We start from the raw sequence: 69,637 nt of genomic DNA on the forward strand, positions 1-69,637 counted from the left end.
GGACCCTGGGATGGCAAGACATGGTCTCTGTCCTCAGAGGGCTCCCAGACTCAAGGGCAGCCTTCATGGTAGGATGTGACACAATGGTGAGTGCTATGGAGAAAAATAAAGCAGGACAGTTGGGGGGCGGGGTATGGTTTTAAATCATGTGGTCTCAAAATCAATCATCAATCAATCAATCAATCAATCCGGTCATCTCATTTAATCCTTATAATACACCTCATTTGACAGTTGAAGAAACTGAGACTCTGAAAGGCTAAGTAACTTGCCCAAGGTCAGACAGCAAGGAAAGGAGGAGCTAGGATCTGAACCAGAATGTTCTGATGGGGGAGTTCTGATCCAAACTACCAGGCAACCATGACTGCAAATGATCCCACAGCAGACGCAGACAGAAAGCCATCTGGACAGAGGTTCCAGCAGGGAAACTAAGCGATCGAAGGGTTCTGTTTATCCTGCGCAATCAGGAAGGCTTCATGTAGGAGGTGACAGCAGCTTCTGTGTCTGGCTGACAGGGGAGAGGTCCCTGCTGCCCCCAATAGCAGTTGCACTGGGTCCGGTGGAGGCTGCCTCTGTTCCCTGCTGGCCAACCTTCCCTCTGCCTGGAGGACTGCCCTATGGTGTCAGCCAACCCCTGCCTTCTGGAGCCGACTTGGCCTGAGAGGCGAGGGCCCTTCCTGTGCCAGTCTATGCCAGGCCCACCGCCAGCTTAGGCTGTGGCTCCTCCTGGTTGCCTGCACACCGCAGAGGAACCTCCAGCCCTGAGCTCTGGGCATCGTCTATCGGCCCAGCCAAAAGGCTGCCAGGGGGAAGTTTGGCGGAAAAAAATGTAGAGGGAGAGAATTGTTTTTGTTTTTTTTCCAGCTACAGAGTCAGAAACATAAACTAGAAGATACGACTCTTCCTCCATGGGAGACAATCAAAAACACAGTACAAGTTTAGGGGGGGAATGTGTCTTTCTGACACGGGATAGTTTCCCGCAACCCCTCGGCAGATGAAACCACTTCATTCCAAAGATAAGTGGAAGAGGGGGGTGGAGGAGGGAGGGAGAAGCCCGAGTCAGGAAGGGGAGGCTCTCCCTTCATTTCTTGCTCCCCTGAAGACCCAGTGCCATCTGGGATGAGCCCGGGGACCCACAGTCCACCCTTGGCGTCCAAGAGCGCCAGCACTCACGAGTGTTGCCGGGCAGGTTCCCTAGGCAGTAGCTCGGTGCGGGCCCGTGTGGATGCCCAGGACGGGCGGGCTGGGAGCGCTGCTGGGCCCTGAGCAGCCAGTCGGCAGGACCAGGACACGAGGACCTTCAGGCGCCTCACGCTGACCATAGCGAAGTGAATTGGGAGCACGCAGGTGTCCTTTCTTCCCTCCTGCTCTCTCCACGCACACAGGGCACCGGGCTAGGCACCTGCCCAGAGCTGCTCAATAAGGCTGGCCCCCTGGGTTGCCGAGCCAGGGCCTGGTGTGGCAGCAGCGATGCCCAGAATCTGGTTGCTCAGAACCCAGTGCCCACATTCCCCTGTAGCCCAAGCCAGGTCTGGCTCAGACCCGCTGAGGGGCGGATAGTTCTCTGCAAACTCAGCATCCGCCTCAAGCACCTGCTGCCAGGCTCCACCCCCCCCCCTTTTTTCTGATGCTCCTGGTGCCCATGGGGCTTGTGATCCGGGAGGGCAGAGGGGTGAACACCCTGCCAGGACAGCCCCCGACCAATGGGGGATGGGAGCCAGTGGATAACCGGTCCAGCCTTGCACCTCACAGACAAGTGGTTCCAGAGGACCTGGGAAAATAAGAGCCCACCTGCCCACCGCCCCCCATCTTGACTTCTATGCTAATGCTCCTTTACACTCCTCTCGCACCCACCCTACTCCCTCCCTCCTGCTTCTAGACTCATCCTAAATCCACTACCATCACTCAAGCCCTGGTCTCACGTTTTGCTTTCAAGGGAACCCAGACTAAGAAAGCCTCCCACCTCCCGCTTCCATACTCCCCAACATACTCAGTCTCTGGCCCCCCGAGCACCTGGAGCATTGCTCATGACTACACACCCTCAAGGCCAAGGAGCAGAGCCCAGGGCCAGCGGTGGGCAGAGGACACGGCCCTGCCTCCTCGAAAACTTGGCCACATATAGCGAGGTTTGGGGTCCAGTGGCCTTGGGGTGGGCTCAGCTCCCCCCCACCATGTGACCTTGGACAAACCACATGACCTCTGAGATCCTCATGTTTCTGGATGCAGAGTGAGAACACCGCCTCGCTGAAGCAGTGCGAGAGCTAAATGAGGGTGTGTGTGGAAGCAGAAGCACGATCCAGGCTGAAAACGTGAACCACTGTTTATACGAATCTCGTCTCCCTAAACAGACTGCCGATTCCTTGAAGGCGAGGGCCTTCTTTATTTTTTCCTGTCTCCCCACAGCACCAGCGTGGAGCTCGCATGGAACATTTCCTGGGTGGGGGGACCTGGGCCCTGGGCCCCGGGCTCCTCTCAGGCCAGCGACGCTGAGGGGCTGGATGATGGGCGCGGACTCAGCCTGCCCTGGGCGGCCCCTGCCCGGTGCCAGCAGGACAAGTGGCCTTCGCACGCTAGGAAGGGAGGGTGGGCCAGACCCCTGGAGAAGTGAGGGTGCAGCCAACCCCGCCCTCCTGAGAAATCCAGGATGACTCTGTTGGGGGCTTTCATCAGCCCCGAGCTCTCTTTGAGTAAAGGGAAAAAAATTGGCTTCCACTCTGAGCCCAACTGCATCTGACATCTGGCAGTGCAGTGAAGTGACTCATGCAATCCTTAGATACAAGGAAGTGTGGGAGAGGGAGAAGGAGGAGAAGAAACTCCACACAGAGGGAGGGAGGGCGGGCGGGCGAAGCGGCCCCAGACGGAAGGGCCAGCAGCCGTGGCAGAGAGCAAGTGCTGTCCCAGGCCCAGGCGGCTTACCACGAGTTGCGCAGCCTCTGTGTGGCTCACCCAGCTTCAGGCCTGGGGTCAGGACCTTGGCAACTAGGCGCTGCTGGCCAAAAAAAAATGAGACACAAATTCGGACCAGGCCAGGCAGGCTATAAAGTGATGCTGCAGAGAGTAAGCAGCCTGTGAGTGCGTCAGACGCCCTGGCCTAGTCACTGCAGATGCTCATCTGGTCCTGAGATGGCCCAGTAAGGGCTTGGGAGGGGGCTGCCCTTGGGGGTGGGGGTGGGGAATGACGTCATGGAGGTGAAGAGGCACCTAATCTCATACCTAAAGCCTGGTCATCTGACTCCAAGGGCAGAAGTCATCTCTCTGTCCATACAGGTGACAAGGACAGGCAGGATGGGGGTGGGGGCCCTGCTGTGGCTTCCCCTGTAGACTAGGGCTTGGTGGCCTCCTCTTCTCCAGCCCGATTGCTCTGGGATGGGGCTCAGCCCCCTGGGGGACTCGGAGCGTGGCAGGAGAGGAGCAGTGGGCCTGTGGAAGCTTGGAGGCTGAAACCCCGCTTTCCTACGATCCCATTAAGTTCATCAGGACTCATAGGCCAAGAGCCATTTCAAGAAATGAGAGGTCAGCAGGTGCAGCTGACTTCGAGAGATTCTTGGAAGAAGTGGAGCCTGGAGCTGCTTCCTCCTAGATGCTGGAAACATTCGACAAGTTTTCTTGCCTGCCACTCCCCTGGGAGGGAGGTGGGGAGACCAGGAGCTGCCCTCCCCTCCCTGGACCTCCCATTTCCTACCTGTCCAGGGCAGATTGGACCACCTGATCCGTGAAGGCCCTTCTAGCCCAATTCTCAGACTCACAGGCGAAAGTCAGGCCAACGCAGAGGTCGCCTTGCGGCCAATTTAGCAGCTTAAAGAGCCAGCCTCTCCCCTCTGCCTCAGTCAGACCAGTTTGATGAGACACCGGGTGGCGGAGGTGGGGGGGTCCTCTCAGGGAAGGCCCTGCCCGTAGCCCTCACCTCGGGCCTACACTCATGCCGTCCGCCCCTGAGCGTACCCTTGCTCTTCATTTCCGAGCAAACCACAAGGTCCTTCCCACACTATGCTTTCACTCCGTCTCCCGCAGGAGCAGAGGCCCTGCTCATTGCCCTGCTCTGCCCTATGTGCCTCTCAGAAGGGCACAGTGTGGGCCTTGGGAGCGCAGGCTCAGGGGTGAGACCCGGGTTTATGTGCCAGCTTACCGCCCACAGCTGGATGATCAGGGGCAGGTTAAGGAACCTCCCCACACTCCGTGTCCCCATCTGTAAAATGGGAACATGATGGTATCTGCTCCCTAGCGTTCTCATGAGCAGTAAATGAGTAAGTGCTATGTGCCCCAGACATCATAGGGGTTCAATGGTACTCAGATTTAATGTTCAAATGGCCCTCTGGTGAGGACGCAGGCCCTTTTCTCTCCTTGCCCCCAGGCTCGTCAAGGGCAGGGCTTTGGAGGTGCCAAAGGTACAGAATGTGTATGGAGGATCACGTCATGAATATACATTTGCTTGTTCCATGCATGAATCTCCGGAGCCCATGGACTCCCAAGGGCAGCCTGGAGGGAAGGGAGCCGGACAGGTAAGTTTTGATGAAATGGCATGTGGAGCTTGAGGTATCCCAGAGAGGTTCCTGGGTACTTAGGTACCTGGTAAGCCCGGGGGTAGGGGCTCCTGCAGACGGAGGAGCTGCTCTGGCCATATCAGGACTCATTCAGGACCAAGAAGATTGAGGGAATGACTTCAAGGCGCAAGCAGGCCCTGTCTTTCTCCTCAGGCTCCAAAGCCCCTAGGTCCCCGGGCTGGGTCAGGCCCCCAGGCTGCTGAACCTGCCCTGCTGCGGATCTGGGCTGGAGAAGAAGTTGGGGGTGCTTCTGGGGAGGGGGCCTGGCCAAGGGGGTCTGGGAACCATGCTACAGGGGGGACTTTTGTTTGGAGCGCCTTGGGTCTGAGATCCCATTCCTGACCCCCACACCCCCCACCCCCTGTGACCAGAATGGGGACTGTAGGTGATGGCTGTTCAGGAGGCCTCTGTTGAATGAATGAGTGAGCGAGCGAGCGAATGGGAGCCAGATGTGGGTCACCAAGCAGAACTTGCCCGAGGGACCCTCCCCCAACTTCCCAGAAAAACCTATATTCTGAGAATCCTCCAGCCCTTCATGTCCCTGCCCCACTGCCGCCAGTCTCGGCCCCCACCCAGCTCCCATGCCTGTGGGCAGCCCCGAGCATCCCTCAGCAGGCTTGCATGCAAGCCCAGAGAGGGAAGCCGACTGGCCAACTTGTGGCTCTCTGTTGTCATTAGCTGTCAGGTGTCAGGTGATGGCTCCCGTGGAGAGCCAGCTGCCTTCCCTGAAGAGCTTGCAAATGCAGCCTGGGAGGCGCAGTGGGCCTCTGCTTGCGAGGCTACCCCCATAACAGGTGGGTGAGCCTCTCCCACCTTCTGAGGCCTCCTGCAGGACAGGCTGCCAGAGGCCCTGTCCATTCTGGTCCCTCCATCCATACCCCGACCTGGCCCAGGCTGCTCCCTGCTAGGCAGGGAGGAAGGCAGATGGGGAAACTGAGGCTTGGGCCAGGCATATGCCTTATGCTTGAACAGATATCCAGCGGCCTTATGTCTGTCGCACCTACCATGTGGGTAAAGTTTAGTTGGCCGGGGGAATGCACCAGTGTGTCTAGCAAAGGACAGAGTGGCACCAACAGACCCCGTAGGTCACAGTGATGGCCCCTAAAAGTCAAGGGACTGGAGGTGGGAGGAGAAGAGACAGCCCCTCACTCCTGTAGTTAGGAGGCCCCACCACCCAGGGGGAGCCTGAGGGTGGCCATTCATTCTCCCAAGTTAGTTGTGTCAAAGTGGCTAATTGCTTCCAACCAGGGTGACCCCCCCCTCCATTTGCCAGAGACTGTCCTGGTTTTAGCACCCACAATCCCACACACCAGGAAATTCATCGGTCTCAGACAGACTGGGACAGCTGGTCCTCCCACTTCCAACTTGCCCTGCCTCCAACCCCTCAAGTGACTACAGCCTGGGCTCCAACTTCCAGGGCTTCTGTGCAGGGTGGGGGGCCTCCCTGGGAAGGGCCCTGGTGTCCTTTGAGAACCCCCGGAGGCCTGCCGCCACAGGAAGCTCCCTCCACTGCCAGGCCCTGCTCCAGGGGAGGCTTCTAACGGCCGCGCTATCCTGCCGGACCTTCTGTGACCATAATGAGACACTGACAAATCTCAGGCCACCCTCCCCAAGTCCAGGCCACAGTGCCAGCCCACTGCCGCCACCCAGGGGGCAGGCTCAAGACCTGTGGTGCGATCGATCGCCTTGCCCTGGCTTGGGGTGATTGGTCAGAGTGCCCCCTCCTGTGCTGGCTCGGTGCCCATCCGGCAGGGGCCAGCGTCTCTAACTGGGTCACCCCCACCTCCACCCATCATCACCCTTCTACCCGCAATAGCGTTCCAGCTGCAATTAAGAATTTCAGGTTGCAATTAAAAATTAATTGGAAACCATGGGTTGTTTATGTCTCTCTGACCTCTGTCATCCAGGGGCTGGAGGGGTGGGGTGTGGAGGAGGGAAGGCAGGTGAGGGGAGGAGGACTTTCCAGAGCAGTTAACCATGGGAGGAGGGGCCCTGTGAGCGGGCCTAGGCTGCCCTGGGGCAGACTTCTCCTGGAGGCCCAAAGGAAGGAGTCAACAAGCTGGCCTTGAATGCCACTCCCGGGATGCTTGGGGAGCTCCGGGGCAGCGGGGTCTGTGGGTGGAAGACACGTGTGTAAGGGTACCGGTGGCAGAGCCAGGCCCGGAGGTAAAGGTCAGGGTGGCCGGGGTCATGGTTGCTTCTTCGGGGCTCCAGCTGCCCCTCCCCAGAGGACTTGGTGATGGTGGGTCCTGTGTTCTCTTCTATTTGATGATGCTGAAATTTGACCTCACACCACTAGAAGCAAAAAGGCTGTCAATAATGCAGATTCTAGATGCCAAACGTACCCCAGGGCCCCAGAAACACTGAACTGCAGTAAAATCTGAGGTGGTAAACCAAGGAGATGTTTGAACTCATTACTTAGAGAATATCGGTGATCGCTTCTTTCCCACAGAAACTGTGTGCAAAATCATACAGAATGTCCATGCCTGCTTGCAGGCGTATGGGCCTATGGAACCGGGTACCATCTTTTGTCACATTCTCAAAGGGGTCAGTGCATGAGTTAGAATTTACACTCAGCTGCTGGGAAACAATGGCTTAAACAAATTAGACACTTATTCTCTCTCAATGGAGAAGATTGGATTTAAGCAGATCAAGTTGGTGTAGCAGCTTCATGGTTATCAGGAATCTGGGCTCCCATATTTTGGCCCACCACCCTCAGCATACAGCATTAATCCTCAAGGGCCCCAAATGGCTGCTGGCACTCCAACCATCATGCCCATATTCTAGGCAAGAGGCAGAAACCAGGGAAATCGGGTAAAAGGGCTATGTGTCACCTGTCTACCTTCCTCTTAAGGAGTATTCTTGAAAGTCCACCCTACAATTTCTGTTTTTATATCACTGGTGACCTCTAGCTGCAAGGGAGGCCAGGAAGTCTTTTAGCTGGGCATCTTGCTACCCCAATAAAACTGAAGTTCTATTATTAAGAAAAAAGGGGAGAAAGGCTACGGGAATGCAATAAGTGAGCCATGTCACAGCCAGCAACTGCAGCAAGCCAAATAAGCCCCCAAGCCCCGACTTCGGCTGGTCTGGGTCAAGATGCTATCTCTTCCAGGAAGGACAGGGGCTCCACACAGTCCGAGGCCCACCCTTGAGCCAAGGCCTCTCTGCCCACAGATGCTGGAGGCCAAAGGTCGCATGAGCAGCACCTGCAGAGCTGCCTCTTAGCAGGAGTTTACAGCTATGCTGGGAGTTGGTGGGAGGAGGAGCGGTCAGGTGAGGCCGGCGCCCAAGATGGGGAGACAGATGAGGGACTTCATTATTTCATCCTTCCATTGCTGTCTCATCCTGTGTCTAAATTACCAGCCTCCAAATAACTCATTTAGGAGGTGGTGGTCACTGTGACCAGCCCCCTTCCCCAGCTCTTTTCTAATGAAACACCTTTGCCTGCCTCTAGCTCCCGCCAGGAGAGGAACAGGATGCTACCCAGAGCCTACAATCCACCCTGCTGTTTTAATTAGGAAAGAGGCATCTTCAGAGGATGTCCACAGCGAGGCTGGTAATTAGGAGCAAACTAACTGCCTGCTCCTTCAAAACTGATTTGGATACCTTGGAAGGGGCTGCCTCGGCCAGTGCTGTTTGGAGCCTCATTAACAAACTTGTTTTGAGCACTTGGGATGTAGCAGGCAGGGGCTGGGTGATGGGGAAGACAGACGCCCCCCACCGGGCACACACAAGTCATTTGCAATGTGATCAGAGTTGCAAGGAGGAGGCCGGACGGACTGGAGGGGGCCGGCTGTTAACTTGATGACTTGACCAGTGGGAGAGATGGAGGAGGAGCCCTTAGCCCCTCTCCTGGGGTTCTAGGCCACAAAGAGACAGGGCTCAGCCTCACAGGACAGTGAGGGAGACACATTCATTCAGCCAGTGTTTTCTGGGCACCTGCCATGTGTTGGGCTCAGCTCTAGGCCTGCAGATCCTTGGTGAACAAAGCAAAGTCCCACTCTCGTGGAGCTTATGATGTAGCTGGCAGAGATGGATGGTTAACGAGAGAGCAATTAGGTACTGGTGGTATGGAAAAAAAATGTAAAAAATAAAGCAGGCTAAACAAATAGGGAGTGAAGGGGCTTAGGAAGGGGCTATTTTCTTTCTTTCTTTTTTTTTTTAATAAATTAATTTTTATTGGTGTTCAATTTACCAACATACAGAATAACACCCAGTGCTCATCCCGTCAAGTGTCAGGGGGCTATTTTCTCCTGGCTGGAGAAGAAAGGTATCATTCGAGATGAGAGAGAAAAGCAGTCATAGAGCATTGTCCCGGCCCAAGGGCTGTAACAAGCAGAAGGAGCAGCAAGGCCAAAGGTGCAGAGGTGAGGGTGTGCCCAGCATTCGCCCAGAAGTGGCAAGGAGGCCGGTGTGACTGGAACAGAATGAGGGAAGAGGAGAGGGACGAGAGGGGAGGCCAGGTTGGTGAGGGAAGAGAGGTCTTCGAGGGCTCAGTCAGCTAAGCATCTGCCCTAGGCTCAGGTCATGATGCCGGGGTCCTGGGATCGAGCCCCACTTTGGGCTCCCTGCTCAGCCGGGAGTCTGCTTCTCCCTCTCCCTCTCCCTCTGGACCTTCCTCCCCGCCCCTGCTCATGTGCTCTCTCTCTCTCTAATAAATATATAAAATCTTTAAAAATAAATAAAAACCCCCAAACTTAGAAAGGTCTAAGCATGGAAAAGGAATTTACTGGCTCATATAAAGGGATGTTTCAGGTAGAGCTGAAGCCAGGGTTCACCTGAGGTCACCAGGAATCTGTATGCTTTCCTCTGTACCTGCCTCCCTTGAGGTGGCAAGCCGACCTCCGCAGCTCCCAGTTTACATTCCATCAGCTGAGCTATTGAAGGGGAGGGCTCCTCTTTAGGAACGGTTCTGGAGAACGTCCCAGAGCAGGATCCCATTGGCCTGGGACAGGCCACGTGACCACCCCTGTGACTCTGATTGGCTAGGCCTGGCTGATGTGCCCCTTCTAAGAACCGGGGTGGGAGTGGGGCTGGGGGGCGAGGCCCACCCGCCCAGATCGCATATCCTGAAAGAAGGGAAGTTTCAGAAAAGGAAAAAAGATGATGTGGTTTCCAGAAGAAAGGGGAGCTGATGCAGGGAGAACAAAACCGAGTATGATTCGCCTGGCAAACCCAGAACGGAACCAGGCTGGGCGCACAGCCGTTATCTGAGGATAGAAACAGAGGGAGGAAGAGAGGGAAGGAGGGAGGAAGAGTCGAACGCGAGCACTTGGGGACAGGTGCCCTTGGGCCGGGAAGGGGCACCGGAGCCATCGCCCTGGGCGGGCACCGAGCCTGTGCATTAGCTGCAGCAAGAAGACACTGAGGAGCGAGGGCGAGTCTGCACGCGCCTCCCCATGCCCTTGCAGTGTGTCCCGCCGACGGCCTCCCTGGCCACCTTTCTATTTGTGAAACAGTCATCGAGTCCCGTGTTAGACACGGCTGCTGTTCCAAATGGATTATTGCAAATGATTTAATCACCCCCATTAGCACTCCCTGGCTCCCACGCGGGGCCCGGAGCTTCTCCTCTCATGTGGGCTTGGCACAAGCTTTGCTGAAGGGGCTGCTGCCCGAACGGCTACAATTTCTGCACGAAGTGGTCTCCCAGCTACCGTGCCTGGCCCCGGGTGGGAGCATGAACGAAGCCATCGGCCTGTTGGGAAGAAAGTATCAGAGCTCCCATTTACATTCGGTTTTCTGACGCATCCTCTTAAAATGTTTTATAACGTAGAGTCTATCAGCACAGAGACAGACGCATATAATCTACAAATGAATTAATATCGCTGTGTATAGACGGGTCCCTAAATTTTTTCCTGATAGGAGTGAGCTGTCAAAAGTGTTCGGAGTCTACTATGTGCATAGGAATAGCTGACGATGATGCAGAACTTGTCATGGTCTAGGTCCCGGTGCTCATTTATTCCTCACAACAGCCCACTTTAGAGAAAAGGAATCTAGAGCACAGGGAGGTTGAGTCACTTGCCGAAGGCCACTCAGCCTGCAAGGTACAGGGCCAGGGAGGGCTGCTCCCTTGTGGGCTGGATTGGAATCCCTGATGCTTCCCTGATAAGACTGGGGTCTTGGGGGCCTGGGCGGCTCATCGGTTATGCCTCTGCCTTCGGCTCAGGTCTGATCCCAGGGCCCTGAGATCAAGTCACACATCAGGCTCCCTGCTAAGTGGGGAGCCTGCTTATCCCTCCACTCTTCCCCCATCTCTCTCTCTCTCTCTCTCTCTCTCTCTCCCTCTCTCTCTCTCAAAAATAAATAGATAAAATCTTTAAGAAAATAAAGACTGGGGTCCCAGGACAGGAAGTGGAGGGATCCGAGGTTACTGAGTTTGTCCTTCGTTTCTGGCAGGATGGCTCCTCTCCAGCCAGAGATGAGTGGCCAGGGTCCCAAAGGACCACCCTGCCTGTCCCTGGCCAACCCATCTTTCTCCTCCTTATCTCCTCATTGCCATTCAGCCCACTTTTCTCCTTTTTCTACTCTTGGAAAAATGGAGAACAGATGATTGGTTTTGTTGGATGGGGCAGAGAAGGCTAAGGCTGCCTGGTGATTGGAATTTTGTCCTCTTAGAAGACATCCAAATGGAGGAGAGAGGAGGAAAGAGGAAGCCAAGGGGAATGAAAAGATCCTGGGGCATTATGATGGAGAGTCTGAGAAGTGCTGCAGAGCTGAGCTGACCCCAGAGGACACAGGCAGCAGCCATGCAGAGTGCCAGAGACCTCTGAGAAAAGTCACAGGTTACCAAAAGGATGAGACTCCTGTCCCCAAACCTTTTCAACCCAAAGCCCTCCTGCCTCCAACTAAGTTCCAGGACCCAATGGCTCTCCTGGCCATGAAGGAGCAGAGAGGCTGGTCCCTTCGACTCTCTGAGCCTCCTCTGAATCAGGGGGGAGTGTTGGGGCCAGCTGCAAAGCCGTGAGCCCCAGAGCCTGCAGAGCCCCGATGACAGGCCTGGGCAGAGGCTCATGTTTCCTGACACTCAGTGTGTATCAGCCCCAGAGCTCCGTCTCATTCAGCCTTCCCAACCCATGAGGCACAGGGCCCCAACTCACTGACAGAGCCACAGAAGGTTTCAAGGCTAAGGACGTTCCCCAAGGTGAGAACTGGCCAGAGGTGAGCCAGGACCTGCACCCAGCCTGGGACTGAGCTGCACCCCGGATCTGGACGCTGCAGCCCCTTCTCTTAAGGATGACCTTCCACTGCTCCCAGCAGGCTGTCCCTGTGCCCCTGAACCTTGCTTCGAGGAAAAGTCAGTTCCTGGGAACATTCATGCCTGACAGCAGCCCCAGGCTGAACTCTGAACATGGTCACACAACGAGCCCTGACCCTGGTTACAGACCCCCCCTCCCCGGACCTGGTCGCACACTAGGGCCCTGATGGAAGTCTCCATTCAAAACACTGACCAGCACGGCCATTTGTTGAGGAGATCGCCGATGCTGGACTCCTGGGAGCTACTTAGACCACAGTCTCCTCAGTAAGGATTTGGCACATAGGTCATGTGAGATGCTGACAAGGGGATGGAGGCTTGGCTGGAGGCTTGGGATCCAGAAGGGGCTCTTCCAGGGGTCAAGCTCCAGATCTTGGGAGATTGGCCTTGGCAGGCAAACCATGCAGGCATCCAGTCGGTAGGACGGCCAGGTTGGGGCCAAGCTGCCCAGGGCAGGCTTCTGTGATGGCAGTGGCTGGCCTTCCATGGGCATGGTGGGGAGGGCCACATCTGTCCGACTAATTCACCAGCCCTGCCAACTGGGGACCTGGCCCACTTGACTTCTGGTCCCAAGAGCTCCTCTCCAGGAGCCCGGGCAGGTCTAGCAGAGAGAGGCACCCTCCTGCACCCCACCAGATGGTGACTTCTCCCTCTCTGGCTTCCTGCTAGCCTGATCCCTTCCCAGAGAGGATCTTAATCACCTTTCCTCACACCATCAGACATTCCCACCCTACGGCTCTGGCTCCCGGGTCCTGACTGCTAGAAGGAGGGGGCAGAGGGTTACCACTAACTCTTTTCCAGAGGGTCCAGAGAGGGAAAGTAGCTCATCACAATCCCTCCTTACTTCCTCCAGGAAGCCTGCCTCATGCCTCTGATCCTCTTAGAGGTCTCTAGCCTCCGTCCACAGGCCTCAGGCCAAGGGCTTCTCCAACATGACTTCTCATCCCTCACCACAGGTCTGGCCTCCATTCCCTCGCCCCTCACTGTAGAAATCAGGCGTCCCCCCCAGCTGGAGTGGATGGGGTTGTGTGACCTTGGGCAAGTTACTTGCCTCTCCGTGCAGTTGTCTTGTGGGAAATTATAATAGCAATAGCGTTCACCTCCCGGGCTTGCTGCCGGAGTCACATCTGGTGGTGCATGTAAAGCAGCTTATGAGTGAGTGAGCTCCAGCGAGGCACCTGGTACGATGCCTGGCCTCAGTGGAAGGTCAAGTCAGCACAGGTCCAGTCCCTACCCGCCCTCTACTACCTCCTTTACACTCCAGTTGGTAAGAGGTGGGGTGGGGTGTCCTTGCCTGGCCAAGGAGTCCCTAAACCCCAACCACCTCTGCCCCCTGAATCCTCAGACCCGCCCCCTCCCCCGCCAGCTCATTCCAGCCATTTTCCCACTCTACCTCCTCCCACCCCCTGCCTTTGCTCCTGTAGTTCTTGGTTTAATGTGCACAATACAATTAAGGCAAAATGGCTTTCCCATCAAACCCCAGCAACTTCCCACCCCACCCCAGCATCGCTGGGCCCCATCCGCTCTTTCCCTCAGGGACCGTGGAGTTTAATTTCGGGAAATAATCCCTGAATAACTCTCCTCTACGGAGCCTCGCACACACCCCAGAGATCCCTTAGAAGCTAAGATGGGGTTTTGTTGGACAGGCACCCCCAGGAATCAGGGTCAGAGCCAGCAAGAGAAGGAGTCTTCAGTCAAGAAATTTCTTCTGTGTAGCTCACCATCTTGATAAAGGTTTTCTCCAAAATTGGAACCGAAGACCAGGACTTGAGAGCAGAAAGCTTGATGGTACAGGACAGCAGGCAGGGAAAGGGGATCAGCCCACATATGGGGCGTCCTCGAGGTTCCTGTGCCTTGACCTCTGAGAGGTGCACGGATCATCTCCAGAACTGTCCACCTGAAGGCTAGAGGCTGGAGCAGCTGTCTGCAGGCTCCCGTCCCCCCACCGGCTGGGGGTTGTTATGGGGTGTTGGCTCCCCTGTGCTTTAAGCCTGCATTTGCTGATGGGCCATGCAGGCTTCTCTGGCCCTGGGCAAGGCCTTGAGCCAGAGAGTAAACTGTCTCAGGGGTGCGCTCGAGGAGGGACCTTTCCAAGACAAGGAGAAGCCAAGCTCACCCGGAACTGTGCACCGAAGCTCTGGTGGAAACCAGCAACCAGCAGGCACGAGGTCGTGCTGGCGCATGGAGATCTCCTGCACTCGCTGCCGCCTGCCTGCCTAGGTTTCAAGCATGCAGGTGACAGGCTTTCTCAATCGGACCACCCTGCACAATCACTCATTCATTCTGTAAACACTTCTGAAGGCGCACGAGTGCCAGGCCCCGTGCTGCGCGCCAGAGTCACGGAGGTGAATCAGGCACGGATCCTTCTGCAGGAGCTTCGCAGGCTGGGGGAGGAGGGAGGCCTACATCTAAGCGATGTTATGGAGGCTTGGGAAGGGGGAGCACGGGGGAGGGAGTCAGCTTGGAGGAGTTGGGGAGGGCCTCACAGTGGGGGGGGTATTTTAATTGGGCCTTGAAGGATGAGTAGGAGTTCAGCAAGCTGAAAAGTAGGCAGAGGTTTCTAGGTCTGGGGCCTGCCCACCGCGACCCCGTAAGCAGTCAGCAGACCACCTTACTAAAATCCCTGTCAGCTCCTTTAAGAATTCCTGCCCAACTCTGGTTGCTCCCCCACCCCACCGTGGCCTGGGCTGGACACTCAGATTCAGCACTGAAGGACGCTGCCGCTTGGACCTGAGCCACCATCCCTGGGTCCCTTTCAGGCACCTGGGTCCTGGCTATGCCTACATCAAACGCCACCCTCCCTCAGCTACCAGGCTTCCCGGCTGCTACCTTGTGTCCCATGAATCTCTAATGCCACCAGCTCCATGAACCCAGGACAGAGCCAAAAGGCCTAGGAGCTGGAGTCCTGGGGTGCACACACCTGGATTTGGATCCTGTCATCACAGCGCCAAGGTCTGGGGCAAAGTGCCACCCCGGTGAGCCTCATTTCCATGGTGAGGGTTCCGGGAGGAGCAAACCCAGGTATGTGAAGCACCTTCGTTGCGGGAGGGGTGAGGTAAGGCAGGTGTTGTTGTCAAGTGGATTGTTGTTTGCATGGGGAGATGAGGAAGGCAGTTGTCCAGCTCTATGGGCAATTGGAACTGTGTGACCTACCCAGCCTGCCCGGGGACTTACCAGGACTGCTGGGTGTGGGGCTGGAACCAGTGCTGGGTCCTGGGAGGCCAGTCTGGAACAGACCCCGGGGACCCATCCCTGTCCCCAGGGCCCGTTCTTGGGGCCCTACCGAGGCATATTCTTCTCCCATACTCTCTCCATTGGCATGAGAATGGGACTTCTGCTGGCATCAGGAGGGCCCCAAGGTGTCTGTATTCTAGGGAGCTCTCGCTCTGCCCTCAAAGGCATTACTGTGGAGCTGGGAGGCTGGGCTGGAACCCAGAGGCCCCTGAGGGGAAGGGGAAAGAGGTGCTTACCAGAAGGGAGCTGCCCCAGGCTCGGGGCCCTCTGCTGCCTTGGCTCCCAGGCCCCTGCCAGGCCGGCCTCTCTCTGGTTGGCCTGAGAGCCGCACAAAACCCAGCCCAAACTATTCTTACCCCCAGCTCCCCACAGTGAGCCTCAGTTGTGTGTGTGTGTGTGTGGGGGGGGTGCGCTCCTGTTTGAAAAAGCATATTCCATCTAATAAGCACTTTGATTTGGTTTTGGCCTCAAACTTTTATTTCTTTGACATTTTAATCCTGTACCATTAAAGGGAGGAGTTTGAGGCCTGTATGTCTATCACAAGGGAGCCTGGAGTTCTTTAAAGTCGAGAAACACCACCCAAGGGGATTAATAATAATAACTGTAATAAGAACTGACAGTTGGGAGCGTTTGCCCCACGCCAGGCATTATGCTAAGCGCCTTACGTATGTTTTTTTTTTTTTAAAACCTCGTAACAAGTCTACCCTGTTACAGTCCCCGTCTCACAGAGGAGACCGCTAAAGGTTTAGACGAGGGAAGGGACTTGCTGAGGATCATAGAACTAATCCGCGGCAGGAGGGACCCCAGCACCTGGGCCGTGCCCCCATCCCTCAGGCTGCCTCTCTGGAAAGAAGTCGTGCTAAGTGGGAGCCGGGGGCTCTGGCACCAGAGTGGGGGTACGCACGATGCCGAGAGGCATCCAGCGGTCTGGCATCGGCCTAATGGGTGCGCTCCAAGCCTTGTGTGCAGAACTAGGGTTCCAGCCCTTAGGGTGGGTCTCCACGCTGGGCTGAGCTTGATGACACTTCGGGGGGAAGGGCAGAGGAGTGCTCCCCACTAAAGGTGCAGTGTCCAGTGTCACCCACAAGGAAGAGTCCTGGGTGTGGCTCCGCACTGTGAGGATATTCTCTGTCTGCCCAGTTTCCAATCTCTCTCTCCCCCCACTCTTGACACCTCCTCCCGCTCCTCCTCCCCCTCCTCCCGATGCCCTCCTCCCTGCCCACTGAGGGCCCCGGGCACACGAGCGCTGGCTCCTGCCCACGGGCAGCAGAAGGCGCAGGCCCCTGCCAGACTCTCCGGGAGGCAGGGCCATGACCCCGCAGCTGACTGTCCTCTGGGAAGCTGTGCTCTGCCTCCTTCCATTGGGGATCCGTCACACACACCAGAAGCCCTATGTCTGGCCTCATCGCTTCCTCATCGGAGGGGTCCCAGGATCCCCATGTGGTCTAGGGGATCCTGGCCCCTCCTTCCATATTGGATAGAAGCACTTGGGGTGACCCCAACGGGAAGTGCTAATAGGGGGTTTCAGGCATGGGGTCGTCCCTGTGGTCTGTGCATCCCACGAGGGCCATGGTTGCCTGGGTCCCACGGTGGACCGGGGTGCAAAGCCTGAGGTGGGGGTGGGGGCAGTCCGGGTACTGGCAGGGAGGGGGCCCTGGGCAGGAGCGGCCTTGTCAGGCTTTTCCTCGGCTCTTCATGATCCTCTCCCTCTGCCAGAGAAGGTAATTAAGTCTTCCTCCCCTCAAAGGCTAAGGGCTGGCTCCACCCCAAGGCCTAGCTCACAGGGAAGGGTGATAATGAGGGCCCTCCAAAGCCTGCGGAGGGCAGGGGGCGGTGCTCCCAGTCCAGGCTGTGCCCCCACCCCCATCACACACAGTCAGGAGGCCAGTGGGAAGGTCCCCTGTTAGTGCTCAGCTGGAGGGGGTATCCTGATGGCCAAAAGTGGGAGCTGACTTGTCCTGGGCCCCGAAGAGGGTAGACATAGGGGAGGTGACAGCAGGTCCTGAAGGTGATGGGGAGCCACTGAATACTGAGGGGCAGACAGTGGTGGGAACAGTGTCAAGGGGTGGCAGGGGGCAATGCACAGCAATGCCGGGAGCCTGGCCTGGGCCTGGACCCCGGAAGTCCACATTCCTGGCTCTGATCCAACAGGGGAGGTGGTTCCTGGAGCCCAGCCTGAGGGTACCTGGACAGGGATGAGGTCCGTGTGCCCCACCTCCGCCTATGCCACCGTCTAGGACACCTGCCTCCGGCAGCAAGCTGCCCCAGGACACGGTACAGCGGGAATCGGCCCCATCTCTCTGAGCCTTGGCCTCCTCGTCTGTGAAGTGGAATAGAGATGATGCCCACCTCGTGGGCTGGGGAGGAGTAAGGGACACTGTGTGTGTCAGGACAGACCTGCTCATGGGTGAGCCCCTTCCACCGGCCCCAGGGAAAGCCTGGAGGGGCTGCCTGCCTTTTGAGGGACTCTCAAATCCCGGGGAGAGCAGACTGAATGCGAGGGTGTCAGGCCAACCTCTAACTTCCAAGTAGTAAGCGCCTTGCCCAGAGCAGTCACTCGGTTACCCTTAATTTTCTTGATGCTATGGAGCTGGGCCAGACATTGCAGAGCCCCAAATCAAGTCCCCAAAGCCCTGTCTCCTGGCTACGCAACCCCGGGCCCCGGGCCTGTACTCCCCAGGTGGCCAGGCGGGGCCATGGCTAGCTCAGGCCAACTTCTCCCTCCGGCCCAGACCTGCCTCCTTGCGCCCGTGGGTCGGCCTGGCAGGCTGGAAGAGAAAATGTTTTGGGCCACGGAGACCTGGTTTGAAATTCCAGCATTAGCGCTTGGCTCTGGGCCTGGAAGGCCCTTCTCAACCTGTCAGTCCCCTCTGGGCACCCTGATTAGTCAGGAGCAGCTGCCTCTTGGAGCCATTTTATTAGATCCCTTCTAACCAGCACATCTCTGGGTAGGAACAGGTCAGGATGCTGGGGATCAGAGCAGAGGGGCTCGGCTTCATGGGGCAGGAAGGGAAGCCGAGAACATGGACCACTGACAACCATCCTGCCATTGCAGGGGCTCCAGGAGGAAGTTCCCGGGGTGCATGGCAACGCACGCACACTCACACACACGCGCACACCAAGCAGGGAACCCTTCCTGGTTACTTCTGGGTGAAACCCTGCACCTAACGGAGAAGGGACAGAGAATGGGAGGCTGAGGCTGGCAACCCAGGTGGTAACCTCGCTCGGCTGTGGACTCACTTGCTCTTTCTGGAAAATGGGGAGATTTGTCTGCCTTCCTGTGATCGGCACATGGCCCTCCCATCCTGCTCCCAAGTGCCACGCAGGACAGAGCGCTGACACCTGCCACTCCAGACTAGAGGACTGAGGTGGGACTGCTGCCCTGTGGAGGCCAGCTCCTTAGTGTGGCTAAGTCACGTGACGACAGATGGGGGACTGGGAAGGGCCAGATCAGAGGTTCTGGAAGCCTGCCCTTCTGCTCTGAGGGGAGACAGGCCTGGGGGTGGCAAAAGGGACACAGGGGCAGGAGGTTTTTCTCTTTTTCACCCAAGCACTGTGGTTTCAAGCAGATGCTGCCACAAGGTGTCACTAAAGGCCCAGAGAGGTTGACTGACTCGCCCAAGGTCACACAGGCTTTCTGATGCCCAGCCCTGGGCATTGCTCACCAGACCTAGAATGGATCTGCTCTCCATCTGAAGGTTGGGATGGGGCCACCAAGAGGATCTGAAGGACCTTTCTCTGCTACAATATCACAAGTTGCTTCCTGGGCTTGGGGCTATGAAGGGTCAGGAGTTGTCAGATAACATCAAGGGGAGAGGAGATCCTGATGGGGGCGATGGGTCCTCTGACGCGGTGGGAGGCTGACACGGCTGGACGAGCAGTGACCCCTTCGTGTCACTCCCAACTCGTGGTATAACTCTGCTACCCCCACTTGTCTGCGTGCTTTCTCCAACCTCCAAGGGAAACCACTTCGTAAGTGGCCGAAGAGGCCAGATTCTCTCTACTGGGATTTTGACACTAACCTCCTATAAACTTTTATTCAAAGGCAAGAAAGGTTTTTTTATGGGCATCCTGGGTGGCTCAGCATTTTAGCGCCTCCTTTGGCCCAGGGCGTGATCCTGGAGACCCTGGATCAAGTCCCGTGTCGGGCGCCCTGCATGGAGCCTGCTTCTCCCTCTGCCTGTGTCTCTGCCTCTCTCTCTCTCTCTCTCTCTGTCTCTCATGAATAAATAAAATCTTTAAAAACCAAACCTTCCAATGCACCGTGAGTCCAGGATCCTCTCAAAGCAGGATATGCCCTGGAAATAAGGCTGAATATTGAACATCAGTAACTTCACTTATAGCCCTGAGATCAGAACTCTCACTTCCCTGTGCGAAGCATGTTTCTTCTTCCCTGCTGTCTCTCTCAGCTCTACCAGCCTCCCAGCAGACTCTTATTTATCCTTTGAGACTCAGCCCCTGCCACCTCTGTCAAGAAATCATTGCTGCCGTCTTCCCTGCAATCCTCCAGTATGGATTAGACATTCCTCCTCTGTGCCCCTACAGCACCCTGGACCACTTTTAACACTGTGTTTAGCACCCAAAGGTATATTGTTGCATGTGTGTGTCAGCCTCTCACCAGACAACGCATTTTACCTTAATGTGCTGGTACGTGCAATACACGTTCAGTCATTCAGCGAGCCATCGTTCATTTGCTCCTTCCTTTGTTCCAAGGATATTGAGCTCTCTGAAAGATCCCAATGCTATCTGGAGCAGCTCTGCTGTGTCAAGCTGCCGCATGGCCTAGAACATCCTTGCATAAGGGATCCCTGGGAGCAGTCCCCAAAGGCTGAACTCAGGGACAAGTATTTCCAGCACAAGCCTAGCTCCTTCTAGCTTCACAGAACAGGGAAGAGATACAAGCATGGAACCAAAGCAGCAAAGTACATTCTCATTCTTGTCATTGTGCCCCCACCCCCATTCAGCCCTGCTATTCAATGGGGAAGGAGAGTTAAAGCTAAAGTGTAGAGGCGAGTATGATACAGACCCCACATTGCCCAGGCTCTGGAGCTGGAGGACTGGTTGTGGGGGTACCTTGCAGTGCCTGTGATTATAATCACCCCTCCAGGACTCAGATCTGGAAGCTGGGGATCCTAGAGGAGATAGGGGTAGGGAACATCACCTCTGGTTGCACCCATCTAGCCCCTGCCCCCATACCCTTGTTCCCATTCTCTCCCTCCATAAGCATTACCCAAGTACCAGTTGGGCACTCAACATTTCAAAACCAGGGCTTCTGGGTAGTTTTGTGTGGAGGTCCTGAGTGCCTTGCTTCCCCTGACCCTCCAGGTTGTCTCGGCCTTGGATGGCCCCTCTGGTCTCGTGTGCCAACCTTTTAGGGCCTTCCTGCCCTGACCCAAGTCTTTCTAGCATGAGAAAAACTCAGACCCCAAATCCAATGGGGGAGGCATGGCTCCTATCCTGGCCCTTCTGCTTTGATGGAGAGCAGGGGGCACATTAGGATGCCCAAATCCTATGCAATGTCAGGAGGCCCGGTGTGCTCCAGGCTTAGAGTGGGTTTGCTGCTCTGTTATAACACATAAGTAAGTAAGCTCTGTCACTCTGCCGAATAACCCTGCCTGGCAGGAATTCCATTATCCTCTTATGTTTACAGCTGCAAAGTTACCAAAACTGACACAAGAAGAAATAGAGAGTACAGATGCTTCTGAAACTTTCAACAAACTTGAATTTGGGTTTTTAAAAGATTATTCATTTGAGAGAGAGAGAGAGAGAGAGAGAGAGCAAGAGCAGAAGGAGGGGCAGAGGGAGAGATAGAATCTCAGGCAGGCTCCTCCTGAGTGAGGAGCTGGACTCAGAGTCCATCCCATGACCCTGAAATCATGACTTAAGCCAAAACCAAGAGTCAGACGCTTAACTGACTGAGACACCCAGGTGTCCCTCAAAGAATTTGAATTTGTAATCAAATTTCTCATAAAACTCTAGGCCCAGATGATTTTCCTGGCGAATTCTACCTAATAGTTAAGAAAAATAAATATGCCTTATTACACAAAGTCTTCCCAATGATGGAAAATGGTGATTGTCCTTCTAAGTCATTTCTACCAGGTCAGCATAACCTTGACATGTCAATTCCCACTTCTGTCAAGTGAGGATAATAACAGGTAGCCCCTATCTCGGACATGGATTAGGATTAAGTGAGTTGTACAGATAGCTCTTGGCATAATCACTGGTACCTAGAATGTGCTCAATGTCTGCTAAGGCCTTCTATAAGGCCATGCCAAGACTGAAGCCTTAGCCTCTGTCTTACATGCACAGTCTGAGTCCAGAACAGCATCCCTTAGATGAAGAAAGGGGAAGAGCACTGGGCAACTACCATGAAGAGGGCCACTGTCAAACCTGATCTCATTCAAGCCTCACAAAAATGCTTCAAGGTAGATGTATCGATGCCATTTTACAGGCAGGAAAGCTGAGGCTCAGAAAATCTATGGCATTGTGTAAAGTCAAAGCCAGGCCCATGTGAAGATAAAGCTCATGATTCTCTGAGGCTTGCTAATTAAGCAGGTGTACTCATCAACCAAACATTAGGGCTCTCTGACCTTGGGCTAAGCTGTCTATGGATTTAAGGGTCCCCATCTAGAAAAATGGGTGGATGAGCTGCTCTCTTGGTTGTTAAAAGATAGATGAAGCTCATAGATTTTCCTGGCAAACTCATGCCATGTCTGACTAAAAAGTTCCTGTGAATCAGGCCACCGGGGTCATTAAACTCACCCTCTCCAACCAGCACCATTCCCCGCTCCAAGTCACTGCCTGCCCCACTCATGACAGGGGGAGATGGGTCATCACTCATGACATGGGGGAGTTGGTCATCCTTCCCGGTACAATGGTTTTGTCACGCAAGTAAGACATGAGTACTTTCTCCTTGTGACAAAGTTAACCAATTCAGAAATACGTCGAATCATAAGGGAAGATGTCCTCCACCCCACCTCCACTCTACTCTTCTACTCAGAGATGAACAAACAATGTTCTCAGACATTGTCTGAACTCAGAGATGTTCAAACAATGGGGAAGAGCCCCTTCCAGATTTATTTTCAGACTGCGATTACACTCCTCTACATTCTACATATACAGACATATCAACTCCAGGTTGTTTTTTACATGACTGCAATCATCCTGTATTTATTGTTCAGCAACTTGCTTTTTTCACTTCACAATCCCACATGCTATTTATAACTCCTCTACTTCCCAAAGGATTTGAGGAGGTTTACCAGAGCTCCAGAGGGTGGGGTGCAGAGCGGTGGAGAGACTGTGGGCGGTGGGGTGATGCTGACCTGGATTGATACCTCAGCTCCGCCACCTGCATCTGGGTGACCTCAGGCCAGTCCTTAAACTCTCTAATTATAGTAGTTACCTCGAAGGGTCAGCATGACTTTGCTAGGAGCCAACAAAGAGGGTGTTCAATCATTTCTGTTCCCCAGCCTCCCTGGAGCTTTGAGAACAAGGATCTGGAGGCCAGAGGTGGCCCGAATGGTCCTTAGAGCTCATATTCCAGGACTGGACATCCTCCCTGCCTCTCCAGCCATAGCAGACATTCTGAGGGTGAGGCCAGGTCTCCTGCTCCTCTGTATCCCAAGGAACTGTGACATCAGCCTGGCCCTGTTTTCCCCAAGCAGGAGGAGAAGCGAGCTGAACTTAATAAATGACTGCTCATGTTCTTTGAATAATTCCATGATCTATTCCTTCACTTCTGAAGCCTCCTGGAACTTTCCTCTTCCCATTTGGAAAGTGGGGAAACTGATGACAGGGAGTCAGGGTGTTTGGCCCTCTAGATATTATCTGGCTCTGCTTCCTCATTTGACATAGGGCAACAGGCCCCGAAAGGAAGAAAATAACTGCCATGTAGATGGTTGTGGCATATAGTTAGCACAATAAAAGTCTGCTACAGTTAGGGCCAGATACTTGCGTTAATTCTCACCGGGCCCCATGAGGGACGTACTATGGTTTCCTATTTCATAGGGCAGAAAGCTTAGTTCACTTTCTCATGGGAATACCACTAATAGGAGCCAGAGTTAGAGTTCTGTGTGAGTCTCACCAGCTCCCCAGGGCTACCATGCTGCCTCCTAGCATCTCCTGTACCCTGCCTCATCCTCTGGCATGTTCTATGACCTGTAGCTCCCTAAGGAAGCTCTCCTGGCCCAGCAGCTGCTCTGCCCACCCTGCTGTGGCCCACTGCTCAATCCTGACCTGATGTTGAGTCTGTTTGCTCCTCTTAGACCATAGTCCCCAAGAAGGAGAGTCTGATTCCAATTCTTCCCTGCACTCCCATGCCCAACACAGGGCCTGGCAAGGAGTCAGCAGATGTGAGTGTTTACGGAAGGCAAGGAGGGAGCGAGGACTTCCAGAGCTCATGCTCTTTCATCCAACTCACAGGTTCTTTTGACAGAGTCAAGGTCAGGAGATAGGGTTTTGTACCAAACATAGTCTCCCTCTCCCTCTCATAGCCACTGCCCTGTCGTCTACTCTGTCTCCCAATGGCTGGTATCCCCCACAGCCAAGGGCATCAGGCCCTCCTTGCCTCCCTTGCCATATGACCCACAGCTCTCAGGAACTGCCCTGCCAACCTCACCCCCATGGGAGCTCTCAGGAAGGGCTCCCTCATTGGGCCACTTCTCTTGAACAGGTGGCAAAGCCTTGACCACAGATCAGTGTGGGGGGAGGAGGAGGGGTTGGAGACTGGCTTTGCCAGGCATTCAAAACAACAGAGAAAGTGCCACGTCCTCCATTGTGCCACCTTGCTCACTGGGAGCCCACACTCCCTCTCCAAAGTGGGTAGGGGGCTGTGGAGACTCCCATGTTTGTCAGCTGGAGTACTGTAGTTGGGGAGGATTGTGTTTCCATGGATACAAGCCATGGGAGCTGCTGGGAGATGGGGCCATGGTGTACACAGACACAGATCCACACGGATCTGTAAGAAAAATAGCAACAGATTTGCTGAGTCATTGGCTCCACATATTTATAGTCTCTGGCAAAGGCAGACCTGCCTATCAGAGGCTAATAATACTGCAGCAGCGTGTTAATTGCAAAGAGGGAGTCTTCAAGCATCCATTCAGACACCCGAGACCGCTCCTTGAATAAAGAGTGGGGCCCTCACAATGAAAGCCGGCATGTGTGTGAGTGTGCATGTTTAGGAGTGTGTGTGTGTGTGTGTGTGTGTGTGTGTGTGTGCAGGTATGTGGAGCTCGACTCTGGCAGACTAAGAAAGCTCAAGTATCACATCAGCCAGTCTGAATCCACCCATGGCAGTGTTACAGAGCAGTCTTCAATCGCGGAAAGATGTCTAGGACTCAGCCCATGGGAGAGGTGGACAGGAGAGGAGAGGAGGCTGCTGGCTATCTCTCGGGGAAGGAGAACAGATGCTGCCGTGCTGCCTGGGACCTTCATCCCACAGCCTGGGAGGTCAACCATGGTCGTCCAGCTCTAGGTACTTGGGTAGCTGGGTAGTTAAAAGAAAGGGAAAGCATGACCCCTGCCCTCTGGGACGTGTGCCCAGTGGGCCACTTAACTCACCCGAGGTCACACAGGGGCCCTAATACAGGCAGCAGAGTCAAGGACAGTGGGTACCCAGGAGTCTGGGTGCCATCTTAAATAAGCGCCAAAGGGCCGAGGCACCTGTGTGGCTCAGTCGGTTAGACGTCTGACTCTTGGTTTCGGCTCATGTCATGATTTCAGGGTCCTGAGATTGAGCCCTTTGCTGGGCTGTGCACTGAGTGTGAAGCTTGCTTGAGATTCTCTCTCTCTCTCTCTCTCTCTCAATCTCTCAAAAACAAACAAACAAACAAACCAACCCCAAAAGGCCAAACTCAACTCCAGAGGAGAGTCCTTGAGCTCTTGCCTCTGGGAGCCAGGACACCCGTCTAGCTCCAAATCAGGCAAATTGACTGTCTCCTACGACTCCCATCAGGACCACACAGCTCTACCCCGAAGTGCTCCCTGCCCAGCTTCAGTCATGCTCCTGCCCACTGTCTCTGCCACCCTGAGAGCCCCACAGAGACTGGGCCACACACTCCCAGCCCCTGGCAGAGAAGCCCTCAGTGAAGACGGTCGGTGGAGAAAACAAACCCCTCTAGTTCCTTGAAGGCAGTTCTCAGGTCCCCCTGGGCCTTCTGGACTCCAAGCCGCAAACTCTCCGGCACGGGTTCCGGTCTCCTCCGTGGCTCTGCTCCTCTCTGCATGGGCTCCTTCTGTTTTGCAGAGGGCAAAACACGGGCCCCCGAAGGGATCCCGGCTTCACTGATTCCTCGTCCCTACCTATGGTCCCTATGGTTCCCATCAGTGCTAAGGCAGCAAGGATTGCTGAGCCCACATTTCCCTTTGCTTCAGCTGGAAGCCCCTGGCCCTGCCCTCAGCTCAGCCTAAAGACAGAAGCCACACTGTCCTTCCAGGGGTCCTGCCAGCAGAGGGGTGGTGGCCACTGTGGACCCACAGAAGAATAGCAGAGCACAGCTGGACAGGGAGGAAGGAGAGGGGTTCACTGCTGGGCCTCACTTCCTCCCACGCCAACCTGCCCCACAATGCGAACATTCGAGACTGTGTTCCTAGTATTCTAAGGAGGGGAGGCAGGAAAGGAGAGAGGGACATCCTTTCAGTTCCCGCTTCCCTTCAAGAGCAGGTTGACTCAAGAGCTATTATTAATAGTAAATTAAATAGTGTGGTTATTCTGAATAATAAAAAGCTCCCTTGTTCCAAGTTTTCACTGTCCTCTCTCCAGGGAAATACCTGCTGTGGCCTGAGATGTGGCATCCAGTGACAGACATTTGTATGGCGAAGCTCGTGTTCCCATTACGCCAGCCTCGGGCTCAAGTTCCACAAGATTGCCTCCTCCACCCCAGCTTTGAAGGTGGGGCAAGACAGGCTTCGGATGCCCATGACCCTCCCCTCTCCCCAAGCCTGGGCTGGGCTCCCCTGAGGATGGGAAACCGGCTGCTGGCATGTCTCTGCTGGCTGAGGGTGGCCCTCCCACCCGCTAGCTGGACGGCCTCGGGCAAGGGTGAGCTGCTCCGTTCCCTCCTCCATACAATGGGGGTAAGGACAGTAAAAAGTTAGTATACACAAAAGGCATCTAACTCCACTGGGCACTTAGCATGGTGCAAAGGTTTGTTAAATTAATGAGGCTGCCAAGATGTTTGTAGGGCAGAGCCCAAGACCCAAGACTGCGGGCGTCAAGGCCTTTGTGATGGGAGCAGTGGCTCCTCGCAGAGGTCTCCTCCACAGACACAAGCCCAGGCTGAGGAGGAGCAGTAGGAGCCTGCTGTCCTGTGCCTCTCTGGGCCTCAGTTTCCCTACCCCTGATGGCAGACGAGGCTGTGTGAAGCGACCGCTGTGCCCAGCCTGCTGTGCCCTGTGATGTGTAACATCGGCTGACGTGGGCTGAGCTCCAACCATGTGTCAGACGTGTGCTGAGCGCCTTGCGGTCAGTCAGTCACTTCAGTTCATCCCCACGACGGCTCCGCAGGCGCACACTGCTCCATGGGTAAAGAAATCGAGGCTCAGAGAGGTTAAGCCGTGTGCCCAAGATGACACAGCAAGCCAGATGGGAAGCTGGAATTTGAACCCAGCTCCGCCTGACTCCACGACCTGATCCCAGTGCCCTTGGGGCCATGACACCTGATCTCATTAGATTCTTATCCAGGATTGCCCCGGGCGAGTAGATGGGGGCAAAAGAGAGGGGCAGGGTGAGCTACCCCCACCCCACCCCAGGCTTAGCAGCCCTCCATTTGCCATCAGCTTGCTGTTACCAGAGGTGACGACTCTAACTGGCCGCCTGGTGGCCGGGAGAAGGCAGAGTTGAAAATGGATCCTCTCTGGGTGGGCTGAGGACACCTCCATGGGGACCAGGTGTGAGCCTGAGGCCCAGTGGGAAGAAAGAGGTAGAGCTGTTGCCGAGGCCCAGATCAGATGCCAGAGCTGGGGCCGTGCAGGAAACCGGGGGCTGCAGCCCGTCCAAGCCCCCTTTACCTGCTGCCTCCCATCTATGCCCAGTCACCCGGTCCCTCCTGGGCCCACTCGGCCTCCCCTTCCTGCGTCTCCTTTGCTTGGGGGAACACTCTCCCATGGGACCTAACATTGTGCTAAGTCGTTGTTTATGAGGAGGAAACAAGCCTGACTGCATTTTTAAAAGAGGCTCCAGGGAGCTGCAGCCGCCTGTGAGCCTCTCCACACATACAGGACCGTTGGAGGGGGGGCAGTGAGCCCTGGGGGGCACAGATGGGGTGGGGTGCTCAAACAGGGTGCGTTCATGAGTCTGGACAGCTGACTGTGCTCACGGCTATCTTCAGAGGGTGTTTGACCCAGGCTTGACAGGCCAACACTTGTCGTAGGGCAAGCCCTGGGCTGGGAGGAGGACCCTTGCTTGGCCTCCTGGAGCTCCTGGAGACAACCGTTCACATAGAACTACCTTCTGCCTGGAAAGCACCAAAGAGGTAGTGAACTCATAGACTGTGGCACCTGGGGAGGGCCTCCTGACTCAGCAGGTGGGGTCTGGAAGGCTACCCAGAGAGACCGATGAGCCCTCCCTGGGGGAGAACATTCCACATGAGACAACAGCTTGTGAAAGGGCCCAGAGGCACAGACCTTGACACACCACTGCCACCTGCCAAAATTTCTAAGTGGTTAAAGGGGAGAAGATGGGGAGATGGCGGGCCTGGGGATGGTGTTGGGCAAAGGCCAGTTGTAAGAGGCCAGGACCATGCGGCTAGAAGCTTGGATTTTCTGCTGAAGGCAATGGGGAGCCAGTGAAGGGAGTCATCTATCTGACCGACCTTTAGAAGATCACTCTGGGGGATGCCTGGGTGGCTCAGAGGTTGAGCATCTGCCTTTGGCTCAGGTCATGCTCCCAGAGTCACAGGATCGAGTCCCACATCGGGCTCCCTGCAGGGAGCCTGCTTCTCCCTCTTCCTGTGTCCCTGCCTCTCTGTCTGCATCTCTCAAGAATAAATAAATAAATTTTTTTTTTTAAAAGAAGAAGATCACTCTGGGGCCAGCCGGCACCCATCCACATCTCCAGAACCGCAGCTCAAGCCCCTAGGCATCACAGGATTACATCCTGGAGTAGAGGGTGGGGGTGGGGCAAAGCGTGCTCAGGGCCATGGGATTCAGAGCACAGGGTAGAGCTGCTACTCAACCAGACTTCTCTTGGGCAACAGATCTCCCCATTTCACAGGTGGCTGTGTTAGAAGTGCAGCGGGGTGAAGGTGACTACACATGAGAAAATCGGCCCATATGATTAATCACATCAATTACCAGAGAGGGAAAAGTTCATTGACAATCTTAACAAAAACCAAAAATGCATTTGATAGAACTGAACATCCATTCTGATGAAAACTCTTAGTGAAATAAAAATAAAAGAACATTTTCTCAACATCATAAAAAAAAAAAAAAACCTGTCCGCGACCAACAGTCAACAACAACATTCTTGGCGATAAAAACGCAGAGAGGTGCTCATATTTAAGGCAGAGTGGGATGGGATTGCCTGCTATTACCACAATTAGTCTGCATTGTTCTGGAAGTTCTAGCTAATGCAATAGTACATTAAAAATGCAAATAAAAAGAAGCATAACATTCAGGAAGAAGGAGAAATCGCTATCGTTATTTGTTCATGATATGATTGTTTATCCAGAACACTCCAGAGAATAAACTGAAAAACAAGAAAGAGACTATGGAGGAGGTCAGCAAGATGGCGGGTATCAAGAAATATACTAGCAAAATCCAGTTAGGAAATGTAAAAGAGAAAAGAAAAAATCCCCAATGTGATTTTTTTTTTAATTCCAGTGTAGGTAACGGACAGTGGTATAGTTGTTTCAGGCGTACAATGTAGCAGTTCAACACTTTCATATATTACTCAGTGCTCACCCAGACAAGTGTACTCTTCATTCCCTTCACCTATTCCCCTACACCCAACATGAATTCTCTTCAGTGATTCTGCACATCCTGAGCAAATGGAGTGAAGAAGCAGCCCAAGGGCACTCGAAGTTCAAGAATAAGATCCAGGCCTTGGGTGGTGGTGGGGGGGATGGGACACAGGATGGAGCTGGAGAGAGCAGAGACAGGAGGAGGAGGAGGGTGTCTCGTAGAGCTCCCAGGATTGGCAACTGTTAGGCTTGGGCTGGAAGCTGCCCTGTTAGCAGAAGACCCAGGCCAGTGGGCCCGATTCCCGGTCGTCCCAGAAGACAGCAGCTCAGGACAGTGAGACCCAGATGCCTCCCAAGGATGCGGTGGGCCTGGAGCCATTGAGAGGTGGGATTTGCCCACTGGGAGATCCAGGCTGCCTCGGACATGGGGTAGAGGACTGCAGATGCTGACGGAGAATCCATAGCCACTACAGGCCACAGACTCCCAGCAAGTGAGATTCTAGGTGAAAAAGTCTTTCTGAATATTTGATGGGCTGATTACAAATCGTTCTTCAGGCTTCATAAAAGCTGACTTCCCCAGAGAACCTGTCAAGGCAAAGAGACATAGCCAGTCAACCTCCAAGCTCCCCTCTGATGCCAGAGGCGGGCTCCTTCCCCAGCAATCTGCCCCCAGACTCCTGGCAAGTGGGTCTTGTCTTGCTTGAGGTGGCGCGATTCCCCCAGAGGCACCCAGCAGAGCTGCAGGTGCACGGATCCACTTTATCCCACCTCCGGGACCTATTCTCCGAAAGCCAAGCTTATAGATTTCTCTGCCGTTTTCCACGGTGCAAAGTGTGGCACGATGTCCATGTCTGACTCCTCTCAGATGCTCGGTAATCTCTGGGCTTTCCATCACTCTCCCTCAGAGAAATTCCGCAGCCAAAGCCATGACCGCTGGCCAAGATTTCAGGGGAGCAAACTCTCTCGTTTGCTTTCTCTTTCTCTTTCGCCCTCACTCACAGGCTCCATCTGCACTAAAAAAGAAAGAAAGAAAGAAAAGAAAGAAAGAAAGAAAGAAAGAAAAGAAAAGAAAGAAAAGAAAAGAAAAAAAAGAAAAAACCTGCTGTCCCCATCCCCCAGCACTACTGCCCCTGTCCAGGGACCAAAGATGGGACGAATCACCTCCCAGGTAAGAGGGTGCCATTTACAGGGAGGTTGGGTGCAAAGCCGTGGGGCTTCTGTGGTGGAATTTCCAGCAGTAGGACCACGGATGGGGCATTTCAATCGCTGTGCTATGTAAAGATTGAATTATTCAGTGCCTGAAGGCAAGAAATTCGGGGTGGGGGGCAATGTGGCACTTCAAACCACTCAGGAAGCTGCGGTGGCCCAGTGGTGCAGACGATGGAAAGGGCAGGAGGGAGAAAACAGGAATGTATCAAGTACTCGCTAGGTGCCTTGACTGCAACGTTCGGGAGATGCGCAGCCATTGGACGTGGGTGTCACTCACACCTGGGTCACTTGGACTCCACAGCCTGTGTCCTTGGGCCCTGGGCCCTGGCTGCTCCCTGCAAAGCCAAGCTTCAGATGGCAAGCCCCCAATTCCTCACCAGGTGCTAATCTCCTCGCAGCCCCTTCGCTGTGCCCTTTCCACCTCCCTCAGTCGCCTCATCTGCCCTGGTGCCTAGAATGACCTTCCCTCTGCTGCTGGCTGATGATCTAGAGTCCACTCCCGAAGCCCAGCACCAGGAAGAAGGTCCTGGGGGGTGGGTGTGTTTGGCCTAATTCACCAAGGCCCCCCTGACTCCTTGGTCTTGTCACCATGGAAACCTTGTGAGGTCACTGAGATCGTTAAAATGGGAGAAAAAGTATGTTTCGCGTTCTCGCCTAGAGATCACCCACCGGCTCCAGGGGCTTCTGTGTAGGAGTGAGGAGGACAGCAGGCCGCGGGAGAGGAGACCAGCCCCAGCCCCAGGGAGGGAGTAACCCCTCATCCTCAGGATGCGGCTGCTCAGATACCAGCGTTCTGCCTCCCTGAGATTTTCCAGGTGTCCTTGCCCTGAAAGAAAGAATCCTGCAGCTTTGTGCACACGTCAAAGCAGGCTTCGTGCTACATCCAGGGAAGCAGGAGAGGGCCTCTTCCCAGGCAGCGCTACCGAGTAAATGTCTATAAGACTCACGGTGGGTGCTGGGAGCTGCTGCGGGAGAGGTGGGGGCGGCCGGAACCACTGGTCTAGACCTTTCTCCCGCTCCATCAAAGGTGAGAGTGGGGTTTGCTGGTTGGGGCTGGCACAGGAGTGGCCAGGGTCAGGGGCCCTTCCCCCTGTGGGTCGGACCCAGTGCCGTGGACCCTTCCCCCTTTTCCTGCGAGCTGCTGGCGGCCCCTGGATGCTCACAGGCACCCTGGAGGGTCTAGTCCACCTGCTGCTCCCCTTCGAGTTCAGCAGTGTGGCTGACTGCTCAGCTCCTCAGATTCTCCTCCTTTGTCCTACAGGGAACTCGTCTCCGGTCCACCTTCACCCCAGGATCCAAAATGTCTCTCCACTGCCCTCCTGGAGTCCAAATTTCTCTTGCCCCTTTCCAGACACTCCCCAGCACCAACCACCATGAAATTTCTCCTTGACCACCCTGCTGGCCAGTGGATCTCCTCACTTTTCTTGGCACTAGTCTCACGCTGCTTCTTTTGTTCACACTGTTCCCCAGGTCTGAGATAACCTCTTCCCCGGTGGTATATCTGTGTAATCCTGTAGCATACTCTAACTGTCACTTACACCACCTCCGTCTGCACTTTTCCACAGCAGCCTGCACCACCACAGGGACACCTCCAATTCTCCGCTACTGCTGCCCTCATGGCCTCACGGCCTCCATCACCATTGGGCTCACCTCCCTGCCACCGCGGTCCCCACTGCCACCACTGTGATGGGCCTTCCTGTGGGCGGTGCCACCCCCACCGGCTCCATGACAACGCTGCACTCCCCATCACCTCCACCCTTACCTGCCACTCACCGCATGGCCCCCATCATTACCATCACTACACTGCACTGGTGACCATCACCATCACTGGAAGGGACATAGTATTTTCCTTCATAAAATCAATAGTTCAATCAATCAATCAATTTCAAATCCCTCCACGGAGGCCATCAAAGGATATATAGGAGGGGCAGGTGGGTCACATGGCCCCCATTCTTGTTCCCGAGTCTCTTCATCCTTCAAGGAGTCACTCACTGGTTGCCGTGTGTCACCAAAGCGGCCACGGGGGTCCTCCTGTGGCACCTTGGAGCATAACTGAGACAAAGCTAGAACGAATAGTAAGGGGGCAATAACACAAGCTGCTGCCGAGAATACAAATCAGCATGAACTTTCTGAAGAGAAGTTCAATTAAAAAAGAAAAAAAGAGTAGTTCAATGATATGACAATAGCCTTTGGAAAGTGCCTTCTCAGAAATTTTACTTTTAAGAACCTAAGGAAATAATGTGCAAGGATGATGTGTGCTGTTATAATAGCAAAAACTAGAAACAGCCTAAGTGCATAGCAAAAGAGAGAGAGAGAGAGAGAGATTTAAAAAAAACACATGGACTAAAAAAAAAAAAAAAAAAATCACATGGATTGGGATCCCTGGGTGGCTCAGCAGTTTAGCGCCTGCCTTTGGCCCAGGGCATGATCCTGGAGTCCCGAATCGGGTCCTGCGTCGGGCTCCCGGCATGAAGCCTGCTTCTCCCTCTGCCTGTCTCTTTCTCTCTGTCTACCATGAATAAATAAATAAAAATTTTTAAAAATCACATGGACTAATATGCAGCCATTAAAACAGCACATATAGATTTCTCGACGGGCATACAAATATGCAGATGCTACATTGTTAATGAACAAAAGCAGGTTTGATATCAGCATTTATAGAATAACCCTCTCTTTCTAAAAAATATGTGTTCATAAAACAAGGTAAAGATAGTTTATCTTCACAGTTGGCACCAGAAATTGTTCTCAGATGGGAAACTGTCTTTGTTTAGAAAAAAAAAAAAAAAAAACCTCGGTCAACTGTTTCGTGAGATGATGGTTGCAAACCATTCAGCATGAGATAAGAAAAAGAAGTCATTTGGCTCCTGAGCAGGATGCAGAGAGAGGCACCAGGATCAGAGAAATAGGAGGGAGGGAGGCAGGGAGGTTGGCCTGGAGGAGAGGCTGAGACGGACACGGAGGCTGGGAACACTCTGGGGCAGTGTGGGGGTGGATCCTACGGGAGCTGCGGTCCCCGGCCCTTGCTTGCACAGCTACAGCATGGGCCATCTCCCCTCCTCTTCCACAGCCAATGTGGAGACAAGTCTTCCAAGCGATGAGAGTTCCTGAATGAACAGCTTTCCATTCATTCAACCACTTTGGGTTGTTTCTGGCGGGACGTATACATATTTTTTAGTTCTGTTTATTTGTATGTTCCTGATTTTCTAAAATAAACATTAAAGAGAAAAGTTAAGTTTTGAGAGCCACACATGGGGAATACACCAGAGAGTCAGGGACTAAATTATCTGAGTTAAAAAGTATGACCCCCCCTCCCGCCACAGACCCCAAAGGGCCCGCATGTTGCAGGCATGGTCTGGACGCACCCCCTGCCCCCAGGATCACCCATCCACGTGCTCAGCACCTTGGAACGTGGTCTTGAGAGTAACGCTCTGGGGAGACACTGGGAATTCCTGCTCCAGTCTGGAGTCTGCTCAGAGGACTCGAGTCTTCCTGCATAGTGAACGATTGCAATGATCTCCTTTTACAGGGGGGTGTCCTTTACCTCACAAGGACTTAGGCATTCACCAGATAGTATCTTAAGATAACACCACAACAATTTTAATAATTATACAAAAGATGTACACTCGCGCCCGCAGGGTGTTTGTGTTTCGGTGTACCCGCCCCCCCGCACCATCTTCGCCACCATCACCACCATAACCTCCAGCCTCCTTTTGATCTAAGCAGTGTGCCCCGTCCAATTCCGCCTGCATTTAGGGTTAGCTTGAGGGGGGCCCAAAGGTACACAAAGAAGAGGGACCGGAGGAAGGGCTGTCTGGTCCCCATCTCCCAACGTATCCCTAATCCGCACAAAATCCTGCGCAGTTCATTCACTTGGTATTCAATGGAATAATATAGCTGGTAATGAATTTGTTTTGCATTCAGTTGGATAAAAGTGTTAGTTATGAATTTATAATTTGCAGAGGGATAAGGCTTTTTTTTTTCGAGGCGTCAGAGAAGCTGTTGCTTACAAACTTGTAATTCGCCACTGCAAATCCATCTGTAAATGACACTATTGCAAGCTGAAAATCTCTCAGGCACGAGGGATACAGACTCAGAATTAAATTGTGTGCCTGACAAGAACCTGCTGTTCCGTCCTGCCCCCTGCTCCGCGGGCCCTCCCCTCCCCCCCAATCCCCCCTTCAGGCTTAGCTGTGCCCATTTGCCTCCCCTCACTTGGGCCCCCTCCCCTCCATTCTTACCCCCTATTGGTCCAGGGCCAGCCCCTGCAGGGGCAGGGGCTACACAGACCAGCTCAGCCAGCACAGGTGTGATCTGGGTCTGGGGCTGAACACCGAAGCCCACCCTCCACTCCTCTGTCTGGGCCTCTGTTTCCCCATCACTGGAGATCCCAGTCCCCTTAGAGGAGCCGCCCACAGATTTGTCAGCCAGTGAGAGTGCCCAGGGAGGCGCCCCCCTAGCCAGGACTGAGCCCAGACTACGGGACAAGGGTGGAAGTCCTGGCCCAAGGGCCAAAGGGGCAGTGATCCCCAAGAGACCACATGGAGCCCAGCCTCTTGGCCTCAACCATCTCTAGGCTCTTGTGTTTTATAGTCTGGGTCTTTTTTTTTTTAAGATTTTATTTATTTATTCATTCATGAGGGATACAAAGAGAAAGGGAGAGAGAGGCAGAGATGGAGAAGAGGGAGAGACAGGCAGAAGGAGAAGCAGGCTCCACACAAGGAGCCCGACATAGGACTTGATCCCGGGCCTCCAGGATCAGGCCCTGGGTCAAAGGCAGGCGCTAAACTGCTGAGCCCCCCGGGCTGCCCCTATAGCCTGGGTCTTACTTCCTTCTGCGCTTCTGTTGATTATTACTCGCCAAGTAATTATTATTGCTTTTCTCTTTGTAGTCAAAGTTTCCGTGAAGAGTTAGCTTAGGATGGAAAGGGAAAGAAGGCTCACCACCCGGCGCGCTGGAGAGTGATGGTGCTGCGGGGAGGGTGGCCTGGGCCGCTCTCTGAAGGCCCGTCCCGGGGATTCTGCGTCCTCGCCTGGCCAGATGCCAGGCCCCGGGCACAGGGACGCTCGGGATGGCGCAGCCTCTTCCCTGGATCCTCTGGGCTCAGCCACCGAACAGGCAGCTCGGAGGAGGTGCGCCCCCTGGTTTGGTAAAGGAGTCTGCGTGTTGTGGGGCCGGCGGCACAGGCGCCAAGACGTCCAAAAGGGGCTAAGAGGAGGCCTGCCACTGATAGGCCGCATGGCCTTAAGCAAGTTGCTTGGCCGCCCTGAACTTCCTCAGCTGCCTGTTGGGACTTGCTGAGCCCTTGCACCGCAGTTGGCCACAGGATCCGAAACCTAGCAGGGACCGGGTCGGGGTGGGGGGGCGGGGGCGCATAGGCCTTTCCGGAGATGCGACCTTTCAGCCAGGACCTCAAGGATGAACGGACATTAGCTGCATGAAGGTGGGGGAGAGTGCCCCGGGCAGAGGGGACAGCAGGTGCCCGGCCTCGAGGCCCTGTGTGTATCCCAGGCGCTGAAAGGTCAGCAGGGCTGATGGGTGGGAGTCCCGGGAGGTGAGGACAGAGGGCTTGGGGCGGGGGGGGGGGGGGGAGCTGCAGGGGCCACACCAGCCAGGGGCTCCTGCACATTGGGGATTTTAGGAAAATGTGAGACACGTGATGTTTCTAAGCAGGGGAATGATACGTCTGACTCAGAGTTTTTTGAGATCCCTGTGGCTGCCACGGGGCTAATGCCTTGAAAGGCCCAGCGAGCACGTGGTAGGGGGTGGATTTCACTGCCTGGTGGAGAGATGACGGTGTCTCAGACAAGGCGGTGGCAGCAGAGAAGGGAGACTGGGAGACACGCAGGAGGCAGAATGAGCAGAGGTGGATTTGATGTTGGGGGGTGGGTTGAGGAGAGGAAGGTATAAAAGAAGCTTCCCAGAGTTTCTGTAAGAGCTGCTGAGATAGAGGAGCTGAGGGCTTGCTTCAGAGATATTCCGAGTTCAGTTTTGAATCCGAGCTCCCCAGGAGGCAGAGGATCCCATGAGTCTGGAACCTGGAGAGAGTCTGGGCTGGAGATGCCATGTGGGGATGAGGGGCCACGAGCTGGGCGGGGGTGGGGACAGGACAGAGGGGGATGAGACAGGGTGAAGATGAAGAGGACGTAGAGCTGAGCCTGGAGCACTGCCGCGTTCTGACGGGGGTAGGGTGGAAGCACAGAGGGAGCTTGGGGCCCGTGGTGGATATGCCCCCCATGCCCCCCACAGAAATCCGGGAAGGCTTGGTGCCCCCCGAAGCTGAGAAAGAGGTGGCCGACAAAACAGGTGGTTAACTACCAAATGTAGTGGGAAGACAAGTCAGGTCAGGACTTGAGAGTGGGGCTTCTTAGAGGTCACAGGTGACCTCAGCATTTAACATTTGGCTAGAGGAGTGGTACAGGCAGGTGCCAGGTTGCCAAGGAAGAGGAGTGAGTGGGAGCTGGGGAAGAAGAGGCCGGGCATGGGGACAACTCTTGGGGTAAGTCTGGCTGTGGAGAGAGGAAAGATGAGCCAGTTCTTGGAGAGAGAAGTGAGATCTTACTTTTAAGATGGAAGAGTTAGAAAGCAGGTGTAAATGCTGATGGAAAGGGCCCAGGAGAAAGAGGCGGGGGTGTGTGTGCAGGGGGTAGGATTTTTTTTTTTTTGTATGGGGGTATGATTTAACTGACAGGAGGGCAGAGAGTGACGGGTAATGGACAGCATAAGATTCTCCAGAAGGCAGGAGGGGTTGATAACAACACAGTTCGCCCATACTGTGGGCAGACTGATGCTGTTGGCAGGGTCTGAGCATCAGAGGTTCAGGGGTGGGAAGGCTCAGGATGTGTGTTGGGGAAACCCCTGAGCTATGTGCCCTGCTCTTTCCGTCCAGCTTTTTCCACCTTAAGCATATTTTGTTTGATGAAGATGTGAAACAACAGGTATTTTAGAGATTCAATATTAAAAAAAAATATAGCTGGAGAATTGACTACAGCAGACTCTGCTGGACGTGGAGGACCTGGAGGTGTCTGCTCTCGGGCAGCTCACTGTGAGGGTCAGACTCACAATGACAATGCAACATGGCAAGCGCTTGTGGAGGACCAGGCATCTGTGGTGGCGCAGAGGAGAGACGTCACACGCTGGGGGAATGTTTCAGGTAGTTCTGGCGGTTGGTGTCAAGGAAAAGGGTGAAGCAGGGGAGCATTCCAGGCAAAGAGGAGAGCAAGTATAAAGGGAGCGGTGCATGCGGAGCTCCCGGCAGAAGCCAAGGGAGCAAGAGGCTACAGAGAGGAGGCTGCAGAGACTAACAAGGGCAAACTCCTGAAAAGAGGTGAACACCAAACTAAGGAGGCTGGATTTGCCTTGTAGGGATGGGAAGCCATGGAGTGTCGTAAACAGAGAGATCAGAAAACTGATACCAGTCACAGTGGACTCCACAGAATAAGTCTGAAGGTTGGCAGACCCATTAGTTGGCCATCAGCTAATGGGGGCCAGGGGGTTCAAGACAGGGCCTGGCCATCAGCAGAGAGAACATACCTGTCTACGCAGTGTTAAGAGAGTAGAATGAACAGGACTTAGCTCCCCAAGGGATGCGGGAAAGTGAGAGTCTAGGATGATCACAGGTTTCCAGCTTGCATGGTGGGCTGCAGGGTGGCGCCATCCTCTGAGATGGGGGGTGATAAAAGGGGCTACATTGGGTGGGGGATAGGGGGAAGACAATAGGTTCTGATGTGGGTACACTGAGTTCGAGGTGCCTGCATGATATCCTCGTGGAAATGTCCAGCAGGCAGGTAGCAATACGATCAGAAGTTTTGGAACAGTTTCTTCTGAAAATAGCAAACTGGAAGTCGGAAACCTTTAGGGAATGTGGAAGACTTCCCTTGGGTAAGGTGTATGGAGTGAGAAGAAAGTCCAAGTGAGAACCCACAAGGATCACCAACATTCCAGGGACCAGAAGAAGTAGGATCCTCTTTTAAAAAAAGATTTTACTTATTTACTCATGAGAGACACACACACACACACAGAGAGGCAGAGACACAGGCAGAGGGAGAAGCAGGCTCCATGCAGGGAGCCCAACGTGGGACTCGATCCCGGGACCCCAGGATCACGCCCTGGGCTCAAGGCGGGCGCTCAACCACTGAGCCACTCAGGCGCCCCAGAAGAAGAATGCTAAAGGCCAACTGAGAAGCAGTGCTCAGAGGGCTGGGAAGAGAATCAGTTGAAAATGAGCTACAATGTCATAGAACAGAGGGTGGACCAGCTTCTCAGCGTCGGGGCCACAAAGCGGTCACCCTGGACAGGGGAGAAAAAGCGTCTGCTGGTCTTAGTAAGAACAAGATCTTGCTCAGTGACGGTGATTCCAACAATGCAATGGCAGCTGATACCAGGTGATAAAGCTTGAGAACTAATCAGAAGTGAGGAAGAAGAGGCAGGCAGTGTAGAAAAATCTTTTGAAAACCTTGTCTTGGGGAATCCCTGGGTGGCTCAGCAGTTTAGCGCCTGCCTTTGGCCCAGGGCATGATCCTGGAGTCCTGGGATCGAGTCCCACGTCAGGCTCCCAGCATGGAGCCTGCTTCTCTCTCTGCCTGTGTCTCTGCCTCTCTCTCTCTCTCTCTCTCTCTCTGTCTATCATAAATAAATAAATAAATAAATAAATAAATAAATAAATAAATAAATAAATCTTAAAAAAAAAAAAGAAAAGAAAACCTTGTCTTAGCTGGGGAGGTCACAGGGAGCAAGAAGGTGACAGGAATGCTCCCAGAAATGGCTTCCCCGATATGAGCCCTACCACCGTCCAGCTACAGAAAAACACATGTCCTCCCTCCTCATTCCGAAATGGCCTTTCCTGGGAGATTCAGATACGGACGCTCCTTTACTTGGGGATTTTCTCATGGAAAGTTCGCCCGTAACATTATCCACTGATCCTACCTTTGTGCTCAGAAATTTCCCTAGGCCGCAAACATCGATAACAATCATATTTATGGAACACCTACTGAGCCCTGTGCTGAACATGTTACGTGGACTTAGCCCTCAAGATATCCATCAAGAAAGTGTTGACAAAGAGAAGAAACTGGAAAAAAAAAAAAAAAGAGGAAACTGAGGCTTGGGAAGATTTAGCGAGTCACGTGGTTAGTGGAAAGCCAGGCCCCACTCCTTCTGAGCATGCAGCTTGCAGATTGAATCGTGGCTCCCTTCTGACCCGCATCCCAACCTCAGTCCTATGCTATCAGTGGCAAGGGGTTGCGAGCTAAGAAAAACAGCTACCGTTTTTCTAGCTCTTGTCTCCTGTGCCCCCACCTAGGGCACAGTGCTTGGTGCTTCGTCACTTATTTCATTCCATCCTCAGGGCAACCCTATGCAGTCTCTATTCCTTTGACCATTTTGCAGATAAGGAACGTGAGGTTCAGAGACGGTAAGGAACTTTACCAAGATCACACAGCTAATAAATGGCAGAGTTGGAACTGGAACCCAAGTCTGCCTGATATAATAACCCACCAAATACCCACTCTCCCTTCTACGGCCACAGGGCAGCAGCTCCCAACCCTTGGGTTTCAGGATCTTTGACATCCCACCCTCTCCAGAATCTGATCATTTAGCCAGTCACCTGTTTGCTAATATTCCCTGAATGTGTCAGGTTCTTATTGGTTGTATGAGACAGAAACCCAACCAAACAAGTTGGAGCAATAAAAGGAATTTATTGGCTCTTTGAGATGGGCAGGATGCTGTTGCAGCTCCCAGGGCTGAAAAAAAGACTGCCAGGCCGTAAAAGCCAAGATTGGGACTCAGTGTCCCTAGCATGCTCTCTAAACTCCTCCCCACTCTGTTACCCTGGACTCCTGGCTGTCAGCAGCCTTTGCTGAAGAAGTAAGAAGGCTTCCCTCCCCTAGCACCCACATATCAATCCCGGGGAAAGAGTCTGATTGGCTCTGCTTGGGTAGTGTTGCCTATCTCTTGGACCGATCCCTGATCCCTGATGCTAGAGGGTGAGGTTCTATAATATGCACAGTCTGGGTCACATGCCCACCTGTTGGCCATGGGGTAGGATAAGTGGGAGCAGTGGGCAGCCCACTAGGTCTCAGTGACAACGGGGAGGTTCCCAAAGGAAAGGGATGCCAGAAGTAGGGTGATGGGAAACAGGCTAAAGAGGTAAAAGTCACTGACTGTTACAGTCCACGACACTGGTCCATGCGAAAGATGGGGGCAGACACGAAACAGACACCATCTTGGGGAGTCAGAGCCTCACAGAGAAATAAGGCTTTCAGACACAAAGCCGTTAATAAGAGCTGAGAGCAGCTACCATCCACGGAGCACCTACCAGGTGCCAGGCATTGGGCCAAGTACTTCTACACGCGTTACTTTATTCCAAGCTCACAATGACCCTGGAAAGTAGGTACTGTTATCATCCCTATTTTTCCGAGTCAAAGAGACATTAGAAAAACAACTCCCCCTCCCCTTTTGGCAAGGCAGCCAATAGAGGGAAAAATAAAATGTTCATGGGCTCCTTGTCCTCACTCAGAGAGATTAAGTGACTTGCCCAAGGTCACACAGCTAGCACATTAAATGAACATCCTCGGAAACATTTGGTTAAGGGCCAAAAAAAATGCTTCTGTTTCTCTCTGCCAACTAAGGACTAGGCAAGGCTGTCCGGAGGTGGCAGGGGGAGGGAGTATGGATCTAAGCAGAATTCTGAAGGATGGGACATCTGGGCAGGTGCCCAGGGAGGTTGAAAGGAAGAGAGAATGGGTCAAACTCCAAACACTGAGGAAGGCAGGCCTGAGCACCACCCAGAGCCTAGTTATTGTCTCTTGCCTGTGGTCGCCCTTTGGAGATTTATAATCAGACATGTTCTGACGATCCTCTTCTCTGGTCTGCTCTGACCAGCCTACCCCTTCTTCACAGGACATATACACCAGTCCCTCTGCTTCTCCATCTGGCTGCCCTCCTGGGGATCCCCCCACCGCATGGGGGTCCTCGACATTCGATCCACCCAGGCAGCAGAAGAAATGTCATCTCCCTTTTCCCAAATAACTCACTTCCACTAACGAGACCCAGAATCAAGTAGGTATTAAGCAGTTCCATCTCATCCTCTGAAACCAAGCTCACTGTCTCCTAATAACTCCCAGTTCGAACACGACTCCCCCATCCTGGACGTGCACAGATGGTCCTGTGGACCTAAGCTAGAAACTCCTCTATTTTCTCAGGCTCAGCCCATTTTTGATGTTGGCTATCCTTAGTATCATAGCTTCTATGAAAATGGTTGGTGGGACTATAGGATTCCACTTCTGTGAAGTGCCAAGAGTGGTTACATTCACGGACACAGAAAATAGAAGAAGGGTGGTTGCCAGAGTCTGGGGGATGAAGAATGGGCAGCCAAGTGTCACTTAGACTCATTTCTGTTCCTCACGAACCATTCAGCACCCAATGCCCAATGATAGGGCTCCTGCCACCTTCCTTTTCTTTCTTACCCCCCAAAAACCTGCCCCTGCCACACCACTGGTGGCCTCCTAAGTCCCAAGGCCGGTGGGCACTTTCCATTCCTTCTCCCAGCAGCTCTCTGCAGCTTTTGACACGGCTGAGCATGCATTCCTCCGAACCCCGTCCTCCCTGGCCTGCAAGATGCCCTATCCTCTCTATTCTCCTAACTCCCTGACTGTTCCTGCTCCATCTCACTCGGGGGCTCTTTTCCAAAGTTCCAGCCTACACTTACTGCTTTTGGTACTAGTCTACACAATTGTCCTGCTTAATCTCGTCACCTCCAATGATGATTCAATTGAAAACAAACCAACCTCTCCAGGCCGTGCATAACAGGTCCATACAGTCGACTGTCCTCGGGGTATTGCCACGTGTCCCAAACTCCCAAACACGACTGCTCATTTTCACCCCAGACCCTGTTCTTCCCCACTGCTCTCTCATGAAAGTGGCGGCACAACCGTCCACCCAAGCTATAAGCCGTCAGCTGTAAGAGGCATCCTGGACTCTCCCTCCCTCTCAAAGTTCAGCCAGTCCCTAAGTCCTGTCCAATTCTCCTAAATTCTTTCTCAGAGCATCCCATCCTCTCCATCTCTGCTCCCACCCCCACCCCCCACCCAGCTGAATTCTTGCAACAGCCTCCTAACTGGTCTCCTCCTTGTGGCCTGGCCCTCAGCGGTCCCATCCACAACACCACGGGAGGGATCTCCTGAGAAGGTGAGCAGGAACAGACTCCTCCCTGACATCATCACTCCCCTCTGCCCCTGGGAGGAAATCCCAGCGCCTGACTGTGGCCTCCAAGTCTCTCCAGGATCTGGTCTTCCTCCAATCCACTCCCCCCACCCCACCCCCTCCAGCTGTCAAATAGGCATCTCCAAAGGACACAGTTGGCTCAAACTCCCCTCCCCTCCTCCCTCCCCTGTGCCTCCGAGCCTCCCCCCTAACTCTCCTCCCTGCCAGGAGCGCTCATCCCCACCTCCCCCACACTGACAGTCACCTGGGTAACTCCTACTTCTCCTTCCAGATGCAGCTCAAGGGTTGCCTCCTGGGAGAGCCTGCCAGCCCCTGACCCGGGTTGCTCCCCGCCCTCCCCAATCCCTTACCATTTATTCCAGAACTTGCCTTTGTCCTGCATTGACCCCCCCCTCTACTCCCCCAGGAGCTGTAAGCTGTAAGCAATGCTGCCTCTCCTTCCCGAAACCCCAGAGTCCAGCGTGGGGCCTACCGGGAAGGCGCCGAATACGTGGAACAAATGTCGAGCCAATGCACAGAGTAACGGAAGAAATGAGCTGTGTCCCGGGCATACCTGTCGCCAGGGCCTCCAGCTCCCCGCGGGGCCTTGCGCAGAGCTCGGCGCGCAGTAGGTGCTCAGGAAAGCCTGTCAGTGTTCTGAGATTTCTGAGATTCCTGAAATTCTCTGCTTCCAGGCGAGGCCTGGGGTGGGTTGGGGTGTGGGAAGGGGCAGAGGGAAAGGTCTGGGTGCGGAAGGCTCAGGCCAAAGAGGCGCTCGGGCGCCCCGCGGGGGGGGCGGGGTCACGGGGCGGGGGGGGGGGGCCGGGGTCCCGCGGGGTCGCTCCCGGCGAGGGCGCCTCCGGCCCGGGGCGCGGGGCCCGCAGCGTCACTCGGAGCCGAGCCCCCGGCGGGCGCGCTCGGCGCTGGGCGGCGTGTGTGTCGCTTTAAAAGCTCCCTCCCGGCGCGCGGGGCCGCCCTTCTCCGCCAGCGCCGGGCCGGGCCGGGCGAGCGGGCGCCGCTGCGGGAGGCGGCGGGGGGCGGCCGGGCCGGCGGGGGCGGCGGGGCCGAGGGGCCGAGGGGCCGAGGGCCGAGGGCCGAGGGGCGCTCGGGCCCGAGGGGCGGAGGGGCCGAGGGCGCGGGGCGGAGGGGCCGAGGGCGCGGGCCAGGCCGGCGGGGCCCCGCGGGGCCGGGCAGCGCAGGGCCGGGCGAGGCGGCGGAGGGAGGCCCCCGGCCCCGCGCTGCTCTGCCCCCCGCTCCCCGCAGCCTCACCCGCGCCCGGGGGCTGGCGACGCGGCGAGCCGGGCGGAGCGCAGCGCGGCGGAGGCTGCGAGCCCCGGGCGCCCGGGCCCGGCCCCGCCGCGCGCCCCCCCCTGCCGCCTCCCCCTCCCCTCCCCTCCCCTCCGTGCCCCCCCTGCGCTCCCCTCCGTGCCCCTCCGCGCCCCCTGCGCTCGCCTCCCCTCCCCCTCCGTGCCCCCTGCGCTCCCCTCCCCTCCCCTCCGTGCCCCCCTGCGCTCCCCTCCGTGCCCCTCCGCGCCCCCTGCGCTCGCCTCCCCTCCCCCTCCGTGCCCCCTGCGCTCCCCTCCCCTCCCCTCCGTGCCCCCCCTGCGCTCGCCTCCGTGCCCCTCCGCTCCCCTCCTCTCCCCCTCCGCGCCCCCCTGCGCTCCCCTCCGCTCCGCGCCCCCCTGCGCTCCCCTCCCCTCCGCGCCCCCTGCGCTCCCCTCTCCTCCCCCTGCGCTCCCCTCCCCCCCCCGCGCCCCCCGCGCCCCGGCCCCGCCCGCCCCCGCGGACCTGCCCGCACCGAGCCGAGCCCGGGGACGCCCGCGTGGGCTGGGGGATCCCTGCGCCCTCCGCGCCCTCCGACGCCGGCCCACGCGCGGGCACCTGTGGCCTCGGGCCCCCGCGCGTCCTGCGGGAGGCCGGTCCTGCCCGCGTCCCGGGAGCGCGGAGGCCCCGCCCCCACCGCCCCGATGTCTCCCGCGGCGCCCCTGGGGACCCCCCCGCGGCCAGGGGCCGACTCCAGACACAGAAGTCCGCCCTAGGGAGCCTGGGGGGCCCCCCGACCTCCCCTGGGGCTTGGCCCCCGACGCTGCTCGGAAGGAAGGCCGGCGCCCCCCGCAGGTGAGCCCGGGGCCGCGGAGCGGGGCTTCGGAGGGAAGGCGGGGCCGCGGGAGGGAGGGTCGGCCCGGGGGCACCGGCGGGGAGGCGGGCTCGCAGACCCGCGGAGCAGGCCCGGCTGCTGGGGGGGGGGCTGGGGCAGGGCGCCCCCCGGCAGGCTGAAGACTTCTGCCTTGAAAGCAGGGGCTCCTTCATTTCCTTCCAGGGGAGGGCTAGGCCGCGGACGGTGCCTCCACCAGCCCTCCCCACAAAGGGGGAAAAAAAAACCCCACTGCCGCGACGAAGGGTGCAGGCCGGCGGGAGGAGGGAGGCAGCGGCAGTGCCGGCTGGTGCTGCAGCCTGGGAGGGCTGACGCCAGGCTTGCTCTCTCTGCAGGGGGCTGCCCTTCCCCGTCCGTCCGGCTCCGTTCGCGGAGCTGCCCAGCCTGGACCCCCTCCACATCCACATCTGGAAGACCCACCCCAGCCACGGCCCTCTGCAGGTGTCAGCCGCTCGCGGAGACCTCTGCCTTTGCAACTGCCCAGGAGTTGTGAGGGATTACGGCCGCCTTCCCCCATCCCAAGGGCATCTCTTACCCCGAGGCCCTGCAGAGTCATCCCCCCTGTCTCTGTGTCTGGGCTCAGCCAGAGATCGGCTCGGCGTCGTCTCCTCTTCGTCCTCGCTTCAAGTCCTGGAGACCACTCCTGAGACCCAAGGCCCTCCCCCTGTTCTCCTGTGTCTTCACCTCGATCCCCTCTGTCATCCTCTGTCGTCCTCGGCGTGTCCCATTCCCCGCCCAGAGGCAGAGGAGGCGGCGGGGCAGGGGGCAGGGGCTGGGTGAGGGCCACCCAGGGCCAGGGTGGGCTGGCGGGCCGTTAAGATGTGGAGCTGTGCCTGGCTGAGGGGGGCTCTGTGGAGGCAGACGCAGCGAGTGCCCGGCTGGGGGGAATATGGGCAGGCCTGCAGCGACGTGGTAAAGGATGAACATTCGGGGCACCCCGGACCTCGGGCAGCCCAGTGACGACCCCAGCAGTGGTGGCCAGCGGGAGCGGATTCGACAGCGCATGAAGATGGTCATCGGGCAGCTCGAGGGCATTCTGCAGGAACTCAAGGAGGTGGCCAAGGAGCTCAGGGAGGTGAGTGAGAGGCCAGACCGACCCCAGACCAGTTTTCCTGAGCCTGGCACAAAAACAGACTCACATATGTGTTTCGGTGTGTGTGTGTGTGTGTGTGTGTGTGTACTCAAAGCTGTGTGCACATGTGTCGCTTTGCTGGATGCTTCCTTCTCCTTGTTCTCCTTTCCCCAGATCTGCTTTGCTAGAAATCTCTGCATACTCCAGGACTAGAGGGGCCCTGGTGTTGTAGAGTCGGCTTGGGCAGTGTGTTGTGGGACCACATTTCTGTGGTTAGCACTCAGGGCTGCCAAGGTGACAAATATAGACTAAATCCCACCATAGCCTCTTAGTGGGAGACACTCTTCTGGGGCCCAAGCTGGCTTCTGACCCTGCCATCTGCCTCCTAGACTCTGAGCTGCTCAGAAGGGGCTCTGCGGGGGTGCCGATGGCCCTACTAAGGAGGTCCAGCTAGGAGCATTCTCCAGAAATCACACAGCCACTCAGAACCCTTCATCCTGGAGAAGTTAAAGCCAGCTCTGCCCTCCCTGTCCTGAGATGGGAATGAGTCCAGGGGGCTGCTAGTGGAAACCAGAGTTCCTGTGGACGTCGATGGGGGGCAGGAGTCTCATCTAAAGGCATGCGTCCCTGGCCACAGTTCTGAATGTTTTTGCCAAGGCTTGAAAAGTCACTGAGAGATCCTGGGATGTGTGTCCCTTTCTGACTCTCTAAGCGGAGCTCAGTTTAATTACTGCTTCCCACATCGCTGGGGTAATGAGGTACACATGTCCTCAGCCCTGCCCCCTGGGCTGTGTTCAAGCCCAAAATGCATGACCAGCGTTCTGAGCCGCTGGCCTGAATTTGCCCACTGAGTGCCATTATGCCAGCCAGGTGGGCTTTAGGCAAATTTCAACTCCCTGTAACCAGGGCCCCTGCAGAGAGAGCAGAGAGAGTGATTTAACAGGAGTTATGGGTTCATGCTTTCCCCAGCCAGCTGTGCAAGAGCGGGGGGTCTCCAGGAGGACCGGGGAGAGGAGATGATGGTGGGTGCCAACTCCAGCCTGGCCTGAGAGCCAAGGAGCAGGAGATGTTTGAACGGAGCTGTATCCAGAGCAGAGGGGTTGTGGAGAGGCTGGGACATGAACTGAGGTGGGGCAGGGCAGCCACTCAGCCCAGAATCAGCCTTGTGGTCAAAGGCCAGAGGCCTCTGAGCCACCCCTCCTCCCCCAACCCCATTGGTCCAAAGGCCAGATGCCTCGGAGCAACCCCTCCTCCCCCACACCCCCTCATCATTCCCCACCCCATCTTTTTCTAGATGCTCTGTGGGTCTCTCAGGGTCGTGGGAGCCATCCGGAGTCTCAGCCTTGGGCAGGGGCATGGGACCTATGCCATGAAAGGAGCCCACCCAGAAAAGAGCCAGGATTGACTCTAAGCCTGGAAATCATACAGCCCAGAACCTACTCCCAATGGAGCATCTCCCAAGGAGCATCTCCCAAGATCCGCCTCCCCTGTTGCCCCCCCCCCCCCAGGCATAGTCATCCAGAACTTAAAGACATCTCACAGGTCATCCGTACCAGCCCTGTCCATTTTCTGTTTGAAGGAACTGAGGCCAGAGGGCTAGGAGCTTATTCAAGGTGGCACAGCCTACCAGTGGCAGAACTAACTAGAACTTAGGTTCCTGTAGCCTATTCTGAGGCTGGAGCAGGTGGGCAGGCAGGTGACCTTTCAGCATTTTGGCAGAGGCCTTCTGGAGATGATAGCTTACTCTCTTGCTGTGATGCTCTGAGGGGTTGCCCTTCTAGGGATGAGGCAGGGGGATCAGAAGCACTGGGATTTATTTGCAGATCTTTTAGATGTTTCCTCTCGCCCTCCTCAGCACAAACACTCATACCCCGTGTCCCGAACAGCAGAACTTCAGGTTCACAGGCTGCCCAAAGGCCTGAGCCCGGACAGAGAGAGATGAGCTCCCTCCCCCTATACACCCTGTAGGCCATGTGCCTCCACCCAAGACTTTGGCAGGTTGCTATGGCAACCAGCATCTACCCCGTATGCCACTGCCTGCCCGCTGCCAATGGCACCCAGCTGGGAGGGGGGCAGGCCTCAGAACTCTCCCACCCCCCAGGCGAGGTCTGGACACAGGGTGGTGGATAGATGAGTGTGAGTGTCAGGGAAGGCAGGTGAGGCTCTGGGAGGCCCCGGGCAGAAGAGGAGACCCCATAGCTGACTTCCTGTGGGATGGGATTTGTCAGGGACCTGGGTTACCCAGTGGGAGGGCCAGGCCTTGGTTTGGGGTGAGGGGCTGCCGACCTCTGTTCCCTGGAACCTGTGATTCTGGCTCTTGATCCTCCAAGGGGGCTTCTAAAGCTGGGTCTAGCTGGTTCTTCTCAGTCCCTTTGTGTGGCAGTTTTCCACTGGGCCTAAGTAGACCCAAGGTCGAGAGGGTGGCAGGCTCTTCTTCACTCATCACATCCCCTTCCGCAGACACCACCAGCTCAGGGCTCACTGAGCCGGGTTCCCTCTCAGGAGAGCAAAGCGCTTAGATGTGAAGACAAGATGCACATGTGAGGCTGCCAGGGAGCAGCCCAGGATGCTCGCTTGAAGGAGCAAGGCCAGCTTTCCGCCCCTCGGCCATCCTCTTCCTCCTCCTGCTGCTCACTTCCCTGGCCCCAGATACCACTGACCCTGGCAGACTCCCATGATCCTTTTGAGCATACAGCCCTAAAATTCATAGAAAGATGAGAGATATAAAGCCCTTCCTCCCCAAACCCCTAAGCCTCAGTCTGCTCATCTCTGAAATGGGGATGCTGATCATTCCCATCTCAGAGTGCTCTTCAAGGGTTTATCTGGGGCTTGGCTTGTGGCAAGGGGGTCTAGCACACAGCCCTAAAGGTTTTGGGGTTCCCTCTCCCAAACCTCCCCTGCCCTCCCAAACCCCTGCTGCCCCTCTCACCGGGCTCCCCATGGGATAGGGGCAGGTTCTGTCCCATGGGTGGAAAAAGTATCTTAATGGACTAAGTGAGGTGAGGAATGTAAAAGTGCTTTGAAAGCGGAAAAACTGCTGCAGAGGGATGTCACAGTCAATCATTAATTAGCCCTCATTCTCCTAGGTTCCCCAACACTCCAGGATGCCAGGCCAATCCCAGCAGGTTCTCAAAGCTCCACAAAATTCTGTGCATCTTCGCTTAGGTAGAGATGCAGTACAGCCCAGAGGCTAAGAGCATGGGCTCTTGCGGCCAGAGACCTCTGGTGCAAATCCGGGTCCACCCCGCTCCTAGCTGTGTGAACTTGGTAAAGTTACCTCACCTGTCTGGGCTTCCGTTTTCGGGCAAATGAGGATACTGAATTTTATGCCTCCACAACCAACCCCACGTTTGCTCTAGGAATGAAATGTGATGTTGTTTATAAAGTACTTAGCACAGGGATGGACACAAAACTAGCCCCACATCTTTTAGGTATTATTAATGAGACATTCTTGCACTGGCCTGCCCCTTACTCTGGGTACAACCTTGTTGTTTTGGAGGGCTGTCGGCTTCTGAGCCATGATCAGAGTGGGCAGAGGCAGGAGCCTGGCCTCCTGGCCAGCACCGTTTGGCCTCTCCTGCAGTAGGCAGTGCCACCCTCTCCAACTTGGAAAGGGGAGGAGAGTGACAGTGACAAGGGGACGGAATCTCCACTGAGATGGCTTTTGAACAGAGACCCAAAGGAAAAGAGGGTACGAGACAAATGGATATGTAGGAGAAGAGCCTTCCGGGCAGTGGGAGCAGCTAGTGCAAAGATCCTGAGGAGGAAGTGTGGAAGCGTATGTGGCATGTTCGTGATCAACAAGGAAGCCAGGGCAGCTGGAGTGGAGTGAACCAGCAGGAGAGAAGCAGGAGGAAAGGTCATAGAGAGAGCAGGGAGTCAGATGACACAGAGCCTTGCGGGCCATGATATGAAATTCGGATTAATCCTCCGTGAGAATCCCAACATGCTCCCCAGGAATTGCCTCTCCCCTGCTCTCCCTGTTCCCCACCAGCGGCGGGGGGGGGGGGGGGGGGGGGGGGGGGGGGGGGGGGGGGGGGGGTAGGGACTCTCATCCTCGCCCTCCCAGATGTTAAGTTACCTGGCTTCCTCCTCCTCCCCAAGGTGTCACTCAGTGTGGGAGCTCGAAAATGGTCCTCGGGCTCACCACCAGCGTCTGCTATGTCATCACTGGCTCTTGGGTGGTCACAAGCTGCTCACCTTAGCGGTGGCCTTGGAGGGTCTCCCCACCTGATATTCCCCGGGGGCAGGCCCGCTGGCAATTGCGCAGTCCCACGGGTTGAGCGCTGTGTATGGGGTGGCCTGGGAAGCAAGGGCTGTGCGGCACGAGATGGATGTGGCCCGGCCAGGAAGCAGCTGGGGCAGGAGAGGCTGGGGACCACGGAGCTGTGCCAAAGTGGGTCAGCTCCATCACCCGCAGCTCAGCAAGAATTGTGCAGATTTTTTTCTTATTATTTTTTTTTCCCCTCACCTTCCTTTCCTCCCTTTTCCCTTTGCGCTCTCTCCTCCTTTGGACAGATTCTCAAGGCTCCCTGGCCAATTAGGCCAAATTGCAGGATGAGAGTCACGAATCACAGTCCCCCTCTCTCCCCCTGCCCAGCTCCACAGCCCCCCCAGGAAGACAATAAATAACATAATCACAAAATTAAAAAATAATCAGTGGTCATAAATAATGCAGATCCCCAGTTATATAACCAGCTGCCTAGGGAGCTCGGAGGGAGGGGGGCAGGTAGCAGCTTGTTGAGTGAGGTGAAGGGGCCGGAGGTGAGGGAGGCACCAGGATGGAGGACCCGGGAGTCCCAGAACTCCCGGGCCCTCCGTCCTGGCTCAGGGACCTTAGGGGACACAGATGTGCTTTCCTTGAAGTGGGGCCTCAGCCAGGGCGGGAGGGAGGGCTGGGGCAGGCCGGACAGGGCTGTGGAACTCCTCAGAAAAGCAGCCCCCAGCAGGTTTTATAAGCCCCCTGTCTCAACTCACCCACTCAACCAATGGCTGTATTTGTAAAGAGTGCGCCAATCTGGGGGGGGGGGGGGCGTGGTGGGCAAGACATCCCCAGTCCCACCCCTCATGGGGCTTACCGGCTCCTGGGGAGACGTCAGTCATTTAACATATTTGCACATAAAAGTGTAGTGGTGATAAAACTGGAAAATATTTTTAGCGAAGGCACAGAATACCTTCAGGGCCTACGACAGGGCCCCTGTCCGCAATGGAAGGGCAGGGAAGACTTGCCTCTGGGAGTGAGATGGAGCGAGTAGCCAAGGAGGGAGCCTCTCGGGTGAGGCCTGGGGCAGACGTGGGCCCGGTGCAGTGTGTAGCGCTGGCGAGGAGGCAGGCCTGGCGGTGGCGGCTGCCCGCTGGCAGCCAAGGGCCCATGGCCGGCGTTGGGAGTGGCTTGTGTCTGAGAGGCTCAGGAGTCTGGGGAGCAGGGGTGCTAGAGGCCGAGGGGTGCTGTGGTCCTTCTAGGCTGATTACCAAGTGCCTCGAATGCAGCAGGAACTGGACAGGAAGCGGCCACCAGATGGGTACAGTCAGGGGAGGGAGCCACGGCTTAGAGCAGGACCGTGGATGGGGATGCCCCTGAGATGGGGCCTGGAGCCCCCAGCAGGTCTGTCCTGGCCCTCAGCCCTGCCCCACCCCCGAAATCCAGTAATTCTTGTCCTTAAGGTGCCAGGACTCCTGACCCGGGGCCTCAGCTCTGCTCCTTCCAGTTGGTGGGCCTTGCCTTAGCCTCCCCGCCAGCAAGCACGGTGACGGGGTGAAGCCAACAGCGACTCCAGTCCCCCGGCTCTGAGGTTCTGTGATCCTGTCATTTTTATGCTGTCATTTCTCTTTCCATTCTCTCTCTCCCCCTTCTATTTCTTTCTGTATATATAATTATTTCCCCGCACTCTAAGACAATCCCAAATTACACACAGGCAAAATGATTATTAAATCTCAGAGAGAAATCACAGATTTCAAGGCATCCGGAGCAGACAGGCAGGTAAGGTAGGGCCTGCCCACCCTCTGCCCTCCCCACCGGCCCCATGAAAAGAGGTACAGGGGCCCTGCGTGCAGTCCGAGGACCCTTGGCCCATCACTCCCCTTTCTGGTCCTCACTTAGGTCATTCATCATGTGGGTGCTCCCGTCCTTCACCGTCTGGGCCAGATTTGCTTCGAGCTTCATTACTGTTCGGCTTTTAGAACCTCTTCTGCTTCTGCTCTGCCTGGAGACAGACCTGGTTTAGGGAACATAGCTGTCACCCACGTGTTGGGCTTTGAAATGCCCAGTAGGTCCCATTCCTCCACCACAGGCCCTGGAACTGTCCCCCTCAGAATGTCACTCCATTGGTGAAGAGCTGATGCCCATCCGCTCTTGGGCCTGGTGCCAGGGGCCGGGTCACATATTAGCACCCGCGGGTGCACAGAGGGCGTTGATAGTGTGTGCTGCTCTACCTGCTTTGCATGCATCGTGCCATTAAATCCTCACAACAGCCCCATCAAGCAGGAGCTACTAGAAATCCCCCTTTTGAAGACACTTGGGCACAGAGATGCTGGGTTACTTGGCTGAGGCCACAGGGCCGGTCAGCCGTGAGGCCAGGACCGGACGCTAGGGCAGACTCCAGAGGCTGGGTCCTTAAGTGTGGGGCTGTGCGGACTCTGCAGTGTAAACCACATTCATATCTAGTTAGTCCCCATCGCCTTGGTGAGGAGAGGAGGGTCAGCCCATTTTACAGGGGAGGAAACTGAGACTCAGGAAAATCACCTGCCTCAAGCTCCTTAGATGCGATGCGGCCTACCTGGGGTTTGACCCCAAGCCTCCCTCTGTCCCATCCGTCCACACTCCCAGGATGAAACCAGAGAAGGACGTCCTAATGGAGGAGAGAAGGGGCCTGAACGTGAAGCCTGCCTGAGCAGCCAGCCAGCAGGAACTTCTTGGGCAGACAGGAGTGTGTGCAAGCCTGACAGCCTTGGGATGTCCTATGCACCCCGGATCTTCCTCACAGGGCATTAGGAGCCCCGCTTCCGGGCCTGGCCTGGCCTCAGTCAACCCTGTGTGGTCACAGCTGGTCATCCACCCAGAGTCCTGTTAGCCGTGTCCCCGTGCTGCCACAGCCACAGACTCAGGCTCAGCTGGGTCAGGGAGTCTCATTGGAGGATGTGACTGTCCCAGAGACGCAGGGCTTCCCCTGAGGCTGGCAATGCCCTGAGGTGCTATCTCTTCACCGGCTTAAATCCCCAGGCCCCCGGGGCCAGTGATTCTCAAAGTGTGCCCCTGAACTAGCACCTGGAAGCGTGTCGGATATGCTCCTTCTCAAGCTCCGCCCGGGACCTACTGATCAGAGACTCTGGGGAGTAGGTTGGCGCACACTCCAGTTTGAGAGCCCCCTGCCCTGGGCCAGGGCTCCCACCCCTCAAGTGGGTCTTTCGTTTAAGCAAGGGCTCCTGGGGGAATGTGAGCTTCTCTGAGGTATAGGGGGAGTCACTCGCGGGTGGCGGGCATAGGGCGGGTGGCCAGATTGGAGAATGGGGCCCTGTCCCCACTGCCTGCCCAAGCCCAGAAATCACAGCAGCAGCTCATGGTGGTATGCAGTCTTACGGGGACCCTCGGGGGAGAGTGGGAGCCTCGGCTCCCCCTAGTTTCTGGTGACTTTGGCCCATCTTCTAGAAGTTCAGGAGATGATGATCTCTTGGGTAGAAAGCCTGACCCGTAGTAGGTCCTCAGAGATGGGAGACGATGTCACTTTTATCACCAAAGCCCCACGGAGACTTTTCACTGCCCTTCTCATTGTCCTTCATGAGGCACTGGTGAGGATGGCAGGGCTGGGGTCATCATGCTTAAATGGCTGAGGCCCAGAGAGGTTGTGTGACTTACCTGAAGACACACAGAATGATGTCTAAGCTGAATCTGGAACCCAAGTGTCTGGACTCCCCTGGTTCTGCAGGCTTCAGCCAAGTGTTCCCAGCACCCCTCGGGCCTGGGGCCATGTGGAATGGACACCCCTAGGCAGGGACAGCCCCAAACAGCTTCCCTAGTCATCCCTATAAACACAGAGTCCTAGAATCTCAGAGATGGAAGGAACCTTGGAAGTAAACCCTTCGCACAACCTCCCCATTTACAGATTGAGAAACTGAGGCTCAGAGGGAAAATGATGACCAGGTCACTGTCGGATGCCCCCGCCCCTGTTCCTGACCAAGTAAATGTCCCGCTGACCCCAACACCTCCTGGCTCGTGGCTGTTGGCCTTGCTTTGGTCTTGCACTTTGGGGCACTCCCCGCCCCACTCCTCACGAGCTCCTCGCACATCCCGGACAGCACTCATCCTCGTAAAAGTTTGTTAGATTTCTTAGTTAATTCATTAACTGGCCGCCTTGCCCCCAGGAAGAGACCCCAGCGAGGTGCCGGGAGGGGTCCTGGGCCAGTGGCTCCCTGTGTATGTCTTGTCCTTGGGTCTCCCCGTCCCTCTGCCTTGCTGTCGTCGTCGTTTTGCCGTTTTTGTCTTTGCTCTGAATCATCATTCCTCCTCCTCTTACTCTGTACCCTCCCGATGTCGCTGGTAGGGTCTCCCTTCGCTGGGTTTCCGTGCTGGGGGGCGTCCCGAGGCAGGCCACCCGTAGGGAGGCAGGGACGGGTGGGGTACAGTGCCCTCTGCAGCCGGCTGCCCCCCAGTGCCCGTGAGGAGCGGCTCTGGCTCTGGCCAGCTCGGCCAGGGCCGGGGTTCCTCTCTGCTCACCAAGTGATGCTGTCCTATTCCTTCCCCGCCAGCCACACTTGATCTCCACTGTCAGGGGACAGGGCAGGAGGGAGGTGGCTCCAGGGTGTCCCGGGGGAGAGGCGCTGGGCCGCAGCACAGGGTGGCCCAGGATGCTTTGGAAAACCTGGGACGGGTCTTCCTTATGGGCACCCCGGATCCTCTCCTCTACGAAGGGATGTGGTCCGCTGAGTGGCCTTGCTGCAGCGTCAGCCCTCTGTGGAAGGCCACCTCCCAGGCCACCTCCCAGTCAAGGGAAAACCGAGCTCTGAGCACCGGGGCTGCGCCCAGGACAGACTGTGGCTTTGGGAGAGTGAGTGTGTGAGTGGATGGGTGCAGGACTGGGAGGGGAGACTGAGGAAGGAGAGGACGCGGGGGGATGGCCCGAGCAAGCTCTGCTCACCCCGGTGCAGCGAGACCTCGGGGGTCGCGGGTGGGCACCTGGCGGGGTGCGGCCAGGGCCCCTCACCCCTCTCTCCTGGCCCCACCAGGTGGTGAGCCAGATCGATAAGCTAACCTCAGACTTCGACTTCGAACTGGAGCCAGACGACTGGACCACAGCCACTGTGAGCAGCACCTCCAGCAGCGACAAGGCGGGCGTGGGCGGCCCCTTCGACCTGGGCCACCTGGACCTCGTCACGGCCGACATCCTCTCGGACAGCTGGGAGTTCTGCTCCTTCCTGGACACGTCCACCCCCTCGGACTCTGTGGACGGCGCCGAGCCCTCACGGCCGGGGGCTGGCCCCGACTACCGGCTCATGAACGGCGGCACGCCCGTCCCCAACGGGCCCCGGGTGGAGACCCCGGACTCCTCCAGCGAGGAGGCCTTCAGCGGCGGCCCGGCCAAGGGCCAGCCCCAGCGGACCCCAGGCACCCGCGAGAGGGTGCGCTTCAGCGACAAAGTGCTCTACCACGCCCTGTGCTGTGACGACGAGGAGGCGGACAGCGGGGCGGCGGCCGAGGCGGGCCTGTCCCCAGAGCCCCCCCGCCCCGAGGCCCCGGTGGGCGCCCCCAAGCCCCCGCCCGCCCCCTGCAAGCCCAGGCGCCCTCCGCTGACCAGCTGCCGCCAGGGCCCCGCCGCCCCCGAGCAGACCCGGAGGGTCACAAGGAACAGTAGCACCCAGACGGTGTCCGACAAAAGCACTCAGACGTTGCTGCCCTACACGGCTGCCAAACAGAAGGCCAAGGGGAAAAACTAGGGGCTTGGGAGGGGCCCGGGGGGCAGTGGGCACATAGAGCTATAAATATATATATATATATATACATATATATATATATTTAAACAAACGCAGTCATAATAAAATTTTAAAATGCTAAGGATCTAGCCCCAAAGGCCCCAGAGCTTTCACAGAGCTCGTCTTAGACGCAGAGATGCCTCCTCCCCCTCTAGGCACCCCCTGGGCGGCCAGAACCGCCCGCTTCCCTCCTTGCAGGGTTCCTGAAAGGGTTATCCAGGGGCGTGTGAATCAGGTGAGAGAGGCCTCCCCTGGGATTCCCTCCCTGGCCCCTGAGCACAGCGGCGGCCTTTGGGGCTGTCCTGGAGGGGACTGATCAACAGGTGGCAGGCTGGCAGGGAGCGATGGCCAAGGTGCTGGCATCACCCCAGCTGGGCCCAGGATCACTGACACCAGCCACCGCCCCCCACCATGCCTTCTACTCCCAGGCAGACTTTCACTCCTGCTTCCCAAAGACAGACTTCCCTGGAAGCCCCACCCTACCCCTGCTCCATCTCAGGGTGACCCAGGCGACGGACAAGGAGCAAGCTGCTCCCCTGGGCCAGGCCTCCGTGCTGCGGAGCTGGGCTTCCCCAGACCCTGGAGGAGCAGGCTGGGTTGGACAGAGCTTGGGTGGGAGAGACTCAGCCACGGCCGATCCTCAGCTCCCATCATCCAGGGATGGAAGACTCCGGGCAGAGCCTCAGCCAGCACCTGACACGGCCTGGTGCTGACCGGAGGGTCGCGAGCCCCCCTGGGCTGTCCTCCAGGGCTAAGGCAGGTTCCCCAGCTCCTCCTCCAGGCAGGCAGAGCCAGAGAGGAATCCAGTGCCTTGCTCGGCCCCTGCCTCTTCACATAAGGACCCCGAACCCACGTTAGCAGCTCTCAGATATGGTGAACGGAGATGAGACGGGAGCCTACGGGTAACGAGGCGTCCTCTGGGGTGTGGCCTCCACAGGGACAGCATCTGAATATCCTTGGGATACTAATCTTGATCATTGCTCACAGTCATTGCCAGGTCTGTGCCGCTACCGTACCGAGTATGTCGTATAAGCGCTGTCTCATTTGATCTTCGCAATAACCTGGTAAGATAGAAACGATTACTATCCCCATTTTTCAGACGAGAAGACTGAGGTTCAGAGATGTTAAGTAACTGGCCCAAAGTCACAGAGCCTGTGCCTCCTGTGAGTTTGTGGTTTCCAGGCTGCACCTGGCCTCGCTATCCAGCAGCTGTGTGACCTTGGGGGAGTCTACTTGCCTCTCTGAGCCTACCCACCTCATCTGTAAAATGGGGCTGATCGTCTTCCCCTACCTCACTGGCGGCTGTGGGGCTTCGACAAGATAGGAAAATGCAAAAGCACTTGGTCACTTGGTAAGCGCCAAGGCACTAGGCATGCGCTGTGGTCCCTGTGACCCCCCCCCCCAACCTGGATTCCAGTACTTTCCAGGAGCCATCCCCCATGCAGGAAAGAAGCCACTTCTGTCAACTGGGAGCCATCCCTCGGTCACTGTTTTGCTTTGTCCCCTCCACGGCAGCTTGAGGCCAGGAGGTTGCTTCAGCTTGATACACGGCCCCGCCCTCAGAGCAGGGAGGTGGTGGCAGCAGCACGACAGGACACCCTGTGGGGTCCTCATGCCACACATTTCGATGAAGGCAGGCTTACGGCCCACCAGGACCCGTTGGGAGGGGGTCTCTGCCCCTGGCAGCACCAGTGCCCCCGCCGGAGGGGCCCAAGCAGATGCTGTCCAGCCCCAGCAGTGGGGAGACCCAGAGAATTTGTAGGCCAGTCTGGAGCAGTGGCCAGGGATGCTCCCCGCCATGTGGGCCGGGCCTAGGGTGGGCAACTGCAGTGTGGGGATCTCCCCTCAGGCCTGGGCTGAGGTCAGAAGTCTAGCTCTAGCCACGGCGCAGCGTGGGGGGTAGAAATCCAGAGGTGGGTGGGCCGCGCTAACCCTGCCCGGGCCTGGCCTGGGAGCCAGGGGTCTGAGCCCCTCTGGCAGCCCCAGGCCACTCAGGCAGTTCACCGACAGGATGTGGCTCCGCTTATGAACCCCAGGGGCGCCCCTGAGGAAGGAGCAGCTGGGTCCTGCAGTCCAGGAGGTCCCCGCCCAGGTCTGAGCACACCTCGCCCTGAGGGAAGACATCCACTTCCCAGACCTGTTTCTCCTCCCCATGGCAAGATTGTTCCTAGACTTAGTCTCTGGTCTTTACAACAGGCAGGGAAAAGCAACCTACAGAAGGTCCCCATTTCACCGAGGAAGAAACTGAGGTCCAGAGCCAGAGGTCTCCGAGAGACCACCAGGCAAGGCCCTACCGTCTCCCAGAAGCCTCCCCCGCAGCCACCCAGCCACTCCGGCTCTGTGATTACCCCTGGCCACGGTTGACCTCGGTCAGCCCTCCCCTGCCTTAGCACCTGGCGATTTGCCTCATGTGGGCCAAAGGCGCAAGGGGTTCCTGGAAGAGGAAAAGGGGGTATAGGTTCTGGAAAACAAAGGAGTAACAGACTCCTCTTGTAACTATGCCACAGCCAGGGTGGGCCTCCCCGACATTGGGGTGGGATCCCCATGGCTTGCTTATTAGGACTTCAAACACAGCACGTGGCCGTCAGAGCTGTTGAACTGTGGGATGCCCGGCTCCCACGTGTCACAAGCTCCTGGTCCTTGAGACAGATACAGCCAGCCCTGAGACCCTGTCTGCTCCTCCAGGGACAGCCCCTCGCTGCTCCCCCACCCTCCTTCGAACCTCTACCAGTTTCCGGGTCTCCTCACCCAGCAGGTCCATCAGATGTCCCCGTTTCTGGGAAGTCTTATTTCACTGACCACCTACTAGGTGCTCAGGCTTGTGCCAAACAGTGCAGAAGGGCAGGGAGGTGGGCGCTCGTGACAGAGAGGAGTCACAACCGTCCTAAACAGCTCACATTCACCGAGCCTGTACCGTGCGGCCAGTGTTCTAAGCGTGTGCCTTATCTCAGTTACTCCGTGCAGCAAAGACGAGATAAGCAGTTTTATTCACGCCTATCTTCCAGATGAGAGCAATGAAGCTCTGAGAAGTTAAGTAACTTGTCTAAGGGCACCGGGTGAGTTACGCACCAGGATTTGACCCCAAACTCAGTGGCACGGCACTCTGACCTCTGCTGCAGCCAAAATCTGGTGGAGCCAGGGCTCTAGTGTCCAGGAGTAAAGGAGGGGGCTGGGGGGCTGGGAGTCAGGTGGCCTGGTGGGGATGGGGAGGTGTTGAGAGCAGAAAACCTGTGAATGACATTTCAGTCTTTGGCGAGCTTGGCTATTGGTGACGTAAATGCCACAGCCCTTGACACGGGGTTTGGCACCAAATGGATTATGAGTTGGATAAACGGTGGAGGGTTGAATGAACAAGGCCCCTTTGCAGAGGAGCATCCACTGTGGATTCATTCGATCAACTTTGATCGTAGACCTCGTGTGTCAGGTCTTATGCACACACATACCCACGTTTCCCCTGAGAGGACCTGGTCCGGTGTGGCTGGGGGCCGGGCAAAGTCAGCAGGGAAGGGTGGGGGGGCTCCAGTGCTGAGAAGCCAGAGGTGACACTGGGTCCAGACTGTGTGGTCCCGGGAGAGGAGCCAGGAGCATGAGGCGGCGGAACAGCTTGGTGAAGAGACCACTCTTACTGAGGTGGGCACATGGCCGCGTCCCCAGTGTCTGAGAACTCCATTTTACAGGCAACGGACAATCTAAGTGGTCTGACGGGACCAAGGGGCAGAAAGGACGGCAAACTCTTCAGAGGCCCCAGCACCTTCCCCAACACCTCACTTAGAGGCAAAGTGAGGCCGTGTTGGCTGAAGGGGGAAAGAGTAAGTGTGGGAAGGAGGATGGGAATCTGAGGCAGGCCCAGCCTTCCACCCTCACCCCTGAGTCCCCTTCCTCTGTGCCACCCCCTCTGCCTGCCACCATCCAGCTGTGACTTGTGTAAGAAAACTGAGTTATTGACGACCTCTTATATGCCAGGCACTGGGCCACATCTTTTAACTAACAGTAAATGACAGGTTTAGTAAAGCCCAGCATGTCACAAGTCGCTCAGTAATTATTTACTGAATACATGGATGAAGCACAATCTTCACCTTACAGGCGAGGATGCTAACGGACACACAAGGAATTTGTTCAAAGTTGCACAGTCAGAAACTGGGGACTTGACATTGCTAGTGTTTTTTTTACACTAAGAGCAACTGTTTATGGAATACCTACTCTTTGGTGTGTTAGACACCGTGTGTAAATGGCCTTCCCTGCTCTACAACACCCCTCCAAGTAACTCAGACTGTTACCAGCTTACAGAGGAGAAAGCTGAGGCCCAGAGACGTATAGTATCCTGTTCCAAATGACCAGTTCCTAAGGACAGAAAGAGGATCTGAATGGACACTTCATGCTTCCCACATGCTTCAAGGGGACCAGGACCCCTGCGAGCAGAGACGTTGCCATAGTGCAGATTTCCCTTGGTACAACTGATCAGGGCTCACCAGGGCTCACGAGGGCTCAGGCCCTGCCTCCCCCAGCTCAGGCCCTCAGGCCTCCGGGAGCAGTAGGCAGGACTCCTAGAAGCAACCCCCCAACCAACCCTGTTCCCTGTGGCTCTGGGCCAAGGATAAGATGACCAGCAGAATATAGCTCCAGGTCCAAGGGAACCTTTCCCCTTCTCGTATCTCCAGCAGAGCCTGGAAGATGAGGCCTTCAGCCAAATACATGGCCACCCCTTTCTGGTCTGGGCTGGACTGGCATTTGTTAGGGACTATAGGGTGTAGAAAAGGCTTCTGGGAGGAGGAGGGCTGGAGATGGAATGCATTTGCAATGGAGTAGAACTCAGGCAGCTGGAAAAGTGGGGGGGGGGTTTACAAAGATGTCTGGGGCGGCCGTTCAGTGGGCAGCAGAGAGAGACCTCGCTCCTGCAGAAGCCGGGTGTGTCGGCGCCATCTGGGAAAGCTGCGACCAGCAGCAGCAAGGGACTAAGGGTCCCCTCACCCTCCTCAGAGCCAGGGCATCCTCCTGCCTGCGGAGAAGGAGCCCAGCTTTCCCGTCTGGTTGGGCACCTGGAGAATAGATTTAGGAGGGCTCAGGGAAGCATTAGCAGGAGAGGCGCCCACGGCAGGGGCCGGCGTGAATGAATGGATAAGAGCAGCACGTGATGAGCACATCGGTAGGTAACACGCTGAAGCCCCCGAAAGTCATCATATCCTAACAGGTTAAGCATCCCTCCTGCAAAGCTCTCTCACCCAACCTTCCTTTCCCGCCAGGGCAGGGGTTGGGACGCAAGGGCCCCCTTGGCCCCTTCCAGGCCAACTAGCCAAGACCCTGAAGAGACTTGACTCTGCCCACCTGCCTGCCCCGGAGGCAGGCTACACAGAGGATCACAGCCACTGTCGAAGCCCACGTGTCCCACTTCACCTGTCCCGGGCCGTGGCAGCCAAGGAGACCAAGGTGGGTGACCTTAGGCCCGTGCTGTCCATGCCCAGGCACCAAGCCTGATCAGATCTGACTCCCTGCCAGGAACACTCAAGCTCACACACCTGCCTGAGGCTCTCAGGTCCCTGCTCAGGCTGCTGTCCCTCCCATCCCCGGCGGATCACACGGACGGCAGGAGCTTCCCGCTGCGGGCAAGCACACCGTGGTGCAGACCCAGCAGGACGTCCCCCCCTCCCGCCGCCTGCCATCTTACAAGTGTCACAGAGCCCGTCTCCAGGCACCAGCTCACCTGCCATTTGCTGTGCCCCACCCACTTTTCACCCTCAAGAGGGCAACACAGGGCTGAGGTCACTACAGGCCACAGCCTACAGAGGAACAGTGGATAAAAGCCGACGGATCCCAACTTCTACGAGGATTCTCTGGGGCCAGTGGTAGGGCCCTCCTAGGAGACCTTTGTAGGGACAGAACCAAGCCCACTGATTATGGGAAGGGCCCCAGAGGAGGCTGTGACGTTTCACATACTTTGGAGAGGTGGGGAAGGGAAGAAGTTCGCTGGTGACTCAGGAGTACGGGGGCCAAAACAGAACTCTGGCCCCTGCCCACAGCCTGCAGTCTTGCCACCATCTCTCTTTGCCCCCACGACTGACCGCTCCCTCCAGGGACGTTGTCGGGAGGTATGATCTGTCCCAAGAGACCCAAGGTGAGCGTGGAGATTTCAATCCATAAAACTAGCAAACAAGAAAGGATGAGTCTCAGGAGTGATGAGCCCAGTGTTGGGCCTGTGTGGGGTGGAGATGAGCAGATGCATCCCTGTGATCCCAAGGGATGGGGGGGGGGTGGCGCAGAGGAGATCTCTGTGAGAGGAGCGGAGCATGAAGCAAGAGCTCACCCGGTGAAGAGGTGACTTTAGGATAAGGCCCAGGGGTGCTCAGCCTAACACTCCTTTAATGGGTGGCACACCGCAGCGTCCCTGGGACGAGATGCCAACACCTCTCAGGAGCGGCTTCGCCCCAGATCTGGTGTGGCCTAGGGGAGGGATCTTCTGGGGGGGGGGCCCAGACATGGAATACAGTCTGGCCCACTCCCCAGCTGGGTGTCCCTGGTTCCTGCCTTCCTCAGTGGAGAGCTCCATCCAGGCCTTCCCTCAGCTTTCCTCAGAGAGGTGCTCCTTGGGCACAGGCTGGAAGCTGCAGAAGTGGGGGGCGCTCTGAGAACCTCTCTAGCCCTGGGACCCCCCGCTCGAGCCGAGCTGACCCCCACTCACTCTCCAGTTTCCCTGGGCATTTCTCTTCCTCTCATGCAGCGCTTGCCAATTGGTGGCCTGAACACCTGTTTGGCTCCCCACACATAGTTTGGTTTGGTTCTGAAGAGGATTTTACATAAAAATACAGATTCCCAGGTTTCTTGGAGGGGGGGGAAGTCCCGTCAATTTTGCTCTAAAGAAAATTGTCTTAAAAAAAAAAACAAATGATCTGACAATAGTGGGCTGGTATCCCACATGGAAACAGCAGAAGCAGAGCGACCAGCCCCCTCCAGGTCCAGGTCGGGCGGGGGGCTCTCATGGCTCCCCACACTCCCCACATCCCCACTACCTGGCCGGGTGGCGCTCAGTCATTTGCAGGGACTCCTTCAGGTGTGCAAGTCTGATTCCTCTGCTGCTCCCAGCTGCCCTCAGTGCATCTCTTACCATGCCCTCTCTTCTCCTGCCCTCCCAGAACATGCCCTAGATCCACCCTCATCACTGCACTGGGGTTTATGTTCCACACACAGCTGTCTGCTCCAGCGGATTGCAAGCCCCTGGAGGGCCGGAATAATCCAGGTGCTCCCAGGAGTTGTCACAGGTTCTTGGTGGTGGCTACGTCTCTCACTGATTCTCAGGCCCTCAACCGCCTTCCATTACCCACGTGATTCCAACCTCTTCCCAGATCCAGAGTGGGGGTCATGACATCTACAATCTCTCCAAGGGGAGGGGGTGTCCTTCCAGGTCTTGGTGGGGAGCAAAGGGACGAGGAGGGCACTTTGCCTGACCCTCCTGCTCTTTGAGGTGGCCGACCTCACTGGAAGTGTCAAGGCGCTCACCCAGCTTTTTTCTTTTTTAAGATCTTATTTATTTACTTAACAGAGAGTGCGCTCAAGCAGGAGGAGCAGCAGAGGGAGAGGAAGAAGCAGACTCCCCACTGATTGGGGAGCCTGATGTGGGGCTCCATCCCAGGACCCCAAGATCATGACCTGAGCCAAGGGCAGATGTTTAACCGACTGAGCCACCCGGGTGCCCCGATTTGTTTTTTAGTCTAGAGCATCTTTATAGGGCCGGAGGATGATTTTTGTACTTCTTAATAAAGGAATCCTCAAATCAGATAGGATTTGTAGCTATTTCACCAATCCCCAGAGCGCCAGTTACAGAAGCCTCCTCCTCTGACTTGCAGCGTCCAGCCACCTCCAGCCAGGAGGCACCAGTAAGGTCTGAGCTGGGCTGGTCCTGCTTCTCTGGTCTCCTCAGACCTCTTCACACTGGGTAGGACCCCACCTGGATGCGGCTGTGGGAAGGCCCAGGGGCTGAGCTTTCTCCTGGAGGCAGCAGAGCACACCTAGCTCTGGGTCGTCCCTCGATGCTCCCGCACTCCCATCTGGTTATCAGGGAGCTCCAGGTTGGTAGTGAGAGCTCCCTTCATTATGGAAAAAGCAGCTTAATGTTCTAGAAACTCACTTTCCTCTCTTCTCCCTCCTCTCCCTGCCCTTATTTCTCCTCAATTCATCAGGTGCAAAGCAAGCATTGTCCAGTCATCCTTCACAAGGAAGATGACACTTCTCTGCTTTTTAAAGATGTGAGCTCCGGGCCATGGACACAGCAGTAGAGAACAGCTATATTGAGTGAACCGGTTTTTCATCAGAGTGCCCCAGTGATCGGTGGCATTCCTGGGATAATTGAATGAGATAAGGACTCAGCTGCTGGACAGGTTCGGTCTACATTCAGAGTTAGGGCTCAGGAAAAGGCCAGGGATAGGACTCAGCCTGGTCTAAAGATAAGGCTCAGTGTGTGACCAGGGTCGGGGCTCAGTGTGTGTCCAGGGTCGGGGCTCAGTGTGTGACCTGGGTCGGGGCTCAGGGTATGGCCAGGGTCAGGGCTCGGTATATTCTTTCTGACTCAGCTCCCCAATCTCTAGTGTAAGCCATTCCTTACCTACAGAATCAAAACAACTTCTTACTCTCCTGCCTTAAAAGCTCTTATGAAAAGAAGGAGGAAGAGGAGGAAATGTCAGTGGCTCCTAGTGGTCCTTAGGATTACACAGCAGGACCCTGAGTCCCCCCACAGCCTGTCCCCGCCGGCTTCAGCTCTCCTTGCCTCTCCCATCCACTCAGCCTCCAATGAGGGCAGATGAGCAGCTTTCAGTCCCTCCAGTGCTCGACTCCCTCATGCCTCTGTGTTCTCTGGGGCCACTTCCCTTCGTGGACTGACCCCTGCTTCTCCTCTGTCTTGCGTACTGGTTAGAACTCGGGCTTTAAAGTCCAGCACAGCTGGGTTCAGAGCCTGCCTTTCGCACTTGCTTGCTGTGGGACTTTGGGCAAATAGCTTAGCTTCATGGGATTACAGGGGACAGTTCAACAACCCCCGTGCATGGGCCAGGGTGACGCTTTCAGAGCGTGCCCACAGACAGGTTTTGAGGCATACTACTCATTGTCATCATCCATTATTCCCCACTGGCTGGCATGTTTGATCAACACTCGGCATCCCTTTCCTACCCCCTCCTCGTGGCCTTGCTGGACGTCTGTGGCTGGAAAGCTAAAAATGACACTTTCTGGGCCCCCTTGCAGCTGAGGCTCTGTGTCTGAGCTACGTTCCAGCAATTAGAGGCACTTTGGCAAGACTCGGAAGGCAGATTTGGAGGCTGTATGGCTGCTCTGGGCTGCTTTCGGCCCGCAGCCCAGTTGCGCAAATGCAGCAGCATTTCAGCATGAAGTCTTCAGAGTCAAGGGTGCAGAGAGGCGGGGGCACGATCCTGGTCCCCAGACCCACTGGTTCCAATGATTCCTCCCCGCCCCCCACATCCTTTTGTTACTAAAACTGATGACCACAGTTTAGAGGCTTGAAATAACACAAATTAATTCTCTTATAGCTTTGGAGGTCAGAAGTCCAAAGTCTTAACCCAGTCTCGCTGGGTTAAGATCAAGGTCAGCAGGCCCGCGTTCCTTCAGGAGCCGTAGAGGAGAATCGATTTCTAGGCTGTTTGTATTCCTTGGCTGATGGCCCCTTCCTCCACCTTCAAGCCAGCTTCTGTCATCCCATCTCCCTTTTTCCTCCTCTGACTCTGCTTCCTGCCTCCCTCTTCTATGAGGACTCTTGTGATTATATTGGGTCCATCTGGATAATCCAGCATAATCTTTCCATCTCAAGGTTCTTCACTTAATAACAACCACAAAGTCTCCCTTGCCATATAAAATAGCACTCACGGGTTCAGGGAATCCGGCACGAGATCCAGCCCACCACAGTGCCTTTCTGATTGCGGCCAGGATGGCAGCGTGCTGGCCGGTCAGGTCTGTGATTCAACCTCTTTCTGCTAAAAATGCCGTAGCTTCTGTTTCCTGCACCCAACCATGACTACAAACCAGTATCTTCCAAGACTCAGTTCATAGAGCACCATCTTTGGGAAGCCGCCTCCAGTTCTTCCAGGGCTTCTTCCTCCTTCCTGTGGACCCCACAGCTCCTCCTACTTCAACTTTGTATAAATGTTATCTCCCCTCGTGGACCATGACTTCTCCATTGAACCAACTGTGGCTTGGGATCTACCGTAAAGGAAGGCTGCATAAGGAAACGAACCAGAGGCCATTGGCTGAGAGCAACTTCCTGCGTTGAGAGCCCTCCAGAGGCGGGCAGGGGCGGGCATGCCCTGGGGAGGATGGGGATCAGCCAGAGAGGGCCGGGCTTCCCCGGGGCAGCCAGCAACACAGGGAAGAAAGCCAGGGATGGGAACACAGTCTCAACCTCACAAACCCTGGGGCTCCAAGGGGCAACAAACGGTCCTTTCAGATACAGAAGCAAGTCAGCAGGCACACATATGAAGCAGTACATTTGTCAGCTCCAGAGCTGGGACTTGGTGACTCTGAATCCAGAAATGCAGAAATGATGATGTGTGATAGGAAGATCAGGTCTTGATACACAGGAGAGTGTGGAGGGTCATATCTAGAACATAACCAGTGAGCAGAGGACCAGTCTCCCTTCACCGGGGGCAGAAGAGGCAACAGGCCAGATGACGTCCCCTGTCCGTGGCAGGCCCTGACTCTCCCTTCCCTGGAGCAGGACAAGCAGGCCAGCCCCAGACCCCAGAAGGTTACGCCCATGCCTGAGTGTAAAGGGAGCACAAAAATGATCCTTGAAAGTGTCAGACGCATGCAACAAATCAGAGAAAAGTCTGTGTGCCACTACAGATAAGGTTAAGTATGAAGATAAGACACCAGAGGAAGAACAGCCTAGCAGAAGGCCACCTCCACTGGTGGCCAAGAACCAAAGAGCTCAAAATTTCTGCTCTGCCTCTGGCTGTTGTATGCCGTGACTGCGGGCCATGCCTCTCCCCACTCTCCCCTCTCCTCCCAGTCCCCTCCATCTATAGAATGGGATCTGTAGGCTCCTTGCTGAAGGACTCTGTGAGCAAGGAAAACCATACCGAGCTGTGGGTCAGAGGGCAGAGGAGTGGGAAATGCGGGCCCTGGGCCATGGCAGGAAAGATGCTCCGGCCGGACAGAGAGTCCTGGAAGGCCTGAGGTGTCACTAATGAGCTCCCAACAGACGTGAGTGAGCTGAAGGAACCGGCCCTCCTCCATCCCGACACTCAGCACACTTCAAATTAATAATTAAAATGCTTCCTGTCAGATTCCATCCTGACACATAATTAGAGCAGCTCCAGGCTTTAGGCGATGGTGATGAAAACAGTTCTTGTTTGAAAGAGACTTTTCGGGGCGTGAACAGGGTGAGGATAGAACCCTTCTCTCCAAATGTCTCCATCAGGACCTCCCTTCCATTCCAGATAGATAAGGATAGAGGGAAGGGCAGGGGCGTAGGGACGGGTGTCCATGTCCCCATCTGTATGGGGGAGGTTGGACAAGGTACATCAGGCTGATGTGGGAGGGCAACACAGGGATTTGTGCAAAAAAGAGGGCAGGCGAGGGCTCCTTAGAGTTTCAAAGGCCAGACAGACAAAACTGGAGGCCAGCTGCTGAATCCCATTCCCAACATATGCACGCAAGGTGCTGCTATCCAATCTTTCCCCCTCTGGGGTTGCTGGGGAGTCGCTGAGCTCAGCCACCAGCTATTCAGAGGCAAGGTGCCCCTGGCCGCACCCCACCAACCCATGGCATCCATCACTCCCTTCTAGAGCACAGCCCTTCCCCACTCCTATCAACAAAGTGGGGCACAGATCCAGGAGTGCCACCTTCTGGGCTTCTCAGACCCCTAGGAGCGGAGCCCAGGGGTGCTGTCCATGGCTCCAGAGAAACCATGGTTTCAAGCTCCTCCCTTGTCAGTTCTTCCAAGAGCCTCTGCCAGTCTCCTCCTTCCCTTGACCCATTTCTCCACATTCCAGATTCTGGTCCCCGAGCCCTATCAAACTGTCACAGCTCCACACCTGCCACCAGGTCGCCCCCTCCCAAGAGAGGGAAGGATCCCCACTGCTTAGTTCATTAAAAGACAGCCTGCCCTCAGAAGCTTGGGACTTGGAGCTCATGCCAAAGCTACCTATTAGAAGAAGAAAATAATTTTAAAGCAATGTTGTGTTACTTCATTGAAGTTGCCTTCATAAATATTTTAAAGGCGTTTATTAGGAAAAATACAGGATTGAGGAAAGGAGGCTGCTGAGGCCGGGAGAAGAGATGCCCCAAAAGGTCTCGGCTGCTGCTGCCACTGCCACCACCAATGAAACATGTACTCCTCCCAGAGGGGCTTGCCTGTGGGGGCTGCAAAGAGAATTCCATTCTGTCGGGCAGCTCTACCCCCTGCAAGGGATACCATGTTCCTATCCTCAGATTGAACCCCATAGGGCTATATAGCAGAATCCCTATGGACACAGTGCTGAGCTGGGGACAAAGGCTTCCTGGATTCTCCTCTGAGCTTTGCTTCCAGTTTCTGGTCAATAGCTCCCCACTTCTGAGCTCAACAGGACAGTGGAGAGGAGGCTGAGGGTCCCTTCCTGGGCAGGCTGATGTACCAGATTGTGGATGCTGTCCTTTGTCCCCATCCTCCCTCACCTCCTCCTCCCCCCACCTCACCCACCCCACTCCCACCAGCCAGGGCCAAGTCAGAGCAGGTGCAGCAGAGCCAGAGCAGGTGCACAGGGTTGGACTACCACCCCCAGGAGCATCTTGGCATGGCTCACCCCACTCCAGCAAGCAGGGAGAGCACTGGCTAGGGTCTGGGGAGGGGGTAAGAATGGTATCTGCCTGTTGCCCCATCATCCCTCTGGTGGGGGTGAGCAGGAATGGAGGCGCCATGGCTGCCTCTGATGCAGCTCCTCTCCTTGGGAAAGAGCTTCTTTTCTCCCCCAAGCCAAAGCCAACAAGCCAATTAAACCCTGAGAAAGCAGGATCGATCTGCAGGCCAAGGGATTACATTGATCTGCAATGCTGGTATCCAGGGGGGCCGTGGCTGCTTCTCTCTCGCACCTGGGGCTCCTTCAACTGCCATCTTCAGCTGAGCAATGAGCAATCCTCCCCGCCCCCATCTCCATCCTCCTCCACCCTGTCTGACTGTCTGTCCCCTCTCCTTTGTCTGCACTGAGCCCAGTGCCATCTGCTCAGAGTCTTCCTTTCACACTAAGTGCGGATGAGGCAGCCCCACGAAGCCTCCGTCCTGCGGGTGATCTGTCTCCATCTCAGTCACCCAGGGAAGGAGGGTGCTACTTACTCTTGGCCCTATTTTACAGACACAACTGCAAGGACGCAGAGCACTTTGTACCCAGCTCCCCAAGAGCTAGCAGATAGTATTTTCTACACTGAACCTGGGAGTGGGCAAAGGGAGTTTAGGGAACCTTCTCTGGTAAATAACGAAGAGAGAGAGACAGAGAGAGAGAGAGAGAGAGAGAGACAGAGAGAATGACTTACAATTACCATATCAATTGTTTCTGGGTAAATAGGTACTTCTAAGAGATTTTTAAAATAGATTATTCCTTTAAATAGGTTAAGCACCCCTTGGCAGCCTCACTTACATTACTCATTCCCCGGGAAATTCTTTTTTCAGGGATGATGCAGAAGCAAACTCCAGGCTCCTCCCTTCCTTTCAGATTAATGTGGTCTGGGTGCTGGCTGGCCAGCAACCCCCAGGGTCTGCTCCTTGCCCAGGGCTGAGTGGGGGGCCACAGGCCTGCTCTGCGGAGAAGGGGATGGACTCCCGGGGAAGGGTGAAGGAGCCAGTGCCTTCCCTGGCAGTGAACCCCCAGGGCAGCCCGAGGTGAGGGGGGATGCCGGAGGAGTGTGTAGGATCTGTGCAGGTAGAGGGGACAGAGGGCAGACCTGGTGGGAGTCGGGGAGCCGCAGCAAAGGCTCGTAAATAGGGTTGAATGTGGTGCGCGCCACTTCGGCCACTCTGCCCATCATCTGTCCCCTTCTCCCTCATCACCCGCCCTCCAGACACACCGAATGCACCCCTCTCTCAGCAGAGCCCCTTCTACACACGCCCTAGGTCTGGGGTCCCTGGCTGCCAGCGTTCTCTTGTTGCGCTGACCCAG

The 69,637-nt window shown here is 56.0% G+C and overlaps 1 protein-coding gene and 1 long non-coding RNA gene across 3 annotated transcripts; one reads left to right on the top strand and one right to left on the bottom strand.

The window, feature by feature from the left end:
- Positions 1-28,401: 28,401 nt before the first annotated feature.
- On the bottom strand, positions 28,402-43,330 carry LOC129506472 (uncharacterized). 2 transcript variants are annotated; one of them, XR_008663813.1, is made up of 3 exons: positions 42,902-43,330; positions 33,532-33,620; positions 28,402-33,334 (listed from the first exon to the last, which is right to left on the bottom strand). It is a non-coding gene; the product is annotated as an uncharacterized LOC129506472 (long non-coding RNA). The 2 variants fall into 2 exon arrangements; XR_008663812.1 differs by having other exon boundaries at positions 28,402-29,507; positions 29,691-33,620.
- A 720-nt stretch (positions 43,331-44,050) lies between these two features.
- INSYN1 (inhibitory synaptic factor 1) lies at positions 44,051-55,539 on the top strand. The gene is made up of 3 exons (XM_055319597.1): positions 44,051-44,445; positions 44,818-45,557; positions 54,774-55,539. Exons 2-3 carry the CDS (start codon positions 45,402-45,404, stop codon positions 55,479-55,481), a joined length of 864 nt encoding a protein of 287 aa, XP_055175572.1. The 5' UTR covers positions 44,051-44,445; positions 44,818-45,401; the 3' UTR covers positions 55,482-55,539.
- Positions 55,540-69,637: the final 14,098 nt, after the last annotated feature.

Source organism: Nyctereutes procyonoides, unplaced genomic scaffold (genome assembly GCF_905146905.1).
Source record: "Nyctereutes procyonoides isolate TBG_1078 unplaced genomic scaffold, NYPRO_anot_genome, whole genome shotgun sequence".
NCBI lineage: Eukaryota > Metazoa > Chordata > Mammalia > Carnivora > Canidae > Nyctereutes > Nyctereutes procyonoides.

Excerpts from the sequence above, each read along its gene's own strand:
- INSYN1 (XM_055319597.1), top strand. The coding sequence starts at position 45,402 with ATGAACATTCGGGGCACCCCGGACCTCGGGCAGCCCAGTGACGACCCC. Across the intron at positions 45,558-54,773 it reads TGGCCAAGGAGCTCAGGGAG|GTGGTGAGCCAGATCGATAA; the intron begins GTGAGTGAGAGG and ends TGGCCCCACCAG.